Source organism: Nicotiana tomentosiformis, chromosome 2, assembly GCF_000390325.3.
Source record: "Nicotiana tomentosiformis chromosome 2, ASM39032v3, whole genome shotgun sequence".
NCBI lineage: Eukaryota > Viridiplantae > Streptophyta > Magnoliopsida > Solanales > Solanaceae > Nicotiana > Nicotiana tomentosiformis.
The window spans coordinates 127,635,355-127,707,443 of NC_090813.1; the positions used below are offsets into that span (position 1 = coordinate 127,635,355).

The 72,089-nt window shown below is 37.2% G+C and overlaps 3 protein-coding genes and 1 long non-coding RNA gene across 5 annotated transcripts; 1 reads left to right on the forward strand and 3 right to left on the reverse strand.

Annotated features, from left to right (window-relative positions):
* Positions 1-8,706: 8,706 nt before the first annotated feature.
* LOC138906679 (uncharacterized) lies at positions 8,707-11,288 on the reverse strand. 2 transcript variants are annotated; one of them, XR_011414233.1, is made up of 3 exons: positions 11,036-11,184; positions 10,699-10,800; positions 8,707-9,048 (listed from the first exon to the last, which is right to left on the reverse strand). It is a non-coding gene; the product is annotated as an uncharacterized lncRNA (long non-coding RNA). The 2 variants fall into 2 exon arrangements; XR_011414232.1 differs by having other exon boundaries at positions 10,699-11,288.
* An 8,812-nt stretch (positions 11,289-20,100) lies between these two features.
* LOC104103227 (probable UDP-arabinopyranose mutase 2) lies at positions 20,101-23,018 on the forward strand. Its single transcript, XM_009611118.3, has 4 exons — positions 20,101-20,469; positions 21,480-21,730; positions 21,836-22,004; positions 22,330-23,018. The coding sequence occupies exons 1-4, from the start codon at positions 20,158-20,160 to the stop codon at positions 22,669-22,671; spliced, it is 1,074 nt and encodes a 357-aa protein (XP_009609413.1). The 5' UTR covers positions 20,101-20,157; the 3' UTR covers positions 22,672-23,018.
* Positions 23,019-38,081: 15,063 nt separating this feature from the next.
* LOC138905588 (zinc finger BED domain-containing protein RICESLEEPER 2-like) lies at positions 38,082-38,650 on the reverse strand. Its single transcript, XM_070194108.1, has 2 exons — positions 38,127-38,650; positions 38,082-38,085 (listed from the first exon to the last, which is right to left on the reverse strand). The coding sequence occupies exons 1-2, from the start codon at positions 38,648-38,650 to the stop codon at positions 38,082-38,084; spliced, it is 528 nt and encodes a 175-aa protein (XP_070050209.1).
* A 9,280-nt stretch (positions 38,651-47,930) lies between these two features.
* On the reverse strand, positions 47,931-48,428 carry LOC117278498 (zinc finger BED domain-containing protein RICESLEEPER 4-like). Its single transcript, XM_033657969.2, has one exon. It carries the CDS (start codon positions 48,426-48,428, stop codon positions 47,931-47,933), a length of 498 nt encoding a protein of 165 aa, XP_033513860.2.
* Positions 48,429-72,089: the final 23,661 nt, after the last annotated feature.

Consider the following 72,089-nt stretch of genomic DNA (forward strand, 5'->3'; position numbering starts at 1 on the left):
AGTGGGCCGGCTGGTTGAGATTGCTGGAGCGAAGGAAGTCCGCAGAAGAAGAGGGAGTCCACAGAAGCGTGTCCCCGTCCACAGAAGTGTGAAGGCTGGAGGTTGTGGGTAATCGCAAATGCGGATTTTTGACCGCACCTACAGTTCCACAGATGTGGTTAAGTGAGACCGCATGTGCGGAAATCGTTGGGCAGTGGAGTGCATTTAATTCGAGACTTAGCCTATTTTTCACACACTTCCACTTGGTCTTGGGTGATTTTGAGAGCACTATTGTGGGGGATTCTCATCAACATCACAAGGTAAATAAACTCCACCAATTTTTAAGTTAAACACGTGAATTATAGGTAGATTAAACATGGAAAATTAGTGAAACTTGTGATATTTTTCTGAAGAACCTAGGATTTAAATAAAATTGAGATTTGATCATGGATTTGATTGTGGAAATTAGAATAAATTGTATATTTGAGTTCGTGAAGTCATGGGTAACATTTATATTCGAAAATTTCCAGAATCCGGGCACGTGAACCGGGGGTGAATTTTAGGAATCCTCCAAATTGGGTTGGGTAATTACTTTAATATGAACTTTTGAGCATATATTTATTAGTTTATACGACTTTTGGTTAGTTTCGAAGTCTTCGGTGTCGTTTGAGGAGTTCTAGTGAGGTTGAAGAGCCGCATTGAGGATTTGAAACCGAGGTAAGTCTCTTGTCTAACCTTTTAAGAGGGAACTTATCCCCTTAGGTGTATTAAGAGTTGTGTGTTGCTTGTTGTGGGGAGATACGTACGCACGAGGTGACGAGAGAATTGTGCTATTTTATTATGTGTATTAATTATCTTGATTAGGACTGAGATTGAGGATTTCAATTAATGACATAGTCTACGTTCCTAATATAAGAAAATTTGGAAATTTTTGATAAACTATAGATCTGTGTCATCTCGTCTCGCATGTGTTCCCGCGAGCGAGGTAAATTTCTCCACTCTTATGGGATCGGGGCGTTCGCCTCGGTAGTGAAATAAACTACTCTTATGGGATGGAGAATTTTGCCCCGGCATGATGGTAACATTACTCTTATGGGATTGGGCTATTCGCCTCGGTAGTGAAATAAACTACTCTTATGGGATTTGGTCGTTCGCCTCGGCAGGATGGTAACACTACTCTTATGGGATCGGACCATTTGCATCGGCAGTACTGAGTACCACTATCCCTATGGGATCAGGTCATTCGCCTCGGCAGCTTCATGCTTAATAACTGAAACTGGATTTGGTTTGGTAACAATTGAGTAAACGCCTTCAAGGCCGATTATAACGTGTTTAGTGATTTGATATAGACTCATGTGTGGAATTGTTATAGTTACTTTTATTTGCTTCGTTGTTACTTATTGTACACTCACCATGTCTACTTTATGTATTTCTATTATTATTTGACCTCTAGTAAGTGTCAAGTCGACCCCTCGTCACTACTTCTTCGAGGTTAGATTAGATAATTACTAGGTACGCGTTATTTTTCGTACTCACGCTACACTTTTGCACTAAATGTACAGGTACTAAGACAGGTACTACCAGTTGTATTAGTTTTGTATATTCTCTAGATTGCTGATGTACTTGTGGCACCAGATTTTGGGGGCTTTTAGCATATACGTACTATTGTACTTATTATTACTGTCATTACAGTAAATGTATTTATCAGGCTGGTATTTTTGTTGAGAAAAGAGTGCGTATAGTTGTATGAGATCTTACTTATTTTGTTATTCTAAAAAGGAACTTTTGTTTTAACTGTTAAAAAGGGGTAATTAAATTGTAGTTTCACTTGTGGGCTTGCCTAACGGCGGTTTTAGGTGCCACTCACGACCTATTATGGGGTTTGGGTCGTGACAGCTTGGTATTAGAGCTTTAGATTCACATAGGTTTCATGAGTCATGAGCAAGCCTAGTAGAGTCTTGCGGATCAGTGTAGGGACGTCTGTACTTATCTACGAGAGGATATAGGGTGTTAGAAAACTTCTCTTTCTTCATATCCTATCGTGCAGTTGATATTGTGCTAAGTATCTTTCTATTGATCTCTCACAATGGTGAGAACATGTGTGGAGGATGTGCCAGGCTGTAGAGGATCTGCTCCCCCGTTGCTAATGGCCGAGGGAGGGCTCCAGCTCCTGTCAGAGGATGGGGGCATCTTAGAGTTGCTCCTGTTGTACCAGTGGAACTAGTGGAGGATCCTGTTATTGAGGAGCAGGATGAGGCACTTATAGCTGAGCCAGCCCCAGCAGATTTCATGATTGCACCGTGATTCCAGGAGGTCATGGGCCGTATGCAGCAGTTCATGGACTCCATGACGTAGGCTGGTTTATTTCTAGTAGACCCTGCCACATCTCAAGCGGTAGGGGGAGCACAGACCCCTACCGCTAAGTCTCCAGGGCACGTCGTTGCCTTTTATCGGACCCCAAGTGCACTACCTGTGGGTGGGGCCTAACCAGTTATAGAGGCTATGACAGAGTCTGTACCAGTTGCGACCGTTGATCAGCAGAAGTGGTTGTATAGATGGACTAGACTTTCCCCCCCTAACTTTGGGGGTGAGCAGTGAGACGATCCTCCAAATTTCATTGACCGGTGCAAGGATAGGCTACGGAACATGGGGATATTGGAGTCTAACAAGGTGAACTTCACCACCTTTCAGCTTGAGGGCAAGGCTCGAAGATGGTGGCAGGCTTACCTTCTTAGCAGGCCAGCGGGTTCACCTTCCTTGACTTGGGATCAGTTTACACATTTGTTCTTGGAGAAGTACATACCACATTTGGAGAGAGAGGAGCTTCGAGGTCAATTTGAGAAACTCCGTCAGGGTCATATGTTTGTGACTGAATATGAGGCGAGGTTCACTGACTTGTCTCGCCATGCATCTATTATAATCCCCATTGATGCAGAGAGGGTGCGAAGGTTCATTGCAGGTATGCACCATGAGATTCAAGTTTCTGTGGTCCATGAGGCAAAGATAGGGATTCCATTTCATCAGGTTGTGGATATAGCTCGAAGGATCGAGCATATTCGCAACCGCAGTGGAGAGTTTATGCCGAGGGACAAGCGGCCCCGATAGTTTGGAGGATTCAGTAGCGCCCCACCTAGGGGAAGAGGTCAGTTCATGAGGGGTTTGTCTAGTAGGCCCATCCAGTCAGCACCACCACCTGCTCAGAGTGTTCCAGCACGACCCTACTTTAGTGCCATTCCTCTAGTGGGTATTCAGGCCATCAGGTTCAGAATTCAGGTCAGCATTCCACAGCTCTGAGTGGTTGTTTCGAGTGTAGAGAGTTTGGCCATGTGAAGGGGTTTTGTCCTAAACTTCGGGGCAAGGCCGAGCACCAGGACCATCGGCCCATGATTACCGCACCAGCTACCACACCGCCCGACCAGAGGCGGAGGGTAGGTAGGTAAGGGTCTCCCTACAGGTGGAGGCCAGTCACATGGCGCTCCGGCTAAATTCTATGCTATCCCCGCTAGGCCAGAGGCAATCGCTTTCGATGTTGTGATCACATGTACTATTTCTGTCTACCGTAGGGGATGCCTCGGTATTATTTGATCAAGGTTCTACTTACTCCTATTTATCTTCTCTATTTGCTCCTTATTTTTATGTACCTCGCGAGTCCTTGGGTGTTCCTGTATATGTGTCCACATTAGTGGGTGATTCTGTTGTGGTGGATCGGGTCTACCGATCCTGTGTGGTGACTTTCTGTAGATATGAGACCATAGAGGATCTTCTATTGCTCGATATGGTTGATTTCGAGGTTATCTTGGGCATGGACTGGTTACCCCCGTACCATGCCATTCTTGATTGTTATGCCAAGAGTGTTACCTTGGCGATGCTTGAGTTGCCCAGATTAGAGTGAAGGGGTTCGTCTGTCGGTACTTCCAGCCAGGTTATTTCTTCCTTGAAGGCTCGACATATGGTCGATAAGGCTTGTTTGGCTTATTTGGACTTTGTTCTGGATACTACTGTAGAGACTCCCGTGTTAAATTCAGTGCTGGTGGTACGAGAGCTTTCCGATGTATTTCCTGCTGATCTACCAGGCGCACCAGATCGGGATATTGATGTCGGCATTGATTTGGTGCCAGGCAGCCAGCCTATTTCTACTTCACCTAATCGTATGACTCCCAAGGAGCTGGGAGTGTTAAAGGAGTAGCTTCAGGAGTTTCTTAAGAAGGGGTTTATTAGACCTAGTATGTCGTCTTAGGGTGCACCGGTGTTGTTTGTGAAGAATAAGGATGGAAGTATGCGGATGTGCTTTGATTACCACTAGTTGAACAAAGTCACCAACAAGAATAAGTACCTGTTGCCATGCAATGATGATTTGTTTGACCAGTTGCAGGGTGTCATGGTGTTCTCTAAGATCGACTTGAGATCTGGGTATCATCAGCTAAAGATTCGTGCTTTGGATATTCCGAAGACGACTTTTCGGACTAAATATGGCCACTATGAGTTTTTAGTGATGTCCTTCGGCTTGACTAACGCCCCGACGACTTTTATGGATTTGATGAATTGGGTGTTCAGGCTGTATCTTGACTCATTTTTCATTGTCTTCATTGATGACATATTGATCTACTCATGTAGTATGGAGGAGCACGAGCAACATTTGAGGTTAGTACTTCAGACCTTGCAGGAACAAAAGCTTTACGTTAAGTTCTCCAAGTACAAGTTCTGGTTAGATTCCGTGGCTTTCTTGGGACATGTTGTATCAGGTGAGGGTATTAAGGTGGATCCCATGAAGATTAAGGCAGTTCAGGATTTGCCTCGTCCTACCACAACGACCGAGATTAGGAGTTTCTTGGGGTTAGAAGGTTACTTTTGTTGGTTCGTGGAGGGCTTCTCGTCTATTACAGCACCTTTGACTAGATTGAACCAGAAGAGTTCTCCATTTAAATGGCCCGATGATTGCGAGGCGAGCGTTCAGAAGCTCAAGACCACTTTGACTACATTACTAGTGTTAGTGTTGCCCTTCAATTCAGGGATATATACTGTGTATTGTGATGCTTTGTGGATTGGCTTGGGTTGTGTATTGATGTAGGAGGGGAAAGTTATTGCATATGCTTCATGTCAGCTGAATCCCCACGAGAATAATTACCACGTACATGATCTGGAGTTGGCCGCAATAGTTCATTCTCTCAAAATCTAGAGGCATTATCTCTATGGGATGTCCTTTGAGATTTACACTAATCATCGCAGCTTGTAGCATTTGTTTAAGCAGAGGGACCTTAATTTGAGGCGGCGCAGGTGGCTTGAGTTACTGACAGACTATAATATCACCATCATTTATAATCCAGACAAGGCGAATGTGGTTGCATATGCCTTGAGCAGAAAGGCCGAGAGTATGGGTAGTTTGGCATTCATTTCGGCAGAGGAGAGGCCATTGGCTTTGGACATTCAGTCCATAGCTAACAGCTCGTGAGGTTGGATATTTCAGAGCCCTGTCGAGTTCTTGCATGTTTGTGGATCAGTCTTCATCACTTGAGCGGATCAAGGCACGTCAGTATGATGATCTGCACTTGTTGGTCCTCGGAGAGACGGTACTATAGGGTGGTTCCAAGGATGTTACTATCGATGAGGATGGTGTTATGCAACTCCAAGGTCGCCTATGCATTCCTAATGTTGATGGCTTGAGGGAGAAAATTCTATCAGAGGCGCAAAGTTCTCGGTATTCTATTCATCTAGGTGCTACGAAGATGTATCGCGATCTGAGAAAGCATTATTTGTAGCTGTGGATGAAGGACATAGTTGAGTATGTAGAAAGATGTCTAAATTGCCAGCAGGTTAAGTATGAGCACCAGGGGCCATGTGGCCTACTCCAGCAGATGGTTATACCAGAGTGAAAGTGGGAGCGCATCACTATGTACTTCGTAGTTGGGTTGCCGCGGATGTTGAGGAAGTTTGATGCCGTTTGGGTCATTGTCGACAGGCTGACCAAGTCGGCACACTTTATTCCGGTGGTAACTATTTACTCTTCAGAGAGGTTGACCAAAATTTACATTTAAGAGATTGTCTGGTTGCATGGTGTGCTTGTTTCAATCATATCAGATAGAGGCCCTCAATTAACTTTGCATTTCTGGAGAGCAGTACAAAGCGAGTTGGGTACCCGAGTAGAGCTCAACACAACCTTTCATCCGCATACCGACGAGCAGTCGGAGTGGACAGTTCTGATTCTATAGGATATGCTCAAATCATGTGTCATTGACTTTGGAGGGCATAGGGATAGATTCTTGCCCTTGGACGAGTTTTCTTACAACAACAGTTATCAGTCGAGCATCGAGATGGCTCCATTTGAGCCTTTTTATGGTCGGCGATGTCGTTCGCCCATCAGATGGTCTGAGCCCGACGAGGCTACGTTATACGATACTGATTTAGTGAAGGATGCCTTGGAGAATGTAAAGTTGATTCATGAGTGATTTCGCACAGCACAGTCCAGACAGAAGAGTTACGCGGATTAGAAAGCACGTGGTTTATCATTTATGGTGGGTGAGAAGGTTCTCTTGAAGTTCTCGTCGATGAAGGGCATCATGAGGTTCAGGAAGAATGGAAAGCATATGTTTCCGCGAGCGAGGTAAATTTCTCCACTCTTATGGGATCAGGTCGTTCACCTAGACAGTGAAATAAACTACTCTTATGGGATTGGGCTGTTCACCTCAGCATGATGGAAAGACTACTCTTGTGGGATCGGGCTCTTATGGGATCGAGTCGTTCGCCTCAGTAGTGAAATAAACTACTCTTATGGGATCGGGTCGTTTGCCTCGGCAGTATGGTAACACAACTCTTATGGGATCAGGTTGTTTGCCTTGGTAGTTTGGGAACACTATTCTTATGGGATCGGACTGTTCGTCTCGGCAGTACTAAGTACCACTATTCCTATGGGATCGGGTCGTTCGCCTTGGCAACTTCGTGCTTAATAACTGGAACTAGATTTGGTTTAGTAACAATTGAGTAAACGCCTTCAAGGCCGATTATGACGTGTTAAGTGATTTGATATAGATTCATGTGTGGAATTATTGTAGTTACTTTTATTTGCTTCGTTGCTACTTGTTGTATACTCACCATGTCTGCTTTATGTATTTCTATTATTATTTGACCTCTAGTAAGTGTCAAGTCGACTCCTCGTCACTACTTCTTCGAGGTTAGACTAGATGCTTACAAGGTACGCGTTGTATTCCATACTCACGCTATACTTCTGCACTGAATGTGCAAGTACTGAGACTGGTACTACCGGTGGTCATGCGGGCGCGTAGCCGATCCTTCTATGGAGACTTAGTGGTGAGCTTCTTGCCTTGCTACGATATGCAGCACCAGAGTCTCCCTCTACCTTGTTTATTATTTCTCTCTATTACCTTTCAGACAGTAGTTGCATTAGTTTTGTATATTCTCTAGATTGCTCATGCACTTGTGGCACCGGATTTTGGGGGCTTTTAGCATATATGTATTGTTGTACTTATTATTACTGTCATTACAATGGATGTATTTATCACCCTGGTATTTTTGTTGAGAAAAGAGTACGTATAATTGTATGAGATCTTACTTATTTTGTTCTTCTAAAAAGGAACTTTGTTTTAAATATTAGAAAGGGGTAATTAAATTGTAGTTTCACTTGTGGGCTTGCCTAACAATGGCGTTAGGTATCATCATGACTTATTATGGGTTTTGGGTCGTGACAGATAACACCAAAGTCTACTTGAAACCTAACTTAGAAAACTGTAAATCCTTCAAGGTGTCAACTTTCGACAATAAGCACCGAAACGCTCACGGTCCACCCGAAATTCAATCCGAACATATGCCGACGTCCAAAATTATCATACTGACCTATTGGAACCTTCAAATCCCGGTTTCGAGGTCGTTTATTCAAAATGTTGACTCAAGTCAAACTTGGCCACCTTAGACCACTACTATGGAACTAAGTGTTCTGAATTTAACCCGAACCCTTCCAAAACCAAACCAACCATCTCGCAAGTCATAAAACAGTAAAAGCACATGAAAAACCTTATATAGGGGAATGAGGATCTAGAAGAAAAAATGACTGATCGGATCGTTACAAGATTTTTGAAATATAGGATTGAAATTGTATTGAACTAGCAACACTACAACAAATTCGACTATCTGTGATAAATTATTTTGTCACCTAAAATTCATATTTCGTCACAAATGACTTTTTGTGACAAAAATTTTTTTGTCAATCTTTTGTCCGTAAAACACCGTCACTAATAATATATGCAGACAACTTTTGTGTTTTGTCACTAAAATAGAATTATATTAACTATGACATATTTTTTCGTCCCCAAAGTGATAGTATTTATGACAAAGTTATTTGTCAGAAAAAGTATTAAAAAATCGTAGTTGATACTATATTTTCGTCACTAAAAAGATCATTAATGCCGACAAAAATACTTTGTCATTAATTATTTAGTTTAATTAGTGATAACATAAATTGTCTCTGAAGTATTATATATTTCATAGTTAAACATTCACAATTTCATCACTAAAGAATGCCTTTTAGGTACAAAAAAGTATTTCGTCCCTAAATGTATATATTAGTGACAACTTTGCTTTTATACATAAGGTTTACAATTTTATAGCTAAAACTATCATCTCATCACCAAAAATATGAATGTTACCAACAAAACAAAAATGTCACTGTAAATCGTCATGATTAGTGACAATTACTATTGTCAAAAAATACAAAGATAATTTGTAGTCAAAGAATATAGCATATTATTGATAAGGCAATTCTGGGACAAACACTATTTTTTGTCACATTATGACAAACTAATACGTCCTACAATAAGAATATAATTGTCTTGAAAAGTACAATATAATCTAATCAGGGTTGCATCTTTCTTCTCTTTTGTGAGGTCCTTCCACTTGTTCGAGAAGTTATTCCCAGCTCGTTTGATAGCTTTGTTGATGGAATTGCCTTGATTGACCTCCATTTACCAACTCGGATCTCTAATACTTTTCTCCCAAAGACTTATTTATTTCTCAAGGCTTTTCTTCTAGCTTTTCTACAATCTTCTTTGATTCCAATTGAATCTGCATTTATTTATGAAAAAATCAATTCAAAAGACTATTTACAATGCAATATATATATATATATATATATATATATATATATATATATATATATATATATATATATATATATATATATATATGGAGCATATATATTAGTAGTAATTTCTAAATTACAACTGAATTTTATCATTACAAACTTTAACATAAGAGAAAGTTTACCAAGTCCTAGTATATCATCACAAAGTTTATATCCACAAACTACTCTACATGGCAGCATAAACTATATCCATATATTCGGTATTACTATCAAAATGTAAGGTAACCTATGTAGACTTTCTCACATTAGACTCAAACCTGTTGTGAACTAAAAAAGCAATTACATGTAGTTATTGTTTATACCTTCATTCATTCATTTTATTGACAAGAAAAAAGAAGATAGAAGTTTCAAAAAATAAAATCCAAGCAATCGTTTAAACAATGAGATAGCAGCTATATAAACAACACTAAAGTGCTTTACCGAGTGGGATATAGATTTTTTAACAGATAATTCAATTGGACTCCTTTGACTTTAATTTTAATATATTGAAATTATCTACAGAAAATTAACAAAGGAGCCAGAAGGTCTACATGTCTACAATAAGAACTTCATTCAATTCTCTGTGTCCCAAAACAGAAGGTTGTCAAGTTCAATAGAAGTTGCCTAAATTCAAAGAATTAGGCAGGAAAAAAAACTCTACACCAGATGAATACATCACCCAATGACATTAACTTAAAAAATGCATATCACCATACACAAGAGACCATTGAAAGCAAACTATGGTTTTCTATTACCAAGAAATGACCAGCCTTAGCTTTTCTATATTAGCAAAGATGTTGCACATGTGTTTTTATACTTATAATGCTACACAACACAAGATGCAAGCATTCTTGTAATATTATCTCTACCAAAAGCAAGGAAATTAGGAGAGCACATTGCTTAAACTAAATTACTAAGATTGTCCACTAAAGAGCTTTCAAAAAAGAGTTAATACATTTGAAACGAAGAAATAAAGAAGCTTCAAACAAATGAATTTAATGTAATGCCAATATTAGGTACTGCCAATATTTCCTTTCCTACAACAATTTGGTCAACTTCTATATGAATATGAACATGAATTCATCTCCAAGTTCATATTTAGTGCTTATCTCTAACAGAGTTCCTGAGGGTGTGCACTAAATCCTTACTCTTCCCAGAAAATGTATCATCGAAGATGAAACTAGAGGGTATAAAATACAGCTAAACACAATCAAAGAGCACAGACCACCGTGGAAACAGAGCTTCAACCTCCAAACATTACTCTAATATACAAAAACTCGTATTGCCTATGCAAATAGAGGGATGATATCCATAGTGAAATACTTGTCTAGTAACAATTTCTAAAGGAAAAGGACATACACAAGAATTAGGACGAAGCTTGCTATTCTCCAAAATGTAACCTACTATGAGAACAACTGAAACTTAAATAAAACTAGCTTAGAGTTTCAAGCCCTAATTTTACTTTGATGGAATTGTAACCCTGTAACCGGGCACTGAAAGAATTTTGTCGAACGAGATAACTAGTCAAGAGAATAATATAATAGAAATATTGATGTAAGTAGAAAGAAATAGTGTGCTTGTGAAAAACTCACTTGAAGGAAAAGAGAAGCCTGACTATCGTGAAAATGGCGTCAAACGGATCTACGTCGCAAAGCTCTGCCGTTTCTGCAGAACCCTCCAAAGCATGCCACAACCTATAATTATACTTGGAAAAAGTTAATCCTTTTTGAATTGAAACATGAATTGAGAATACTGATTTTTATAATTAAATCTTTGATTTCTTCAGGAAAATTCTCAGATCTAGCATTCTGAGTCATTAAGTTTTTCTCTCTAGGGATGATGCATTCGAATTGCGAAAAATATGTTTACATGAGAAATCAAAGCCCTAAACTTGAAATAACTGTAACTAGAGAGAGGAAGAAGCTTAACATTTCAAACCCTAACTTGGATTGAGGGAAGGCCGAGTAACCTACTTAGCAGCTCTGAAGTTTGGTGAATTGGAAGTTTGGAACAAAAGAGGGACGGGTTAGGCAAAAAAAAGAGGGAAATTTTGCCGCCTAACATTTTTGCGAAAGAATTGAACCAACAATGTAAATATTTTTGGTAACAATGGAAATATATTGTTGCTAATTTATTTTGTATTTAAATTTTATTATAATACCCACAAAATATGGCAACAAGATCAAAATATTTGGTAACAAGAAAAAACTTCTGGGTAAAATTTTTACTCTATACGACAACATAAAGTTGTTCCACTTATATAAGTATATTTAGCAACATGACGAGCGCAAAATCGGTGTATAAAACGTATGCTCGCTAGTCAAAGATAGTATAGTATTAAATCGTCTCCACAGGAATTGGTTTAAATAATGTTCTAATAAATCTTCAGCTCAACAATATCCAGGATAATAAACCTTTGATTTATGTTATTATCGACTACAAATAAAATATTATCAATTGTAAGAAAACTAATGACACTTTAATGATTAGTAGCAACAATTGAATATCAGTGTCAGAAGTAAGGGTTGTGACAAGATATGTGATCAACTATTATTCCGGATAACTCTGCATTAAATTCATTCTTAACTTCTATTGATTCCGTCGATTTCAACAGATGATTGATTAGGCTACTTTAAGGATTCAAATTCTTCTTTGCGAATGAATGTGATTCCTTTAATCAGCCTAATAACAGGTCCTATGAATATATGCTAAAAAATAGTGAATGAATGATCTTTCGAAGAACACCTCTCGGTTATTCTTTTAAACTGGGTTAATTGATAACTCTCTAAACTCTTTCGATTACCTAGAAGAGGCGTAAAATCAACCCAAATAAGATGGCACAATGCAAATTGCAGCAACACTTCTCTTTTGATTAAAGTAAAACCACAATAAGCCTTGCAATTTAATTAATAACTCATTCAATGAATTCGGGCAATTAACATAGAGTAAAACCTAAAACGATTGACAAATCACAATATCCGTCAATAAACCTAATGAAGATTACTCCATAATGGAGAAAATATTCATAGCAAGAGTATTAGATGAACAAAAAGACATTACAATTCCCAAATTCAAACCAACTTCCGTATTGAATGAATTGGATCAAGTATTTTGCTTTTCTGTTGCTTCCTTGCCTTCTTCTCTCCTAAAAGTTACTCTCAAAATCCAAGATCACCTCTTTTTAGACGAGTTGGGCTTCATATAGGTCAAGAGAAGTCGCCTCCGAAATTACCAAAATAGGCTTGGGAAAGTTTTCCGAAACGGACGTGCGCAGCCGCGCACTTGGGCAAGTGATCGCGCATATGGCCGCGCACTTTGGACAGTCCTCTGCTCATCTTGCGTGCCCAGTGCGTGGTCGCACACCTGGATGGCTTTTTGCTCCATTCTTTGTTTCTCTCGTTGACTTGTACTATTGTCCGTTGATCCTCAAACACGATCCCAACTTACTCCATGGGCTTTTACTCAGACTTCAAAGCTCCATAATAGCTTGAATTAGTTCCACAACCTCACAGTAACTCGGGATCGCTCCTACAAAGCATGAAACGCGCACTCATTGCAAATTAATATCATTTAAAGCTCAAACCCTAGTAAAGTGCAGCGAATTAGAATGCAATTAATAGTCAAAATACGCAATTATAGTCTACCATCAGTTGAATATTTTTGCAAGTCTACAAGAAGTATAGTAACTAGTTTTATTATCCCTACAAAGAGTTAAACTCTACAAAATACATATGTATTTGAAAATTAATTGAAAATTAAAAAATTTCAAGTCTAATGGAAAAAATCTACAAGTCTAGCTTGTTTTGTAGATTTTAGTCACTTTTGGTAATGCAACGCTTGTTTTCCCCCAACGTTTAGCAAAAAGGTATTCGTGTCACGACCCAAAATATCACCCGTTGTGATGGCGCCTATCTCAATATTAGCCAAGCTGACAATCTCAATAAACTCCCATATCTTAAGTTTGAAACTTAATATCTAAATTTTGTTTTTAGAGGAAGAAAAACTCACAAATACAAATATAAATACTCCCAAAACCCGGTGTCACTGAGTACATGAGCATCTAATATGAATACAAGTCTAGAAAATATGGTCTATAATAGTCTGAGACCAAATACAGTAAATGAGGAGATAAGGAAAGAGAGGCAAGGTCTGCGAAACACGACAGCTACCTCAGAATCTCCAGAAAACCAACTGTGTGAGAGAACTAGCACCCGCTATGTCCGGAAATACCTGAATCTGCATACGAAGTGCAGGGTATAGTATGAGTACAACCAACTCAGCAAGTAACAATAATAACTAAGGAACTTAAGATAATGACGAGCTACACAGTTATAGTTCACTTTCAGTAATTCCAAGAAAGAATAGACATGCTTTCAAATCCAGCAGTTTAAGTCAAGTCAATTTTACACAGCTCAAGTTCATGTAATCCGGATATAAAATACTTCAGGGAATTTCACAACAATGACACGTAACAACTGAATACAACAACAAATGAAAAACAAGTACAACCTCTCAGGACAACAATCACTCACTGGGCTCCCCGCTCTCAACACTCACACTTAATATGTACCCGCGCTCATTGGGGGTGTTCAGACTCATGAGGGGCTCCTACATCCCAAGCGCTATAATCTGCACGGACAACTCACGTGCTGCACAGACAATTCATGTGCCATAGTATAACTATCTGGATCCGCAAGGACAACTCACGTGTTATATTATAATATCTGGATCCGCAAGGACAACTCACGTACTGCACAGACAACTCACATGCTATAATAATATATCTCACAATCAGGCCCTCGGCCTTGCTCAATCATAAATCTCTCTAGTCTCTCGGGCTCTCAAAAATTATGAAATCAGCCCAAACAACAATGATATGATGCATCAATAATGAACAATAGAGACTAAGATAAGATAATCAAGTAAATTGTGACTGAGTGCAAACAACAATTAAACAGATAGTTCAACATGTATACGACCTATGTGGGTCCCAACACTACTAACATATAGCCTAAACATGATTTTTAGTTAAATTTCCACAACACATAGAGAGCACATAGCTAACAACAAGTTATTCAACTTTACAGTCTCACAGAACGGATCAAGTCACAATCCTCTCGGTGCACACCCACACGCCCGTCACCTAGCATGTGCGTCACCTCCAAAGTAATCACATGATACCAATTTTTGGGGTTTCATACCCTCAGGACCAGATTTATAACTGTTACTTATCTCAGAGCGTGAAATTCTTTACTCTGATATGCCTTTGCCTAGCAAATCGGCCTCCGAATGCCTCAAATCTAGTCACAAATAATTCGTTTCAGTCAATAAAATTTATTGGAATTAATTTCATATGAAATACAATTTTTCCATAAAACTCCGAATTTTAACTCCAAAAATTGACTGTGGGCCCACGTCTCGAAACTCGACAAAAGTTATAAAATATAAACCCCCATTCCACCACGAGTCTAACCATACCAAAATTACTAAATTTCGATAACAATTCGGCCCTCAAATCCTCAAATTTATCCAAGAGGATTTTCAAACTTTTCCAACTCAATTCACCAATTAAATGATAAAAACAACCATGGATTCGGGTAATTTAACCAATATTGAGTTAAGAATACTTACCCTGTTGTTTTCTCTGAAAATCTCCCAAATATCGCCTCAATCTGAGCTCAAAATCGTTAAAAATGGAAAATGGGACGAAGTCCCATTTTCTAAACTTAAACTTTCTGTCCAGATCTCTCTTCTTCGCGAACGCGACAGGTCCCCCGCGTTCGCGAAGCACAACTTGACTGCCCACAAATTTAACCCTTCGCGAACGCGACCGTGGCTTCACGAACGCGAAGCTTTACAAATCTTACCCTTCGCGAACGCGAAGCTTTACCAGCTCAGACCTTCGCAAACGCGAACGCGACCACCACCTCGCGAACGCATAGAACAAGGACATGGGGTCCCCAATAGCCTCACTCCTCTTCGCGAAGGCGATACCACTCACGCATTCGCGATGCACACACAAATCATACCTTCGCGTTCACGTTCTCCCCTTCGCGAACAGGAAGAACAAAACCTCACACTCAGAAAATACTCTTCGCGAACGCGCGGGCTGCAGCAGCAGATATCAACAATCTCACCAAGGCCAAAAATGATCCGTTAACCCCCCGCTAAAATCACGAATCATTCCCCAATTCAAGCCTAATGAACTTTGAAATTTCAAGTTTCTACAAACGACTCTGGAACCTATCAAATCACGTCCGATTGACCTCAAATTTTGCACACATGTCATAAATGACATAACGGAGGTATTTCAAATTTCAAAATCTGATTCCAACCCCGATATAAAAAAGCCAACCCCCAGTCAAACTTTCTAAAATTTTAACTTCCGGCATTTCAAGCCTAATTCCACCACAGACCTCCAAATAATTTTCCGGACACGCTCCTAAGTCCAAAATCACCATACGGAGCTATTGAAATCATTAAAATTTAAATTCGGGGTCGTTTACACATAAGTCCATATCCGGTCACTTTTCTAACTTAAAATTTTCAATTATGATACTAATTGTCTCATTTCACTTCGAATTCCTTCCGGACCTGAACCAACTAACCCGGTAAGTCTTACAACGACTGTGCAGCATAAATTAAGCAGTAAATGGGGAAACGGGGCTGTAATACTGAAAACGACCATCCGAGTCGTTACAATTCAATTGTCTTCTCTCAAGGAAGTCCATGAGTTTAACAATTGAATTTTCTATCTCAACAAAATATTAGTAAATTAAAAAATTTACTAAAATTAACCATAATTGGCATCACTATAATGAAATGCAAAATCAATCAGTATTTGAATAAATTAAAGTTGTTATCGAGAGGCAATTTTATACAAGTGTATTGATATAATAATAGCCGCTATTGTTATAGCTATAGCTAGAATGTGATTATAAAATATAACGTGAAAATCGATTAGAGAAAAATTAGAAATTATAGTGAAATATTTATTATAGATGATGATTATTATATAAATATTTGACTGTATATAGTTATATGTTAAACTGTTCGCACCCATGCCCCATTTTAAGGGCAAATTTGAGTTTTTTTTTTTCCTTGTAAAAAAAGGTCATGTGTTGGAAAGCTTCTGTCATTAGTGAATAACGGTATATTTTGAACTATTCTTACAATGATACGATGTGTATTTAATCTCAACTATTGACACATTATAATATTTGGGCCTTTTCTCAAAGTTCAATGGCATATTGGAACATTTTTAGTAGGAATTCTTAGCGTAATAACATAAACATGTAATTTGTGGTCATTAAATTCTATATTTCAATAAAATAATGCAACCATTCCCCCAAAATGTTTAGATAAATAATGACAAAAATTAGAATCACAAATAAGTACAAGATTTTTCATGGCTAAAATTTACACGATTTAACTAAAAATTCTAATTATCATTATTTTAAGAACCAATTTTCCGTTACTAACCTTTTGTTAAATGTAACTTTAACAATTTCAGACAAATAATTTTATTTTCGTCACAAATCGTATACAAGGTCAATAGTAAAATAATGTGTGATCAACAATTTCATTTTTGTAGTTGAATATTATCGAGTAAATGGTGTCCAATACTCTTTTTGGGTGAGAAATCTTATTAGAAAAGTTTGTTATAAGATTCGAATATCATCCCTAAATTATTATTTCCAAATATAAAATCTAATATATACCACAAAAATGAGCGATATGTGACGAATTTTTAGTCGTAGCTAAGCACCGCATTATTTGAGACAAAACCTCATCGAGGCTAAATTAAGTATTATATAGGGACACAACAAAAATCGTCATAAATTGTTTACATTATTAGTGATAAAAACTATATGGTCACAAATAAGTACAATATTTTGTAGCTAAAATTCGTATTATTTAGCTACAAATTTATAATTGTCGCTATTTTAATAATTTATTTCGTGACGAAACCTTTTCGTATCTAAATTTAAGTATTTATTAAGACAAAAACCATTTCTTTACAAATAGTATACAACATCAATCACAAAAAATATTTCGTCACCAATAACGTTATATTTGTCACTAAATACTTCCTAGTAAATGGCGCCAACTTATTTTTTGGTGGGAAACTCTAGAGGACAAAACTTTGCTACAATTTTTTGTATTTCGTCACTAAAAGTATGTAGCTCATATATTCAGGCACGAAATATAATTTTTGTCACGAAAAGTGAACAACTAGTGACAAAGTTTTTGCCGTAGCTATTAATTTCGTAGCTGAATATCACATTTGTTGTAGTGCAAATAAGACAAATTTGTATTATATACCAAAATGATATACTATATGCTATTTTCATATACTATATTCAGCTCAACAGTATACAATTCATTACAATAGTATAATATAACATAATAGTGTTGATTAATTAATCGTCTTTATTGTGTCAAACATAATCGTCTTGATTAACTAATGATGTTTGTTTCAACAGCAGGTGAAAACTTTTCGGAAAGTCAATGTCACTAGAGAAATCTTTTCAGTTTTTGCAAGAATTAATAGAAAAATAGTTATGGTGTTTGGTTGAAAATAAATTTTAGAAAGATTAAAAGTTATTTATACAAAGATTTCGAACACCTATATTCTTCCCAGCCCGACGCCATTGTATCAGGTCATGAATATAGACGTGTAATTGAACCAACTTCAACTTCACTAAAAGTCTCCAATGCTTTTCGAGTCAATATAGCATGCAAAAAGTTCACGTTTCGATTCTTTTCATATTAATTCCCTTTGTATCTCCGCTATCACACCTTAAATCTCTCCTTCTCTTACTGTTCCGTCATGTTTCAAGAGGTATACTACTATTTTAGTGAAACTTTTGTTACTATAGATAATGTGGAATATATAGGGAAAAAAGGTCTTTCAATTGATCCACGAATTAAGCTTTTATATGGAATCCTCAGAAATTGAAGTTATCATACTTCAATGTATAGTTTCTTGTATACATGCCATATTACAAGACAGTGAAACTTTATGTGTGTAGCTCCTGGAAATTGCAAATATTATTCGCAACTCTGCAGATGGAGTCAGAATTTGGAGTTTATGGGTTCGAAATTCTAGTCAATTTAAGTTACTGGGTTCTAAATTAACAATTTATACATATTTAATAGATTACTTAAAACAAATACAATGTTCGAATCAAAGTTACTAGATTCGGCGAACTCATAAGTTTTACTCCAGCTCTGCCCCTGGTCATGAGACTTAATTATTAGAATAATAAACTGTGAAAGCTCGGGTAACACCAGCAAAGGTTACAGGTGGTTAATGCTTTTTCATTCTTAACCAAATATTTCGTTTTCGAGTTCTAAAAATGAATTCGTTTTGATAGAGAGCGTTTTACGGCTAAAGTGGAGCTTCCTGTCACGAATTTAAATTAATCTGGATCCAAAGCAAGTACATGTCGAACATTAGGTGGAAAGTTAAATTTAAAGAGAAAAAAAAGGCTCGGTTAGCATGAACCTATATATTTACCTTTTCTTAAATAATTTTATAAATATCACATGCGCGCGTCTCATGGTTTTAAAGCTTTCCTTTAGCATCACGTATTGCACGTCAATATGTGGAGCCAAAATCTTTTACTATAACTTATTTGTTAGTGCAAAACTATACAAGTACTTTTTAATTCTCTTTTATCCATTTTTTATTGGCAACTAGTATTATTTATGATCAAACAAGAGCTAATTATTTTATCTGTCAAAGGTTTTCATTTTCATACCCAACACCCAATCAAATCCAAACTAAAATGGGTGGAGAAATTAGTAGGAAAACCTTTATGCACGGACAATATAAATAACTACTCCCTCCGTTTTAATTTATATGAGCTAGTTTGACTCGACACGGAGTTTAAGAAAAAGAGAAAGACTTTTAAAACTTGTGGTCTTAAAAGTTTAAGGGTTAAAAGTTTTGTGGGGTCATAACATTTGTGTGGTTATAAAAGCTTCTTATTGAGGGTAAAATGGGTAAAATAAAAAGTTTAAAGTTGAATTATTTCCAAATTTAAAAACGTGACATTTATTTTGGAATAAACTAAAAATAAAAGTACCTCATCTAATTTGAAACAGAGAGAGTATATTTTAATCCGGTCATCTAAAAGGTAACTAAAGGCCGTGGCGGATAGAGCATGTAAATATATAACTATTCCTTCGAACCCAATATTTTAAATACAGAATGTAAATATAGATGTAAATAATCATTAAAATTTAAAAATAAAAAAGATATTACCCTTTGAATCCATAATTTCAAAAATTAAATAGTTCAATAGTAAGAACTAAAAGTTAAATCCATGAAATTAAAATCCTGAATTCATATCTAACTAAGGGTAATTGTCCATAATGAATTGTAATCAAGAACATAGAAAATCAGGTAAGGAACTTGTTACAGCAAGTTAAATTAGACCGATCGTAATGTGAAAAATTCTTCACGCTACAACTATACTATAATGTCAATTCAGTAAATATTCTTAACCAGTTGTAACAAAGTATTAAGTACTATATTTAATTTCTTCTTCATTATAATTCATACTTACTACTACTATAAAGTATATTCAAGCATATAGAGTTAACTCCTTCTAGAATAATTAACCCAAATTGTCGCTCATCGAACCATTTAAATTAAAAATAGCCGGTGGAGATATAATATATACAGAATTTATGTATTAAATATGTATAATTTTATATAAATTATGTATATGGCTAGAAAAACTAAACAATAAATATAACCGGCTATTTGTATAAAAACCACTAACTTCTAAGTAACCAAAAAGGACACTACAGAAACTACAATATCAGAAAAGAAAAGTAGGCCTCTGGCCTCCCAAAGACGCAGGGAACGGATCACTGTCTCTTTTGAACCATCTCCCTCCACTTCACACACAGGCCGCAAATCCCTCCGCTCACTCCACTACCTTCCCTTAATTCTTATAAATATAACCTCATTTTATTTATCTCTCTCATACTATACACATTGTATTCTCTCTTTGAGCAAAAACACACTTAGAATTATGGCTTCTTCTACACCTGCCTTGAAAGATGAACTAGATATCGTGATACCAACAATTAGAAACTTGGATTTTTTGGAAATGTGGAGGCCTTTCTTTGAACCATATCATCTCATCATTGTTCAAGATGGTGACCCTTCAAAGACCATTAAGGTGCCCGAGGGCTTTGATTATGAACTTTACAATCGCAATGATATTAACAAGATTTTAGGTCCAAGGGCATCTTGTATTTCTTTCAAGGATTCTGCCTGCCGCTGCTTCGGTTACATGGTTTCCAAGAAAAAGTATATTTACACAATTGATGATGATTGCTTTGTAAGCTCACTTTCCACTTCCATTAATCTGTCATCTCATTCTAATCTTTTTTGTTTCTTGGTCTTTTCTTTGAGGTAAAGTTTTAGATGTTTATTGTTCACAAGACTATGTTAGTGATTACAGGAACAAAGTTTGAATTCTCTGTATTTTATGTGTTTGTAAGCAAGAAAAAGCTACTCCCTCATTTTATACGGTGGTGTCTGACGAAAGAAATATTGATACTACCTACCAAAAGTACTCTTGGGATGTTATAGTGATTTTAAACATGACATATTATTTCTTCGACTATAAAAGTGAATCGAGAGGTTAAAAATTAAAAGATTTTAGAATATAAAGAGTACAAGTTTTTTGTTCTGTAACTAATTTTCTTTCATTTTCATTTTATATTTGTAATATCCAAGTTGTGTTTTACGTTTCATGCGGATAAATGCAAAGACTTATTTAAGCGGATATAATTTTTAGAATATAAAGAGTACAAGTTTTTTGTTCTGTAACTAATTTTCTTTCATTTTCATTTTATATTTGTAATATCCAAGTTGTGTTTTACGTTTCATGCGGATAAATGCAAAGACTTATTTAAGCGGATATAATTTTTAGAATATAAAGAGTACAAGATTTTTGTTCTGTAACTAATTTTCTTTCATTTTCATTTTATATTTGTAATATCCAAGTTGTGTTTTACGTTTCATGCGGATAAATGCAAAGACTTATTTAAGCGGATTCTGATAGGTTCAATTGAATCCATTAGTTTGAGTTCCAACTATTTATACATGTAAAAAAATTAAAATGTATATTATACATTATACACACATATAAGAAGGTTACGTTCGTATCTTTCTAAACCGACTCCTTCTAGCTAGATCCTAGATAATCAGTATCATTAATTAATGGTTCACTGATGTACTCGTCATGATTGATATGTTCCCCTCAATCTTCAGAAATTTTTCTCATCATCTTCAGTATTAATTGTAACTTTGTTTGTGTTTGGGGAAAACTGGAAATCGGCGTAGGTAGCAAAGGACCCAAGTGGGGCAGACATAAACGCGCTGGAGCAGCACATAAAGAACCTGTTGTGCCCATCTACTCCACATTTCTTCAACACTTTGTATGATCCATTTAGGGATGGCGCAGATTTTGTGAGGGGATACCCTTTCAGCTTAAGGGAAGGGGTCCCAACAGCAGTCTCCCACGGCCTGTGGCTCAACATTCCTGATTATGATGCGCCCACACAGCTAGTCAAGCCTCTCGAGAGGAATACTAGGTCGGTCTCCTTTTCTTCTTTGATAAAAGTGATATGCGACAACTTAGATCCAACTTATTACAACTTTTTGTTTTAACTAGTGAGGAATTAATGTTGGGTGAACAGGTATGTTGATATGGTGTTGACAATTCCAAAGGGCACTCTCTTCCCAATGTGTGGTATGAATTTGGCATTTGACCGTGAACTTATTGGCCCTGCTATGTACTTTGGACTCATGGGAGATGGCCAACCCATTGGGCGTTACGATGATATGTGGGCTGGTTGGTGTTGCAAGGTTAGACACTTTATTTTTTCAGTTCTTTTACAGTCATTGAATTTAATTTCTATATCTAATTTACATTTTGACGTCACCTAGAACATAAATACAAGTAACTTTCCGTAGTAGCGATAGTATAAAATTCTTTTACGCTACTAGTATTAGTTCACAACAACAACAAAACGGAATAATAATATTATGCCTCAATCCAAACAAATTAGGGTAGTTATCTCCATTTAAGGTAATATTATGCTTTAAAATAAAAAAAATATTGTAGGTATAAATAAGTTAAAACCATAGTAATTTTGAATGAAAGGTTTTTTACTAATCAAAAAATTTTCAGGTTATCTGTGATCATTTGGGATTGGGAATCAAGACTGGATTACCCTACATCTATCACAGCAAGGCTAGCAATCCATTTGTGAACTTGAAGAAGGAATACCTTGGGATTTTCTGGCAAGAAGACATCATTCCCTTTTTCCAATCACATTCCTTCTCCAAGGATTGTACATCTGTGCAAAAGTGCTACGTGGAATTGTCCAAGCAGGTTAAAGAAAAACTGGGGAAAGTAAACCCTTACTTTGTGAAGCTTGCAGATGCAATGGTCACTTGGATTGAAGCTTGGGATATGCTCAACCCTTCTTCTAAAGATTCTGCCAAACTTCCTAATGGCTCTTCAAAATGAAATTATCAAAATTTATTATGATTAAACACGACTAGCAAATCACGTCGTACTCAATCAAATAATAGACACAATTGTCTTCCCATGAGCATAGTGGGAAGACAATCGGCCGTGTACTTTGTAGTATTACTAGATCTGTCATTTATAACCTTTTTCATGTTTTATTTAATCTGCATTTTGTATCCTTTTCATGTTTTATTTTTGTGGTCTAGGTCTAGCGATATTTCGACTTGATATGATGATAATATCAGTGGATGTAATCCTCTTTTATCATGTTATTGTAAAATTGTGATGAGCCATAATGTAAGTTTTCTACTTCTGGTTCATGCTAATGGTTCATTTCCGGTTTCCCCTGTTGTCTTTGACTGAAATATGGGAGTGAGATCTAGACTCTGCTTTCACTTCCCATTTGCTGTACATTTGTTGTTGAAGAAACTTTTGAGTTTTGTTAAAGACCAGCTCTTTGCCAACAGGCAACAGTTATAGTAGTAATTGCAGTGTTTAAATATTGTTATACTTTATAGTGAATTTAGCAATAGAAAGAACAATTCTATAATATATCAAATAAAAGCCTGTATTTGTATGGGGTGAAAATCATTTTACACCCCAACTTTATTTTAAAAATCAAATTCTCTCCTCAACTTTAAACAATCGATATTCTCCCCCTTATTTCAAATTCTAGATATGATATTTTTTTTTTTTGAATTCTTTTCTATGAATTTCTGACTTCACCATTGAGAAAATATAACATAAATATATATTTAATATAATGTGCATTATATTATAATAATAATCATAAAAATAACAGTAAAATTTATAACAAATTTAGAAAATAATTGCACTATTTATAATCTTAATGAACTTAAAGTATACTTTATAATAATATGCAACATATTTTAAATTATAGGTAAACCATACAAATATATATAATAAAAAAGGCTTACATAGAAGTGGTAATTAAAAATGGCAAGGGCAAAATAGATATTGTATAGAATAAAGGGGATGTTTATTGTCCAAAGTTAAGGAGGGAGTTTGATTTTCAAAATAAAGTTAGGGGATGTAAATGATTTAACCCTGTATGTTTAAGTTCACAAAAAAAAGTTACTAACATTATGTGTGGGTGGGTGGGTGCATGAACACCTTGTAAAGAACATATTATAACTTACGCAGGGCCGAGAGGTTTACTTTGGGGCATTTGTATCTATACTCAGTTTTGGGGTTACCGTTAAAGTTATATCTGTTTTGCACAAAAAATTACAAGTCCACCCACTTTTTGGTTAACTTCAGACATGTGGGCTTGAAGTAATAAAAGTTTATGTGTGAAGTTTGAACTTCAGAATTTTTTACTTGAGGTGTGGCCTTATCAAAGCAAAACTTCATATATTTTTGCCTAAAATTTGGCCTGACTTGCAAAGGTAATCAGACAAATTTCAATTCATAGTGCAAGGCAAACTTCAGTTCATAATGCAAACTTCAACAACAGAACAACCATCAGTGCCTCAGTGCACAGACTCTATTGTAAAGCTTCAATTATGTATGTCTGAAGTTTGAACTTCAGAATTTTTTTTGTCTGCAGTGTGGCCTTATCAAAACTAAATTTTAAGTATTTTCGCCTGAAGTTTGGCCTGACTTACAAAGGTAATCGAAAAAACGTCAGTTCATAGTGCAAACTTCAGACAAATTAGTTTGTGAAGTTTTTCAGTTTGTAGTGCAGAATTCAGACAAAATCATCTTGTTATATTTGAATTTCAGATAATATTTTCTGAAGTCTAGCATGGCAGTTACAAACTTCAAATAAAGTTTAACCTGGTAATGTTTGAAGTTTGGCCGTACAGTCCCAAAGGCATGAAGTTGTTCGAGACTGCCATTTTTAGTCCCTGCATTAGAGCTATTAGGTGAGAGTGTAGAGTATTGGTATAATTTATTTTTTCCATGAATCCCATCATCCAATCCCCATTGTTGTTTCGGATCACCCCTACTACTACACCTATAAGCCCATTTTGAAGAGTTGCCCCGTCTGTTCCTTTAATTGTGATTTGAGTTTTCAAGTTCCTTTAATGGTGATTTTAATTCAAAACTCATACCCTAATGCTAAATCACTGTGTACTTCATATCCAATCAATAATACTTACACCGAATCTCATATGTTTGAGAGAGAAAAGAAGAAGAAGAAGAAGAAGAAGAGGAAAAGAAGAGGAGGAAGAAAGGAGCGCGACTGGTATAAAGTTGTCAAAATTAAGGTATATGTTAAATAATTTTAAAAATATGAGTATAAATTAAATTGGTCGCCGTTCAATTTTTACGTTTACTTTATGGGTAATTGGTCTATTTATGAGTTATGCGTATGTCCTTATATAGAAGAAAAGAGGATAAACCTAACCTTTCTTGTTAAATAGTTGCCAAAAGAAAATACTTAATGAAACTCAATGTGTATAGAAGATGAAAACAATTAAGAAAATATTAAGCCTCTGGTAGATCATATACAACATTATTCAGATGATAAGAGTGGAACTACTAATCTTTCTTGTCTTGAAAAAACATCATAAAGTCATTTGGAGGCTACTTTTGTTTTCTTCTTTTATTGGAGAACTATTTTATTTAATTTCATCCTTAATTTTACTTCAGACTCAAAGCTAAGGAACGTCTTTGGCTCGACTCAAAATTTCACCGATGTACCAAAATATCCAAATCCAATTTTAGTGTATTATACTAAGAGAGTGTTTGGCTAAGCTTATAAACTGGTCAAACTTGTTTATAAGTACGTTTTAGTTTTTCTACATGTTTGGTAAACATCCAAAGTGCTTATAAGACAAGTGCTTATAGGTTAAAATCAGTCATAAGACTTAAGTTGGTCACCCCCAACTTATGACTTTTCAGCTTATATGCACCTTTAGTTTGACCAAAACTTTTACTAGTTTATCCTTAATAATATTTTTTAATTTACAAAATATTTTTTTCAAAATAAATTTTTTAATTTTCTCTTCATTCCATATTCGTTGTTTATTATTTTCTCTACAAAGAAACTTTTTAATTCATAATTCTTTGTAAAATATTTAAGGGTATTTTAGTCTTTTTAACATGAGAACAGCTTATCGGCGCTTTTCTACCAAACATATCAACTGCATATTATCAGCTTCAGTACGTCTATCCAAATACGTAAATGCCTATTTAAAAAATCAATTTCAGTACTTAAAAATATTTTTCAGCACTTCAAGCTTATCAACTATTTATAATTAGCTAATCCAAACTGGCTCTAAGAATTGGGCCAATCCAAGTATGTTAAAAGCGCAAATGAGTAGAAAACCTACACAGTATAAGTGTATAACCGTCTCACAAAATAATTACCGTTAAAAATAATTATACATTCTAATTTGTAATATTTCAAACCAAATATCCAATAAGAAAGCGTTTATGCATTACATTCCACATTGTTAATTCCTGCAATACAATTCCTACTTTACTAAGCATTATATTGTACAATTTCTATATTGTAATCCCTACATAACTTGCCTTTAAGCCAAACCATCAACAAATGAAAACACTTGAAAACTCATACAACTTTGATAATGAGAAAAAACTCCAAATTGAGATATAGCTAATTTCAGTAATGATGAAAGAAAAGGTTTCCTAAGATCACATACCTAAGATAACCAATATATCATCATGTTTTCAGAAATATAGCAACAAATATAAAGAGAATAATTTACAATTTTACAAATTAAAAATTGAAAAAAGAAAGAAAAAGAAGAAGAAATAAACTGAACGGTGCAAAAAACAAATGTCCTATTTTCGGAGACAACGTTATGTGCAGCGATATAAATCCTTAGGGATAATGATAAAAAATGCCCCTCACCTATAGGAACATAGAACAAAAAATTTGCCTTCTAGTTGAATTTGATCTTAAATATGCTATTATCGTTAACGCTCATATTTGTCACTCAAAATCAATGAAATGTACTGTTTTCCAATCAACCCTTTTATTTTAGGGTCAAAGGTTTATTTGACTTGTAAGCTTATTGTTTACCCGTAAAACAATATAGTTGAATTTATAGTGTGGTTTATAGACAAGTGAATCGATTTGATCCCAAAATAATAAATAAATTAAATAAAATGCAAGACTTATCGTTGAAATCGAGACAAATAGCATATAGCTTGGTTCCGGGAGCTAGACTTCCGAAGGGAGCAATAAGAATAACGTTAGACAGAAAATAAAGTATTATTTAGCTTGGGAACAGTATATAGCATAAGTTTGTTAGAATTTTTATCCCTTACAATGGTTGTTGAAATCACTATTTATAGTTGTACTTAGGGAATAAGGTCCTAGGATCAAGTCCCTCTTAAACGACAATAATGGGGGTTATTGATGAATACGTAACGACATGCCATGAATGCTAAAATTCTCTGCAATGGCTGTGTACTTAATACTAAGAAATATTCTTCATTAAATGTCATCTGGTGACAAATATTTATTCGCTCCCGTTGATTATGTTTCCTTTGGGGTCTACCCGGTGCCAACTGAGGTTGTTGTCCTCAGTCTTAGTTTTCACTCGCTTCATCTTTTCGTCCGCCTCCGGTTCTACGTGTCACGCTATTATTCGAGCATTTAATATAAACCGATTTTACCCTATACAGATAGTCCCCCTGCTTTCCGGTGGCACTTTGTTGTCAATGGGGTTGGTGAAGATTCCTTTCTTGGTAGGAAATGTTTTGAACCCTTCTGAATAGTTTCTGACGCTTGATAAGACGCACGTCTCCTAGCATTTAATACCCCAAACACGTGTTACTCCACGATTTAGCAATATTATTGTCAATTCTCGAGGTAATCATGGCCACGATTTTAGCCGCCTATTCCTTTAATTATATACCTCATTCTACCTACTCACATTGGGCTTAGGGATAATCAGGCTCGAACTGATGACTTCCACCATGTTCACTTCTAACAACTCCATAAACTCTCTCAACTTCTTTGCTTTTAATTTCCTTCTGCTTTCATCTCCCTTTGATCTTCTTCTAAAAAAACCCTTTTCACCTTCTTATTATTATGTCTTCTTATGCTAACTCTTCCAAGAACTCTGGTCTTCTCTTCGGTGGTGGACCGAAGAAAAGCAAAGACAAAGAGGTCGATGTTGATGTTGATCCTCCCACGGTAAGCACCATCATTCCCATGCATCTAAGCACATCAAAGGACTTCGAAGAGAAGTTCCCCACTTCAAACTCTCGTACTTGGGTTGTTGGTAAATATCCTTCTTCTATTCTCCCTTCTAGTATTCTTGCTGTAAAGAAAGACTGTGATTGCCACGACCTCAAGAAGGGCTTTACGTATGTTTACACGTACCCCTTCACTTTGGGTGCGTTTTCTCTCAGCGGGGGACTTGACCCCGTGATTTTGGAGCTGTGCCACAGGTACCAGGTTTGTTTGGCACAGGTGGGCCCTCGGTATGGCAAACGGTGGCCCGTTTGAGGCGGTTGTGCCAGGAAATGATGGAGACCCTCACCTTGGCTCATATGATAAACCTCTACTCCCCCAAGATTTTTCGTGGGGGAGTAATAAATTTCTGTAAGCATGGCCACCATGCTTTGCTCACCAGCATGGATGAAGACAACGATAGTGGGAGGATGGAGCGATTTGTCGTTATTTCTACCAGGGACATCATCCCAGCTACAATTTCGCCTTTCCCCAAATCCCGAACTCGTCCACATAAGTTTATAACATAGCTTTTCCTCCGAAGATATAGGTTGTTTCATGTCATTGTTAACCTTTTTTCATTCATTATTTCAGTAACTCGGTGGATACCTTCAAGGGTTGAAGGCCTAGATCTGTGGGTTCAGAAGATTCTGGATATCATTACGCCCGAAACCCGCCGATGGAAGGAATTAGCCCCTAAATATGGATGGAGGGTCCAAGAACCATGGTAAACTGACTCGTAAAACTGACTCTGCCTTCATTTCTTCTTTGTAGATAAGAAAGCTAGTTAACCCTACCTTTTTGTTTGATTCAAGTTTCCCTCAGGGTTTTGTCTCTGTCCCTGAAGAGGTTATTTTGGTCGATCTCGCAGAGGCTGCGAGGTTGTTACAGGAGGATCTCACCCGAACAGGTACCCTCGGGTCTGCTTCCAGTGCAGGTGCTTCTTCTCGGAGTCCCCGGCCAGAGAATAAGCAACCAAAAAGGCGGCGTTCTTCCTCGGTCGAGGGTAAAAATAAGAAAGTAAAGAAAGTCGTGCTCGAGCCAGCCACATCCACTGTGGTTATTGATGATGATGGAGAAGCCAGTGATGAATAAGCTTCCCTTCAAAAGAGACAATAATCTTCATCAGCTCAACAGAATGCTCAGCCTGAAGATCTTAGAACCCCAACCAAGGACGATGCTTGAGCGCTCTAGGGAGAATTTGACTTAGTGGAGAATACTAATTCTCCTTTTTCGGTCCAAGTTGCTACTCCCAATACTATGAGGCAGAGTACCGATCCTCTTCCGTCTTCGGTTGGTGAGCAACCCTGCCGCAACTGCTTCTCAACCTGTAATACCATCAGCTTCATCTCCTTTCACACCGGCCATACCTACATCACCTGTAACTGCTACATCTCCCACACCGATCGTAGACACCCGAGAGAAGGGTGTCCTTCCTCCCTAGTCCACTGACCACAGGAATTTGGGGCATAACTACTTGCCCCCTTCTGCATATCGCCAAAGAAGGAGGAGCATCTCCCTCTCGGTATCCACGGAGTGCCATCAGCTATCCCGATTGGTGGAACTCGCCAATTATCTGAAGCTGCTGGCTTTAGAGAAAGATAAAAAAAAATATACTCTCTTTCGGGGGAGTGTATGATAATAATATCACGCACAAAGCAGCAAAGGTATTGTACTTGTTCTCTTTTCTGGTTGTTTCTTCTTGACTGGCTATGACATGGTTTCTAACTTGGGTTTTTGCTTCACAAGCCAACTTCCTTGCTTCCGAGGGCCTTCAGAAATTGATCCTCGATAAAGAAGGGCTTAAGTCCGAGCGGGTTCAACTGTTGGCTGAGAGGGACCAGTTCACTGCGTGCCTCCCGGTATTAGAAGCAAAGGCCGCTGAAGCGAGTGATCTCGAGGACCGGCTGCAGCTTAGCGAGCAGGAGGTAGTGGCCCTTAGTCAAGAAGCTTCTCAATTAAATGTTCAATTCCAAGAAGCTAAGGCTAAGTGATCTGAAGTTCAAGATGTCATGCTTGTTACTGCCGAGCGCGAGAGTGCCTCTATTGAGCGAGTGAATAACTTGGATGCAGCCTTTAATTCCAAGGTGGAAGAGGCCGCTACTGCCGAAGAGAAGCGTGCCCAGATGGAGGATAAGTATAAGAAGATCATGGAACATAATAAGGTTCATATAGCCACTGTGCGTAATCTTGATCTTAGCCTTAGTGCTATGAGATCCCAGCGGGATGACCTTTTGACTGAGATTGATCGGCTTAAATGAGAACTTCAACGCCGATGAGATTCCCTCATCATCGAAAAAACACACTGTATGTATCATATGAGGATGAAAACCTTGGAAGAGGCAAAAAAGGGCGTCATTGATATTGACGATGAGATCAGCAAGGCCCGAGTACTGAAGATAATTACTCGAGGACGCCTCATGGCACAGCCTGATGCAACTAACTCTTCTAGTTCTGGTTCTGAGTTCTCAGGAACCGAGGAGGAACTTGAAGAGAATAACGATGAAGCCCAAGACCCTGAGCCAGTGGCAGATCCGCCTATTTCTCCCTGGGGCATTGATGCTTCTCTTACCCCGAGTTCTGGTGGCAATGTAGTTTAGCTCTTTGCTTTCTTTTCCTTTGTTTTTTTTACTTTTGTATTTTTGTGCTTGTGCTGCTTGGCATTGTTTGATAAATAAAAGTGCTTTTTGTTTAAGTATTGCACAAAGTTTAATTCTTTTTGCGTCGAATTATGCATGGCTTCTGGTGCATTTTTCCCCGATAGCATTTGGGTTCCAGGCATAAACTCTTTCGGGACCAATCCTTTACTATGAGATTTTCATAAGAGAGAGCCCTCTTATGTTTATGGTGATCTTGAAGAGGACGTCTCATGTTCATTCCTGCACTAGCATTTGAAGTAATTGGTTAACTTTCAAATGATAAAATCAATTCATCATTTGGACAAGAAACAAGATAATAATAAAAGGACTTTATTTTATTTCTTCTATCTTCAAAAGTACATAAGAATTTGTTTTGCTGAAAGAAAAGAAATTTCCATTACATGTGGCTAATTTGTATAACTTGTTTCTACGGGGCTGGCTATGCAGTCCCCGGTCCCGATGAGATATGTTTGTTCTCGGGTCTCGTAGTCCTAATTTTCGTGGCAATAAGGTTGCCGTATTCTCATACTATTTCCCCCAGTGTTCGAATGCGAAGAATGCGAATTGTAACACCGGAAGTCTTGATCCTTTGAGGAAAAATACTAGTGAATGATTGAATAATCTTTAGTTTTGATAGCAAACTTCATTTCCCGTTAGGAACTTTTCTATCGAGCAAAATATTAGCTAACCACCCCCTAGTGGCTTGTAGGAAAGAGCACTCGTGAACTGTTGAATAGCCTTTGGTCCGATGGCAAGTTTTGCTTCCCATTAGAAATTTTTCATCGAGCCATAGACTATCTAACCATCCCACAATAGTTTGTTGTTTCAATGCCTTGTCATTTAAAGGTTTTATCTCTATCGATGATGTTTCCTTCGTATTATACTTTTCGTTTCTGCCTCGTTAAAAACCTTGCCAGAAAAACTCATATGGGACAAAAACTGGGTGAAGGAAAAAATAGTGCAGCACATACTTTCAGTACAAGCAGTGCCCATCAGCAGCAATACCTTTTGAGGTGAGTTACATTCCAGTTGCTCAGCAATTTGACTCCATCTTGGTTTTCTAGTATGTATGATCCCTTTATGATGACAACTGAAAATCGGTAGGAGCCTTCACATGTTGGGCCCAGCTTTCCTGCGTTGAGCTCCAGGGTGTTTTGAGTCACTTTCCTCAAAATCAAGTCTCCCACTTTGAAATAACGGAGATTGAAAATTCTGTTATAGTACCTTTACATTCTTTGTTTCTGGGCCATCATCCTTATGTGCGCCAAGTCCCTGCGTTCGTCAAGCAGCTCTAATTTGACCGGCAATGCTTCGTTGTTTGTTTCTTCGTTCGGCCGGAAGTACTGCAAGGTTGGTTCTCCCATTTCCACTGGGATCAGAGCTTCTACATCATATACGAGAGAGAAAGATGTCTCTCCCGTGCTGGATTTAGCTGTCGTCCAGTATGTCAACAACACTCCCGGTAACTCTTCGGGCCACTTTCGTTTGGCTGCTTCCAACCTCTTTTTAAGGATTTAAATAATCACCTTATTGGTTGATTCGGCTTGCCCATTTGCACTCGGATGGTATGGCGAAGATGTGATTCTTTTAATTTTCAGGTCTTCAAGGAATTTTCTGACCTTTGAGCCTATGAACTGTGGTCCGTTGTTGCAGGCAATCTTCTTCGGTATTTCAAACCGACAAATTATATTTTCCCATAGGAAATCGATCACTTCGTGCTCGCCAATTTTTGGCAAGGACCTATTTTAACCCACTTAGTGAAGTAATCAGTTAAAATTAAAAGAAATCTTACCTTCCCGAGAGCCGGTGGCAGCGGCCCGACTATATCCATCCCTCATTTCATGAATGGCCATGGGAATAGTACCGAATGCAGTAGTCCTGCCAGTTGGCACACTAACAGTGCATGGCATTGATACTTGTTACATTTTTAAATGAATACCTTTGCGTCTTGTTCCCTACGGGGCCGGGGCCAGAAGTATCTTGCACTTTTAGCACCAACGAATCTTCACCTGAATGATTCCCGCAAATTTCTTCGTGAACCTCCCTCATGACGTAATTAGCCTTGAAGGCTCCTAAGCATCGAGCCAACGGGCCTTGGAATGACCTCATGTATAACTGTCCTCCCCAGAAGCTGTAAAGAGCTTCTTTGGTGTAGAGTGCTCGGGATGTCTTCGGGTCTTCGGGCAGCTTGTCTCTCAAGGAAGTCGATGATCTCATTCCTCCAATCCCAAACTAGGTTGGCCGGTTTACTTCATAATAACCGGCCACATCCAGTACCGAATGTGTGAGCTGAGCGACGGTACCGGAATACGATCCCTTCAATTCCGTGGACGATCCAAAATTGGCTATTACATCCGCTTATGCATTTTCTTCTCTTGGGATATGGGTGATCGATCATTCCCTGAACCGCGCGAGAAAATATTGAACCTTAACCATATATTGCTGCATGTACTCCTCTTTGGTGTCGAAGATTCCATATACTTGATTTACAACTAGTTTTGAATCGCATTTGATTTCTATGACCTCGGACTCTAGTCCCCGGGCCAGTTCAAGTCTTGCAATCAAAGCCTTATACTCGACTTCATTGTTAGTCAAGGGAACAAGTTTTATGGCCTACCTGAGGACTTCTCCCGAGGGCGTGATTAGAACCACCCCGAGCCCGAACCCTTTCACGTTGTAAGCTCTGTCCGTAAACAGGGTCCAAACTCCTGGTGTCATTTTTGACATCGTCACCACTTCTTTTATGGCCAGAGGCAGTAGCTCGGGACTAAAATCGGCCATGAAGTCGGCCAAAACTTATGATTTGATCACAATCCTGGGCTTATATTCAATATCAAATTCACTAATTTAAACTGCCCATTTGGCCAGTCGACCTGACAACTCAGGTTTGTGAAGGGTATTCCATAGGGAAAGAATTGTCACCATGGCTATCGGGTGGCCTTGAAAATAAGGCCTATGCTTTCGAGCGGCAATTACGAGAGCTAAAGCCAATTTTTTGAGGTACGGATAAAAAAGCGATAAAATTTTGCTAATATAATAGATAGGATATTGCGTACCTTTGTCCTCCCGGACTAGAACGACACTTACCGCTACCTCCGAGACCGCTAAGTATATTAGCAACTGTTCGCCTTCCTCCATTTTTTATAATAACAGAGGGCTTGATAGATACCGTTTCAAGTCCTTTAGAGCCTGTTGGAAGAAGTTATGACATTTTTTCGAAGATCGAAAAATGAACTTGCTTAGAGCGGCCAGTCTTCCGGTTAGCATTAGGACTTCTTTCACATTTTGCAGCTGGTCTAGAATGTGCTCGATAGCTTTAATCTTATTGGGATTGACTTCGATCCCCCTTTGTGACACCAAGAAACCCAAAAATTTACCGGAGCTAACTCTGAACGCACACTTTTCGGGATTGAGCTTCATGTTCTGCTTTCTTAGGATATCGAAGGTTTCCTGGAGGTGTTTCAAATGGTCACCTGTATTCAAAGACTTAACCAGCATATCATCTATGTACACTTCCATTGTTTTCCCTATTTTCTCTTCGAATATTTTGTTCACGAGCCTCAGATAAGTGGCTCCATCATTTTTAAGCCCGAAGGGCATCACATTGTAGCAATATGTACCAAAGTTCGTTATGAACAAAGTTTTTTCCTGATCCTCCAGGTTCATCTTAATTTGGTTGTACCCGTAATAAGCATTGCGGAAACTCATCAACTCATGTATGGTCGTTGCATCAATTATTTGATCAATGTTTGGTAGTGGTAACGAGTCTTTTGGGCACACCTTATTCAAATCCTTATAATCTACGCATATACGGAATTTATTATTCTTTTTCGGAGCCACTGCTATGTTAGCTAGCCAGTCGGGATACTTTACCTCCCGGATTAAACCGGTGTCAAGCAATCGAGTTACCTCTTATTTACCAAACCCGTTTCTGACCTTGGCAATTGGGCGCTTCATTTGCCTTACTGGCGGGATGCTTGGGTCAAGTCTTAGCTTGTTCATGGCCAGTTCTAGCGGGATACATGTCATATTCACGTGCGACCATGCAAAACAATGAACGTTAGTTTTAAGAAATTTAATAAATCCTAACCTGGGCTCGGGGTTTAATCTTGTTCCCAAGTGAAACTTTCTCTCTAAACATTTCTCGAACAATGCCACTTGTTCGAGTTCTTCCGTCGTGGACTTGGTCGCGTCCGTTTCTTCTGGTACCTGGAGGGATTCTGACAGCTCCTCCCTTTTGTCATCTTCGTTTGGTTTTGGAGAAGGCATCGATTCCTGTAATTGCTATGTCCTGTGTTCCTTCCCTTTACTGCTGGAAACCGAGACCGCATTCATTTCCCTTGCCATCGGTTGATCTTTTCTTATTTGTTTGATTCCCTCTAGAGTTGGGAATTTCAGAAGTTGGTGATATGTTGATGGCATAGCCTTCATCTCATGTAGCCATGGTTTGCCAAGAATTATGTTGTAGCACATGTCACCGTCTAATACTTCTAATAAGGTAGTCTTCATGACCCCTCCAGCATTCGTGGGCAGCAAGATCTCCCCTCGGGTTGTCACACTTGCTAAGTTGAACCCGGCGATGAGTTTTGTTGCCGGAATGATGCTTCCAGTTAGCTTGACTTGTTCTAGCACTCTCCATTGAATGATGTTGGTTGAACTTCCTGAGTTAACCAAACACGTTTATTCTTGAAATCTAAAATGTTAAGAGAAATTACCAGGGTATCACTATACGGTAGTATAAGTCCATCAATGTCCTCTTCTGTGAAGGTGATATCGTCCTCGGTGACTTCCCAGAGTCTCTTTCTATGAGTCACTGATACCTTTGTCTTTTTTGCTGCCAAAAATATTACACCATAGATCTCGTTCCCATAAAAAATTATGCTGATGGTTAGCCGGGGATGATCTTTCCCTGCCTTCGAGGGCTATGCATTATCCCGGTTGCGGCCGTAATTTTTCTTAGCCCGATCGCTTAAGAATTCTCTAAGACGGCCATTTTTTAATGGTGTTGCTAATTGCGCAGATGTCGACAGTCCCCAGTCCGGTGGCCATTAGTCCCATGATATTCGCACTATAGATTAGGATCCCTCTGGCTGGAATCGGACCTCACTGGCCTCGACAACCGCGCTTCCTTGATGTTTCTCATTGCCGATACAAGTTCCACTACGCTGACATTAAAATTATACTCCGACAACCTAGGATAGGTGGAATCCCGGGAACCCGATACCTCTTTGTCCTACAATGACCTATTGTTCTGGCCGTGATCGACCTTTCTATCTGTGGCAAACCTATCCACCGACCGGAATCCTTTGTTGTTGCGTCCTTCGACCCTCTCGTAGGGCAAGAAACGACCCTTAGAAGACCGCCGATCTTCATCAAAGTCTTATTTTGATTTATCCATGTTCTTTTCTCGATCCCGACCTTTGTTTGATACCGGGAACCCGAGCTGATCATCTTCTATCCTTATTTTTGATTCGTAACGGTTATGGACACCCGCCTATGTAGTTGCTTGGAACTCGAGCAGGCTTTCTTTCAATTTTTGAGAGGCATCATAGCTCCTCGGGTTCAACCCTTTAGTAATTCCTCATCTTTCCATTCATCTAGCACGGTCAGTAACAACATCCATTTGTTCTGAAACCTGATCACGAACTCACGCAGCAACTCGGACTCTCCTTGCAAAATTCTGAATATGTCCGCCTTCCAGGCATGAACCTTCCTGGCCCCAGCATGTGCCTTGATGAAAGAATCTACGAGCATCTCAAAGGAATCTATTGAATGTTCGGGTAATAGTGAGTACCATGTCAAAACTCCTTCGTGAGGGTTTCTTCGAACTTCTTCAGCAGGATCGACTCAATCTCATGTAAAGCCAAGTCATTTCCTTTCACTGTTGTTATATAGGTGGTGATGTGCTCCTGAGGGTCCAAAGTTCCATCATATTTTGGTACATTTGGCATTTTGAACCGCTTCGAAATCAATTCTGGTGTAGCGCTCGGTTTGAACGGCAATTGGATGTAGGGGTGGGCGTTTGGTCGGTTCAGTTCGGTTTGAAGAAATTCGGTTCGGTTATTTGATTTTTGGTTTTGTAAAAGTAGTAACCGAAACCGAACTGAAATAAGTTTGGTTTAGTTCGGTTTTCTAATTTCAGTTCAATTTATTTCGGATCGGTTTTCGGTTTGAACATTATCATATTGGGCTTCTTCTACGTAATAATTGGACTGACCAATTTGTTGGTTTTTTCCAAAATTTCGAACTTCTTGTGTTGCTTGAATGTGATAAATCATAAATTTGTTCTTTTATTTATATAAATCTGATATGTGTTGCTGAGGAGTATTCTTGATTAAAAAGTCTGATTTGTAGAGAAAATCTACTATAATCTTAGTAATACAAATATAGAGATAAGGAGGACTATTATCTCCCAGAAACCTTTTGGTCTACCAAGAATTAGATAAAGCATGTACATTTTTTAAAATATACCAAGATGCCATTTCTTCTAGAGCGAACAACAGACCACCAACAGGAGCTCGAAAAGTAGCAGCCATCTGGTTTATTTATAAAACCACATGCCAATGTGATAATTTGCACATAATCAAGAAACAAAATACCCAGATCAAATTCAATATGCAGCAACATATGTCCAATATTCAGCCGTGAGAGAATAAAAAATCCAGAATCTATGTTGCTTTACTGCCAAAAACCTAGAAACATGCCAGTGTGATAATTTGCACATGAACTTCATTCATTATATCCAAAAGTTAGCTTGAGAAGCTAGTAGGAAACCACTGTTTAGTACAAGCAATATTACATAACCAAAAGAGTAATCCATAAGTTAGAAAGTTTTCATGCTGCTGAAGTCTCAAAACCAGCAAAATAACTACATTAAGTAGCATGAAACATAAGAAGTCTTATACAATATACTTGTCTACCATCATCTTATCTACCAAAAGAGCTCACTAGCAAGTTACTACTGCAGCATCACTTGTCTATTTACTACTTGTCTATTTACTTGTTGATCTAAGCATTTACGAAGATGATACATAATCCGTAAGTTCCATTTAGGCGTCATGATCAAACCTTTGCAACAAAAGACATAATTATAAGTCAAAAACACAATTAATTTATAATAAAGTATATAAATATTATATCATCAAATATACAGAAGGTTATCAACTTACCACACATGATACATGTTGCAACTATATGTCAATAATAGTTGAATCTTTTGTACAATTAGCCAAATCTAAGGAAAATATTGAAGAAAACTTTGTTATGCATTAGTATTAAGTAAACTATTTGTAATATAATAAATGCAAAATACAAAATAATTACCAAGTTTCAGTTGTTCCAGATACTCCAAGTCTTCCTCAACTTTAATAGGAATAGGTTCACTTCTAAGCCAATCTTGAAGACAAATAAGAGATTGCACCAGTTTAGGCGTCAACGAACTCCTAAATGAGTCAATAATGCGACCTCCAGTGCTGAATGCACATTCTGATACAACACTTGAAATAGGAATGGCTAACACATTACGAGCCATCTCCGCAAGAAAGGGAAATCGAGGCTCATTGATTTTCCACAACTTTAAGATTTTAAACTCATCTATTTCAGGCTCAATATCTTCAGCAAGATATCTATCTAACTCTGATTTAGCACCTAAACCTACTGTCACTTCCTTAGCACCTGCACTAGTTCCATTTTCATATACATAAGTATGAAGATGATGCAACAATCCAGCATCAACGAAACTATATTTGTCAAAGGCAAGCTCAAATTGTTGTGCTGTGTCTAACATCAAGTATGTAGAGTTCCATCGAGTAGAAACATCTAAGCATAATGTTCTCTTGGAAGTTAACTTTTGAGATTCACAACATTCTTTAAACTTTCTAATCCTAGCTGGAGATTGTCTAATGTATCTCACAGCTTGTCTAACTCTCTTGATAGAAATACCAATTTCTTTCAGCCCATCATGTACAATGAGATTAAGTATGTGAGCCATACATCTAACATGAAGGTGTTTACCATTCATTATATTAGTTCCCCAAGTAGTCAATTGTTTAGACACTTCTCTTACTGTGACATCATTAGAACTAGCATTACCTACCGTTATAGTAAATATATTTTCCAAACCCCAATCAAGCAAGCAATTAGTAATAACCGTGGCCATATTATCACCCTTATGACTAGATATAGGACAAAAGTTTATTATCCTTTTATGCAATTTCCAATCGTTGTCAATAAAGTGAGCAGTAAGACACATATAGTTTATTCTTTGTATAGAAGTCCAAGTATCTATTGTAAGACAGATTTTTGGATGTGCTTCATTGAAGGACTTCTTCAAACTTTGTCTTTGTTCATAATAAAGTTCATAACAATCTCGTCAATGTTCTACGAGAAGGAATTTGAAATTGAGGTATTGTGACTCCTATTGTCACAACCCAATTTTTTCTCCGTTGGGTATCGTGATGGCACCTAGTTTTAGGGACTAGGTAAGCCTAACATTTATTAAATAACAACAATAATTAAATAACATCTAACAATCTTTGAAATGGAAACCTCCAAAATAAAATTACAATTTTCCAAAACCAGTAGTACAAGCCATAAGCTCTACAGAATATTTACTAGAAAGCTTCTAAATACAACTGTCCATAAATAAGGATAAAAAGTGCAAAATAAAAACTTGAAGGTGATTCTGAAGCCTGCGAACGCAGCAACAAGTTTATCTTGAGTCTCCACAGCAACGACCCGCACAGCTGCTAACGAACAATACCTGGATCTACACAAAAATGTGCAGAAGTGTAGAATGAGCACACCACGGCGGTGCCCAGTAAGTATCAAGACTAACCTTAGTGGAGTAGTGGCGAGGTACAATCAAGACACTCACTAGTCAAATAACCTGTGTCATACTAAAATAATCGAGAACAAATAGCAGTGGTATAAACAGTAAGGCAGCAAGAACACCACAATTATTGCTCCGACAGATAAGAAAGAACACAAGTACAACAAATTAAATAAGTCTTTCACATAAGAACCCTTTAAATAAAATACCCTCCAAATATATATATTTCTTAAAATAAGTATCCTTCGAATATAAAACTCTTTCAAATAAATATTTTTAAAAATATAATTCTTCAATTTAAAAGTCACCCTGTGACACCTCATTTCATAATCATCAAATACGGATCTCAACCCACCTTTATATTTTCTACGGCACCTCGTACCCACATTTCTATCAGAACTACACGGACTACTCATGTGCCAATAATATCAATGTATATAAGATCCACATGATCAATTTATTCCCAATAAGGTAAGTTTAATTTTTTTTTAAAATCAAGTAAGAAATCAATAGAAGAATGAACTTATATTAGAAATCATTTGGGCGGAGAAAATAACATTTTCATAAAAACGAAACACCTGATAGTTGCTAATTTGCATGTGAAACTTATAAGAATTAAAGCATACAACAATTTCTTTTATTCAAAATAACTTAACCTAAAAAATTAGTAAAAACTAGAAACACAAATTCTCAGAGTCTCGTACAAGAGCCAAAGCCAACACATTACAACAAGGAATACAAACACACAATAAAATCAAATAATACATCGCAGAAGAACACATGGATTTACATATCATGGAAAAATAAAATAATCAAAAGCAAGTGCAACCATAGAAAATATCAACAAAAAGAGCACTCCCGAGGTACTGCATCGTAGTCCCAAAAGTAAATAAGCAACATCAACAATGCCCCCAGGCCATCATGAATTAATTCCCGACATAGCCCACCTTGTCTCACCACGTGTTAAATAATAAAGTAAGTGCCCGCCTTGTCTCGCCACATATGCATAATAATGTTCTCACCTTGTCTCGCCACATGCACAAACCCACATATATATATAAATAGCCCGCCTTGTCACGCCGTATGTGCATAAATTAATAGTAATAATAGCACGGCAGAAACCTTGTGCAAACACCCGAACATAACTCCCACAATATAATGTGCCAATATCAGATCTCATAAACTGCACCTCAAGTGCTTAAATATTACAACATAGCACAAAAATCAACAATACCTTATTTTCCACAATAAGGTGCCCATGGCTCAACTATAATGTGCACAAAAATCTTAACAAAATATCCGAAAGTGAACAACTCAACAAAATAATATTTCACATAAAAATCAAGGTGGCAATCACACCAAATCATTATGTAAAAATAATTTCAACAAACAAGGATCTAGGCACGACAAATAGAGAATTTAATAAGTGTCAATAATTTCCATTTTAATACATAAGGGCGTCTAAGAATTTTTAATCAATCAAATTTGCACATATAACCAAGTACGTACTCGTTACCTCGCGTACATGGTTTTCAATTACAGACTAGTATATCATATAAATGAATAACATCAAAACACAAATACATTTCATATTAAAAATCCAATTGCACATAAGACTCAATGCCTAAGGGGTAATTCCCCCACTCGAGGTTAGGCAAGATACTTACCATTTTGAAGTTAGGCTGATATTCCAAAATAGCCTTCTTGCTTGAATTGACCTCCGGACCGCTCAAATCTATCCAAATTAATTGTATAACTTCATTAAAATTCATCGAAAATAATTTCGGATAATAATACGCCGACTTAAAAATTTATTCCAAAAAGTCAACAAAAGTCAACGCGGGACTTGCCCCTCGGAACCCGGCATAATTTTTCGGGCACGCTTCTAAGTCCAAAATCATCATACGGAGCTAACGAAACCGACGGAACTCCATTCCGGAGTCGTCTTCACACAGTTCCGACTACGGTCAAAATCTTAAGACTTAAGCTTCCTTTTTAGGGACCAAGTGTCCCAAATTACTCTGAATTATTCGGTAACTAAATTCAACCACGCACGCAAGTCAATGCGCATAATATGAAGCTTCTCTGGGCCTTATGCCACCGAACGGGACTTAAATTCTTGGAACGACAAGTCGGGTCGTTATATTCTCCACCTCTTAAACAAACGTTCGTCCTGAACGTGCTAAGAATCTTTCCGAGGACTTTAAATTACTGAGTATATTCTTGCACACATACTTGTGGGTGATTCTACATTCCCGCAATTTAACACGGGTTCGACAACACTCTCTCAATTGAGATTATTTCTTTTCTCCATTCTTATAATCTTTAGAGCAAAATCCCTAACCCTCCAATCATTTCCAAAATGCCTAATTTTTATTCGACGCACGGTATTAGTCTCAACTGGCTATAACAACTCGTGTCTGTGCACATATCAACTTTTTTGATAGTGTTGAAGTACTTCAAAATTTTTCTGGGGTATTTCATTCTTCCCCGCTTAGGATCATTCGCTCTCAAACACATAACATAATTTTGTTTCTTCTTTGCACGTCTCAATCCTCGAAACTCCAAATTTTCAGAAATTTCGGCAGAGCCTCCCCTGCAAATAGGCCTAACCACTTGCCAGAATAACACCAAACAACTCCTAACAACACCTCCACAACCCAACAAAGCACCACAATGTCTATATCAATAACACTAATCTCCGCATTACAAGCACTGCATTATCATAATGATATTTGGGCATGATGCACATCATATGTACACTCATCACCACATCTCTGGTCTTAAAAGTTGTTCATAAATAAATTTCAGCATCATCAATTAAATCTCATATTAACCACCACCTCATTTCAAATTTTTACAATACTGACAACAGAAAGTGAGGCATGAAGACCTCATGATTACCGGATTACTGAGTCACATTTAACGCCACCTGGGCACTCATCTCATAGGCTAAAACTCGATGTTTATAGCACGAAAATAGCTGAATATGAGCAGAAAATATACAAGAATTATCAAAATAAGCCAAAAAGGCATGACTCCCTATTAATATTATTGTACAAATTAAATTTCACAAAGGGAGAATTTTCAACTCATAAATATTTCACCACAAGGACCTCGTCCTTATATAACTTCCATTGCGGCTTGCAGCCCGATTTAAATATTTCACATCATATAAAAAAATGTGAGGATCTCGTCCTCAACTCCGAATCACAAGTATTTTGTACATTGTGCTAACTGAAATTTCAATTTCCTTTTTTTCTTCCTTTCAATAAATTTCGTAAACAGTTTTCACAACACATAATGAACCCTCATATCGGTAGAGCATATAATTCATAAAAATTGAAATCAATTATTCCGAAACACATTTAACCCATTGTAATGAATAACAAAAAATTACTTTTGGACTTATAGCCCTCAATGGTGTACAAAATAAAATGACAGACACGGGTTCACATCTTTCAATCTCCCAATAGGAATAAACATATAAGTGGGTCACAAATTTACGAAGCTCACCCATAAGTGGAGCATAATAGGAGGACTCACCTTAATATTCAAAACCGAATCAAATTAAGGGAAAAAATATCCTTTTATAACAAAAATCAGGATCGTACCTGTAACGTTACCATCTGGTGTATTGGACTCAGCCAAATCATAGCAATTATATCAACGGGTCGGGTCTCCACCTCTTAGGTGCCCACTACTCGCCTGTCCTCCACCTCTAGCTGATTGTGCACGTGGAGTATTAACTGGAATAAAGCTTGTGGCCTAAATATTCTGATGAAATCTGTCTCTTCCAAGTCTGGGACATTCCTCTTGATGCGTGTGGTACAATCACACTGATAACATCCCCTTTGAGGTCACGACTGCTCGTACTGAGTTTGTGCCGGATAATTGGAATAACTACTGTAAGAATCTCGTGTCGGTGGTGCATTACAAGAACTTACTGGAGCAACCCGAGTAATCTGATATGCGGACTGAGCTGGCCGACTGTTCGAGCCTCCGCTATAATGGGTCCTAGCTGAAGAATAAAATTCACTGAACCCTCCAGATCTTCAAGACCTTTTGGCCTCCTTAGACTCCCTTTCCTTGCCTAAAACACCCTCAATCTCCCTTGCAATCTCCACTACTTGTTGAAATGGAGTATCCGTTTGCAACTCTCTCGCCATGCATATTTTAATATCATAATCGAGCCCCTCAATGAATCTGCGGACCCGTTCTCTGATTGTAGGAACTAATATAGGTGCATGACGGGCTAACTCACTGAACCTGATAGCATATTCTGACATTATCATAATGCCCTGACGCAACCATTCAAATTCTGTGCGCCACACATCTCGGAGAGTCTGGGGAACAAACTCTTTCAAGAACATTTCCGAAAATTGAGCCCAAGTTGGTGGTGTTGCATCGGCTGGTCTACCTTCTTCATAGATTTGCCACCGCCGATACGCTGCGCCTGATAGTTAAAATATAGTAAAGGCAACTCCGCTCACTTCCATAATACCCATGGTGCGGAGAATACGGTGACACTTTTCTAGAAATCCTTAGGCATCCTCTGAAGCTGTGCCACTAAAAGTAGGTGGGTCATACTTCTTAAACCTCTCAAGACTCTTTTGTTCTTTTTCTGATGCCTCTGGCCTGACCTCATGCTGAACCGGAATAATGGGTTATACTAGTACTATACCCGGAATCTGACCAATGTGAACCTGCTGCTCTGGAGTTACTCTGGCTGCGGCACGTGCTCCTCGTCGGCCTCTGCCTCTGCCCCTAGCGACATCCGCTCCGAGGTAACGTTATCAGCAACTGCAGCTCGTGTCCTCACCATCGGTGAGAGAATGGAATGATAAAAGTTCAAACTTTGAGATCAATGAACTCACACGATGGAATGAAACAAGTGAGATTATCCTAATAGTTCTGCAGCCTCTCGAAGATAAGTACAGACGTCTCCGTACAGATCCGCAAGACTCTACTAAACTCGCTTATGACTTGTAGCACCTATGAACCTAGAGCTCTGATACCAACTTGTCACGACCCAATTTTTCCTTCGTTGGGTATCGTGATGGCACCTAGTCTTAGGGACTAGGTAAGCCTAATATTTATTAAATAACAACAATAATTAAATAACATCTAACAATCTTTGAAATGGAAACCTCCAAAATAAAATTATAATTCCCCAAAACCGGTAGTACAAGTCATAAGCTCTACAGAGTGTTTACTAGAAAGCTTCTAAATCTAACTGTCGAGAAATAAGGATAAACAGTGCAAAATGAAAACTTGAAGGTGACTCCGAAGCCTGCGAACGCAGCAACAGGTTTACCTTGAGTCTCCACAGTAACGACCCGCACAGCTGCTAACGAACAATACCTGGATCTGCAAAAAAAATGTGCAGAAGTGTAGAATGAGCACACCACGGCGGTGCCAAGTAAGTATCAAGACTAACCTCAGTGGAGTAGTGACGAGGTACAGTCAAGACACTCACTAGTCAAATAACCTGTGTCATACTAAAATAATCGAGAACAAATAGCAGTGGTATAAATAGTAAGGCAGCAAGAACACCATAATTATTGCTCCGACAGATAAGAAAGAACACAAGTACAATCGATTAAACAAGACTTTCACATAAGAACCCTTTAAATGAAAAACCCTCCATATATATATATATATATATATATATATAGAAAGAATACAAGTACAACCAATTAAACAAGTCTTTCACATAAGAACCCTTTAAATAAAATACCCTCCAAATATATATATTTCTTCAAATAAGTATCCTTCGAATATAAAACTCTTTCAAATAAATATCTTTAAAAATATAATTCTTCAATTTAAAAGTCACCCTGTGACACCTCATTTCATAATCATCAAATACGGGTCTCAACCCACCTTTATATTTTCTACGGCACCTCGTTCCCACATTTCTATCACAACTGCATAGAGTACTCACGTGCCAATAATATCAATGTATATAAAATCCACATGATCAATTTATTCCCAATAAGGTAAGTTTAAAAAAAAATTTAAATCAAGTAGGAAATCAGCAGAAGAATAAACTTATTTTAAAAATTATTTGACAGAGAAAATAACATTTCAATAAAAATGAAACTCCTGATAGTTGCTAATTTGGATGTGAAACTTATAAGAATTAAAGCATACAACAATTTCTTTTATTCAAAACAACTTAACCTAAAAAATTAGTAAAAACTAGAAACACAAATCCTCAGAGTCTCGTAAAAGAGCCAAAACCAACACATTACAACAAGGAATACAAGCACACAATAAAATCAAATAGTACATCGCGGAAGAACACATTGATTTACATATCACGGAAAAACAAAATAACCAAAAGCAAGTGCAACCATAGAAAATATCAACAAAAAGAGCACTCCCGAAGAACTGCCTCGTAGTCCCAAAAGTAAATAAGCAACATCAACAATGCCCCCAGGACATCATAAATCAATCCCCGACATAGCCCACCTTGTCTCGCCACGTGTGCAATAATAAAGTAAGTGCCCGCCTTGTCTCGCCACACGTACATAATAATGTTCCCACCTTGTCTCGCCACATGCACAAACCCACATACATATATAAATAGCCCGCCTTGCCACGCCGCATGTGCATAAATCAATAGTAATAATAGTACGGCAGAAACATCGTGCAAACACCCGAACATAACTCCCACAATATAATGTGCCAATATCACATCTCATAAACTGCACCTCAAGTGCTTAAATATTACAACATAGCACAAAAATCAACAATACCTTATTTTTCACAATAAGGAACCCATGGCTCAATTATAATGTGCACAAAAACCTTAACAAAATATCCGGAAGTGAACAACTCAACAAAATAATATTTCACATAAAAATCAAGGTGGCAATCACACCAAATCATTATGTAAAAATAATTTTAACAAACAAGGATCTAGGCACGACAAATAGAGAATTTAATAAGTGCCAATAATTTCCAATTTAATACATAAGGGCGTCTAAGAATTTTTAATCAATCAAATTTGCACATATAACCAAGTACGTACTCGTTGCCTCGCGTACATGGTTTTCAATTACACAAATTGTACATAAGACTCAATGCCTAAGGGGTAATTCTCCCACTTGAGGTTAGGCAAGATACTTACCTTTTTGAAGTTAGGCCGATATTCCAAAATAGTCTTCTTGCTTGAATTGACCTCCGGACCGCTCAAATCTATCTAAATTAATTGTAGAACTTCATTAAAATTAGTCGGAAATAATTCTGAATAATAATACGTCGACTTAAAAATTTATTCCAAAAAGTCAACAAAAGTCAACGCGGGACCCGCCCCTCGGAACCCGGCATAATTTTCATGAAATCCGAATACCCATTCCGATATGAGTTCAACCATACCAATTTTATCGAATTCCAATAACAACTCGACCTCCAAATCTTAAATTTTTGTTTTTGAAAGATTTTACAAAAATCTCAATTTTCCTCCATTAAATCCGAATTAAATGATGGATTCAAAGACATAATCATGAAAATTAATCAAAACTGGATAAGAATCACTTACCCCAAGCACCCACGCAAGAATATCTCCAAAAATCGCCATCTACCGAGCTCCAAAATTGAATTTTGAGTTATGAACTCAAACCCCCATTTTTTGGAACTTTTAATTTTGCCCAGATAGGCCTTCTTCACGTTCGCGACCATTGCTTCGCGTTCGCGAAGGCCAAAACCCAACAGCCTCAAATCCTTCATCGCATTCGCGACCTCCTCGTCGCGTTCGCGAAGGCCAACTGTTTCTGCCCCATCATTTCCTCTTCGCGTTCGCGACCTCCTCGTCGCGTTCGCGATGACCAGCTGACTAGCTCCTTCATGTTCGCGTTCCACGCTTCGCGTTCGCGAAGGACAAACCAACAGCCCCTCAAATTCCTCTTCGCGAATGCGGGACTCCCTTCGCGTTCGCGAAGAAGAAAACCAGACTTCAGCAACAGCAGTCCAAACAGCTCCAATTTGATCCGAAATCACCCCGAAACACACCCGAGCCCCTCGGGACCCCGTCTAATCATACCAACCTGTCCCATAATACAATACGGACCTTCTCGAAGTCTCAAATCACATTAAACAATATCCAAATCATGAATCGCACCCCAATTCAAACTTAATGAACTTTAAAACTTTAACTTATACCATAGATGCTGAATTCTATCAAATCACGTCCGATTGACCTCAAATTTTGTACACAAGTCACATTCGACATTACGGACCTACTACAACTTACGAAATCAGATTCTGACCCCGATATCAAAAAGTCAACCCCCGGTCAAACTTTCCAAAATTTTGAATTTCGCCATTTCAAGCTTAATTTCACTACGGACCTCCAAATAATTTTTCGGGTACGCTCCTAAGTCCAAATCATTATACGGAGCTAATGGAACCGACAGAACTCCATTCCGGAGTCATCTTTACACAGTTCCGACTACGATCAAAATTCTAAGACTTAAGCTTCCTTTTTAGGGACCAAGTATTCCAAATTACTCTGAATTATCCGGTAACTGAATTCAACCACGTACGCAAGTCAATGCGCATAATATGAAGTTTCTCCGGGCTTTATACCGCCCAACGGGACTTAAATTCTTGAAACGACAAGTCGGGTCGTTACACCTATAAACTTCTTAAATCCTTCCTTTTCAACAAAACTAAATGGTAGTTCATCCAAAATTATCATTTGAGCTAAAGCTCTCCTACTATGTGCTTGATCAAATTTCCAAGTGGTAAGCACCCCTTCATTTGCCTCATTTGAAGCTGGTAGAAAACTTAGTTTTGTTTGACTATTTTCCATTTTACGGGGTATTTTGAGATACTTAGTGAGATGATTGTTCATTGATGTAGTACCATTACCTTTCGTAGTAGCTGCATAAGTTTTTTCACAATACTTACATTTTGCTATTTTAGCTCCACTAGGATCATCATACTTGTCAAAATGGTTCCAAGCATCAGATCTAGGTTGCATGACTTTCCTTTTTCTTGGAGCTTCATCAGGACTGAGACATTCAGTGTTAGGTATGCTATCATTTGAACCCTCACCTTCGCAGGCTTCGCTTACCCTACTTACATTTTCTTCCATCTAGGAAAATGAATTCAAGTAGAACAATAAAATACTGAGCTATAATAGCGAAAACGAAAGTTAGAGGAGGAGGCAAAAACAAGCACAAAATTAAATGAGGAGACAGAAACAATCACCGAGCAAGGAGACAGAAAATGGACATCAAATTTAAGAGTCAAGAATTCTTTCAACAATATACATGCACCTTTAAGTCTTTAACTACTAATTTTTAGCAGAAAAAAAAGAAGAAAAAATTTACTAAAACGAGAGAAAAAAGAGAAGATCTGCGGGGACAAAGAACAAAAAAGAAGAAATGAGAGAAATATAACAAAAATTAAGCTTACAAAGAATTTGACGACAATGAAAACTGTTGGAGCACCACCGGCACAACCACACCAGTGTATCAATAGCGATAGAGACTAGAGAGAGAAGTTTGAAGAAAAAGAACCCTAGCGTATTTGGGAAAAGCTTAAGAGTGGGAAAAGTTGATGCCTGATTGACCTTAAAACTTAAAAGTCCTAAGCGTGGGCCTAGTATTTGTTAAGAGTGGGTTGTCTTTGATGGAACTTAAAATTGGGCCTAGTATTTGTTATATATGGGCTTAGCCTATATATAGTTTAAAGAATCCATTTGCTAATAATTCGGTTTTTCGGTTAACCGAACAAAATAAATCAATAATCGACGACCGAACCGAAAAACTGAATTTTAAAATTTTTAAATTAAAACCGACCGAAAAGACCAAATAATCGAAATCGAAATAAAAATATTTTCGGTTCGGTCAGTTTTTTCGGTTCTAACCGATATATGCCCACCCCTAATTAGATGTACTTCTTCGAGTCTGGGCCCTTCAGCACCGGTGCTGCACCCGGAATTTGATCCATTCGAGCATGGAATTATTCCGTGTTCTGATCCATCCGCTTATTCATTTCACTCACGAACCACATGAGCTCAGTTTTGAAGGGATCAATGCTGTTGTCGCTGCCAGAACCGTTGTCGACCTCCCCCCCCCCTCCCTGGCTCCGTCGAAACCGACCTCACCATCGGGGTGTTGTTATCAACCCTTTGCATTGTTTGGTTTGCGGGAGTACGGAGAGGAATAGGGAATCTTCCATCCGCGTTGTTGGAAGTACCTGACAACACTTGCCTTAGTTCTGTTATGGCCTGGTCTTGCCGTGAGAGATGGTCCATGATGGCCTTTTGCTGTTATCTCAAGATCCTCACTATTTCTGCAACGTGCTCATCTTATGCATCATCAGGAGTCGCCTCTCGTACATGTCGGGGATATCGCCCGCCATGAACTGGAGTTGCTACGTTCTCTGCATTGTGGGTGTCACTGATCGAATCCTCGTGTTGAGATAGATTTTCTTGTGCCTCAACGTTGTGTGCGATGTTGATATCGTTAGCTGCCATCTTTTACGATTTTTGCTAAGAAACAACGAATCAAACATGTTAGTAATAGATGCAAGGATCAACTCAATACGCAGTTGTCTAAGCCCAAAGTGGGCGCCAAACTGTTTATCCGTAAAACGGTACAGTTGAATTTATAGTGTGGTTTATAGACAAGCGAATCGATTTGATCCCAAAATAATAAATTAATTAAATAAAGGCTTAGCATTGAAATCGAGACAAATAGGAGATAACTTGGTTCTGGGAGAAAGGCTTACGAAGGCAGCAATAAGAATAACGTTAGACAGAAAATAAAGTATTATTTATCTTGGGAATAGTGTATAGTTTGTCAGAATTTTTGTCCCTTACAATAGTTGTTGAAGTCACTTTTTATAGTTATACCTAGGGAACAAAGTTCTAGGATCAAACACCTCTTAAATAACAATAATGGGGTCAGATGAATTCATAACGGCATGCCATGAAGGCCAAAATTCTCTGCAACGACTGTGTACTTAATACTGAGAAATATTCTTCATTAAATGTCATTTGGTGACAAAAATTCGTTCGCTCCCGTTGATTATGTTCCCTTCGGGATCTACCTGGTGCCAACAGAGGTTGTTGTTCTCGGTCTTGGTTTCCACTCGCTTCATTTTTTCGTCTGCCTCCGATTCCACGTGTCACGCTATAATTTGAGTATTTAATATAAATCGATTTTATCCCGTACACTTATGTATTCACTTGAAACAGTATTGTTGTAAGTGGTGGGATAGATTGAGCCTTGAAAATGAGAAAACTATGAACAGTGAACCTTTTCCTTAGTCGGACCAGTAAATTCAGTATATCAACTGGTTCAACAAAAAACTTCACTTGAAACAAATCTGTGACTATTTTAAATTATACGAACAATAAAACAATCATCATTTTCTTATGGATTTCCCAAGATTCGGATGCATGTGACACTTGTTCTGCCGAGAACGTTCCTTCTTTGCCGTGCTAATAAGTCTCACTGTTGAAGCCTTATTCCTACTCAACCAATGTAGGCCACTCACTCACTTCTCTTTTAGCAAGGATAAATCTAAGTAATTAAGTTATAGCTGCAAAACATACTCTTTCATGTTTATTATAACGTTTTAAAAGGCTTTTTCGGGGCGAGCTCGGGGCAAGGCGTACAAAAAATACCTCGAGATGATGGTGAGGGATGAAAGTCTCAAAAGGTATTCGCCCAACAATTCGGGGAGTGCGCCCGGGCGTTGATGCACATTTTTTTATGAGGCGTAAGCCCAAGAAACTTTTTCAAACTAAAATAATATTTGTTGAATAAGTCCTTAATATAACACCCAAATTCTCAAAAGTCAGCTTGTAATTACTCAAAAGTTTTTAAAAAGAATTAAAACCTTAAATTTAAAAGTCAAGACCTTTTTTAATTGCTAGAACCTTAGTTTATGGTCTGTACCAATTTTCTTTATCTTATCCCATAGTCTGCTACTATCTCCCAAAAGCAACGAACAATCAATTTTTATTTTTGCAAATACAAAGAAAACTCATTTTCTTCCATAGCAGCAAGTTCAAAGTTCAAGTTGCAGGTTAGTCATCCTTTTTGTTTCTCCACGTAGAAAACTTTATTCTTTTCAACTCAAATTATTTGTGCTTGTAAGTAGCGTATACTGAATATTTTGTCTAATTTTTTGTGAGGATGGAGCACATCTGTATATATTTTTCACATATTTATAGTTTTATTCAATTTTATACAATTTTATATTTTTAAAAATATTTACTATAATTATATTATTTGATAAAATATCAAAAAATTAAATATACCCGTGGGACTTATGCCCGTGTCTCGGGGTTTACGCCTCGTTGAGTCAGATATATACTCTCTCCATTTCACTTTATGTGAACCTATTTTCTTTTTAGTCCGTGCAAAAAGGAATGACCCCTTTCCTTATTTGGAAACAATTTATCTTTATACAATAATTTATAGTTATACAAAAAATATGTATCTTATTTTATACCACAAGTTTAAAAGTCTTCTCTCTTTTCTTAAATTTCGTGTCCAATTAAATAAGTTCACATAAATTAAAACGGAGATAATATATATAAAACGCCTCGCTCTACTGGTAGCCTTTTTAAAACACTGACTATAACTTTGTACTACTACAAATTTCCTTTTCAATTGTAGTAAAGTAGCTCTACGCGTAGCCTTTTTAAAACACTGACTATAACTTTGTACTACTACAAATTTCCTTTTCAATTGTAGTAAAGTAATATTCTGCTAGACTAGTCAATATTCATAGTCGTAGATGTATTTGATTGCCCAAAATCTCTCATAATATTATATTATATAAATCAGAAAGCAAGGGATCTCTTCTTATTTCGCTTTCTATATTCGGCCGCCATAGCCACTACTGATCTTTTAAATATTATATAATTCATATTACTGTTTGCTAAGATACAAATACACCTCTTCTTTGGAGCATCATTACTACTTTTTTAGCAATAATCTTTATGTGGTTCTTATCTATAAGAGGTATCGAATAACTGTATGATTGATGCACTAACGATTTGTTCTTTTTCGTTTGAGTTTAGGTTCTGTACACGTATAATGTATATAATTTTCACGTTATCATGTTAAAGTTGACATGTATCAATATCTATATTTATATCTATCGATCTATCTATATCTATATCATTATAAAAACACATATATTTTATGTTAATGTTGAACGACTAAAATGTCCCCAAAATATCGATGACTTCTTTGCCCTTTCAAAATTAAATAATTCACCCATACAACAAACTTGATAATGGGTAAATTTGGTAATATAAGTATTTTTGATATTAACTAAAGTTTGTGTCACAACTCGGAATTCCCATCGTCGGGACCGTGATGGCGCCTAACGTTCCACTTGCTAGGCAAGCCAACGTTAGAGAATTATTAAGCCAATCCTTATTCAATTCAGTAAATAACAGCAAATAAACTAAAATGAAATACAACGTTTGCGGAATAGTATAAAAACTTCATTAATTACTTCCACCCGGATCTGGAGTCATAATTCACGAACTTGTAGGATTTACTACAAGTAAAAGTCTGAAAGAAATACAACTGTTTGAACGAAAGAAACAGTAAAAAAAACTGAAAAGATAGACGGGGACTTCAAGGTCTGCGAACGCCAATAGATCTACCTTGAGTCTCCGATGAACTAGTCCGAGTTGCTACACCTCTCGATCAGTTGGGACCAATACCAAAATTTGCACAGGAAGTGCAGAGTGCAATATCAGTATAATCGACCCCATGTACTGTAAGTGTCGAGCCTAACCTCGACGAAGTAGTGACGGGGCTATGACAAGACACCTACATAACAAATTTGTGCAATTTAACGGTATATGTACAAATAACAGCCAAACATGTACTATTGGGAGGGGAAACATGCTGAGGGGAATACGATATAGAGAACTACATCAAAATGGTAACTTGAACAGGTGATATACTATGAACCAATAAGAACAAGTAAACACAGTAAAGGAAAAATGCACGGCATCATCCTTCGTGCTTTTACTCTCAACCTCACCATAAAATCAATAGAAACAGCACGACATCACCCTTCGTGCATTAACTCTCATAACATGGCACGACATCACCCTTCGTGCATTAACACTCACAATATGGTACGGCATCACCCTTCGTGCATTAACACTCTCTCTTACCATAATGCAATGAACAAATAACAACATGGAGATAGAATAATAAGTACAAGCCTTATTTCAACATTTGGTTCTACAATATCAACCTCGACTTCGGAATCAATACTCAATTATCACCAGAAGATCTGTAAACATGATAAGAACGATCAATTTAACAATCCTAGTCTAAACATAGATAATATGAACAAAGTAAGCTATAATTGCAAGAAACCAAACCACGCCTGTATGCTTTAACCCGACTATAACGCATAACTACTCGTCACCTCACATATACGTTGTTCCCCAATATTTAAACATGTAGCAAATAGACAAACAAATCATATTCACTCAAGTCAAGGTTAACCACGACACTTACCTCGCTCCGAAGACCAAACTCAAAGCTCAACCACTGCTTTTCCTTTCAAACAAGCCTCCGAAATAATAAAATCTAGCAATTCACCAACCAAACGATTCAAATTAAGCCTTAGGAATTACCCACGATTGCAAAGAATTCAATTTAGGCCATTATTAAAAAGGTCAACAAAAGTCAACACCCCCGTCTGCTTGTTCAATATCCGAGGTTCGGACCAAAATACATTTACCTATTTACCCCCGAGCCCGATTATGTAACTAGTTTTGGAATTCGTCCCCAAATTTAGGTCTAAATCTCCAATTTGCAAACCCCTCCCTCCCCCCTCCCCCAATTCTTCCTAAATCCCTAGTTTTCTGCCATGAAAGAACAAAGATTAGGACTAGGAATTTAATGGGTGATGTTAGAAATTGAAGAAAATAAGTTAAAGAGTACAAACCTATGAATTGGTGTTGAGTTTTTCCTTCAAAATCGCACCTAGGCCGAGCTCTAATGGAGAGTTTATGAAAAATGGGTAAAATCCCATTTTTGAAATATTTTAAGGTCTGGGCGCCAGGCCTTCTTCGCGTTCGCGAAGGGCCTGCCGCGTTCCCGATGTGCAACAGCCCGAGTGGCTTTCGCGTTCGCGAGTCCTCCTTCGCATTCGCGAAGGCTGCTCCCCATTGGCCTTCGCGTTCGCGAGCCAATGCTTGCGTTCACATAGAAGAATGACAGACCCCTCTCCCAAGTCCCTAAAGCTTCGCGTTCGTGAGAAGCTGGTCGCGTTCGCGAATGGTAAGACCCCCATTGCTTCGCGTTCGTGACCCAGCTACAGCGTTCGCGATTAAGAAAGTCACCCTGCCCCAGTTTACTCTTCACGTTCGCGAGAGTGCCTTTGCGACCGCGAAGATGAAGACACCAGATAACAGCCGAAGCACAAAAAAAATAGATTTTCTAAGTTTCAAAATATCCGTAGCCTATCCGAAACTCGCCCGAGCCCTCGGCACTCCAAACCAATTATGCACACAAGTCCAAAAATATCATATGAACTCGCTCGCGCGATCAAAACACTAAAATAACGCCTAGAACTACGAATCGGACATCGAATCAAAGAAAATTTTCAAGAAGGCTTTAAAACTTTTATTTTCACAACTGAACGTCTGAATCACGTCAAATCAACTCCGTTTCTCACCAAATTCGACAGACAAGTCATAAATATAATAGTGGACCTATACCGGATTCTAAAACTAAAATATGGACCTGGTATCAACAAAACCAAACCTCAGTTAATTCTTAAAAACCATTAAACTTCCAGATTATCAATTTTCAACAAAAAATCATAACTCGAGCTAGGGACCTCCGAATTCGATTCCGGGCATACGCCCAGGTCTCATATTTCGATACGGACCCACCGGGACCGTCAAAATACGAGTTCGGGTATGTTTACTCAAAACGTTGATCGAAGTCAACTCAAATTAATTTTTAAGGCAAAAAATTTTATTTTTATCAGTTTTATCAGTTTTGTCAGTTTAAAATGAGGTTTTTGAGACCTCAAAATTCAGAGTTATGTTCTAAAAGGTAAGATGACCTATCGGGTCATCACAATTTAATTTCTATGGGTACTCTTCCATATATAGGAATCTAAATTTGAATAGGAATGGATTGCTTGTTCACATAATTCTCAGTTTGCTAGGAAGGCATTACGTTCTTTAGCAAACATTTATATGATGTTTGTAATGAAAATTGCAGGTATGAACTTTAGCCAAGCAATGAATATTTGGTGCATAAATTCTTTTAAATTTTCTTTAGATTAACTTCTATAAAGATTTGTGTAATACTTTTGTTATCCATTTATTTGGTTTCATCTAATAAGAATTATTTGATAATATAATCTTGTATGTATGGATATTTGATGCTACGTGTATATGGTGATAAAATTATGTCGTGCATTCCTTAAACTTTTCTTTTTAAGTGCTTTTTAGCTATGTTTCATTTGCTCCAGATGGAACATTGAATCTTAAGACTTATTTTGACTGAATTAATTTTTAATGTCTCCTAAATGTCTTAAGTTTAGGTATCCAAGTTTTAAAATATTTACCGATCATCCGTACTTTATACATTATTTGTTTGAGACAAAATATATAGTCTTTTTAGGTTAATCACTCAGATATGGTGTATAATTGATCACGAAAAAGAATTAATCAAGGGAGGATGTGGAGAGAAGAATTTAGTGAGATTTTTCATGAGGTGTGAGATATTTCGACATTTTTTTGCATACAAAATAATAGATCTTAGTGCCTCGCTTGAGGACTGACTTAATCACCTCTCTTCTTTGCTGGATCTTAGATCTTGGACTGGCTAGACATATGGAGACCTGAGGCACCAGGCACCACAGGTAATCCTTTTCTTTAATTTTTAATTTAATGTTGACGTTTGACATTTTGTGTACTTTTTGTAGTTGAAGTTTGTTCTCGTTTTTACCAAATAAATTTTTAGGAATTTTTATCAAGCTTTTTTAGAATTTGTAAATATTATTTCTGGCGATTTTATGAGTAGATGATTCATCTATTTGAGAAGTTGATGGTTGGAGCAAGTGGTGTGTGCACTAAATTTGTCACAATTTTAACTGTGGAGTACCATAATTGAATTTGATAACAACTACAAATAATATGTTTGCATAATCTTATTGTTTATCCGTAAAATAGTACAGTTGAATTTATCTATGGTTTCTAAACAAGTGAATTTATTTGATCATGAAATAATAAAATAATCGAAGAATTATGCAATACCTAGCCTTAGGATGTAGACGAAATAGCAGAAACAACAGTTCCAAAAACAGAGTTTCCGGGCACAACAACAATAAAATCAAAAAGCAAGAAGATAAGATTGCATTAAGTTTTGTATAGAATGTAGTGTAAGTTTGTCAGAAAATTCGTGTCCCCTTACAATGATAACTGAGCTCACTATTTATAGCTATGTCTAGGGAAAGAGGTGTAGGATTGCATAGAAGTGTTCATAACACGCAGCGGAAGACAATAACAATCCTAGGCATGCAGATCTTTTCATGTTTAAAATTTATTTTGCATGTCAAAGATCGGATCTAAGACGTACCTGGTGAAGAGAGTCTCGTTTTAAATTTCTTCGACAGTGCGAAGACTCTATGCGTATCCACACCGAGACTGATCCTTGCTATCACCTCTTTGATCAATAAAATCCTGCGAACAAATTGAATGAAAATGTTGTGTTGAAATTTTTCTCAAAAATCTCAACTCAAAGGTAGAAGAACAAGAAATAATTTTCTTGTACTAGTATTTTCTATCTTGGCTTTGTATTGACTATTACTTTCTCAAAGCAATTTTCTTCTCAAGAATAACTCTCTTGGTTTTTACATGACTTTATAATATGCGTAAGATCTATCTCTTCCAAATTCTTAATTAGGACACACACACACACACACACAAACACACACACACACACACATATATATATATATATATATATATATATATATATATATATATATATACACACACACATACATAATTTCCATTAAAAAATACAAATCACATGCTTTATAGTAAATATTTAAAAAGATATGTAACTCATTTATGAAATTCAATTCTAAATTGAATTCTACAACTTAGTCATACTTTTAAATAAAAATATGTAACTCATTTATGGAATTTATGGAATTCAATTCTAAATTGAATTTTACAATTTAGTCATACTTTAAAATAAAATCATGTAACTCATTTATAAAATTTATTTATAAATTGAATTCTACAAATTAATCAACATTTTAAAATAAAAATATGTAACTCATTTATGGAATTCAATTCTAAATTGAATTCTACAAATTAGTCAACATTTTAAAATAAAAATATGTAACTCATTTATAGAATTCAATTCTAAATTGAATTTTATAAATATTAATTATAATTACCAAGTGCATATATATATATATATATATATATATATTAGAGATGTAATTTAATTTTCTTATTTAAAATAAAAAACTTCAGCTTGTCCACAATATTAATTATATCCTCTATGCTAGAAAAGACTATAATAATATTTTATTTGGACCAATAACTAAATTTATTTGACTAATTAAATTCTTTAATTTAATTATCAAATAATAAAGTAATTAATCCTTTAGCAAAGATCAGAACACTTATTAGTGTGCGACTCCATAGGTTCAATACTAAACCGGTAGTAAATTGATCGCATCAATATACTAATCAAGGGCGGCATCTAGCAACACTCCTTAACGACCAGATAGCATGAAGTATACAATTTACTCTCAAGAACCCGTAGAAGAATAATGTATTAATCCCTTCTGTCCTTATATCTCTGGGTCACCCTAGGATATGGTTCAACTGTCAAATCCTAATAGGCGGCCGACTATGTGTTCATGTCAAAAATAATCGACCATTGAATGACCTAAGAAACTCTTTTCTTCTTTCATTCAATTGCCATGGCCAAGGTCTTAATTTGGTCGATTATAATTTATGATAACATGGAGCTTAAACTCATTACCAAGAGTTGACAGATTCCATCTTGATCAATCACTAATTCTACAAGTATTTAATCGTACCCAATATCCTTTCAACTATCGCCCTATGGCCATAGGTGTCTAGTATCAAAGCACAATAAATAACTTGTCAATTACTATGATGATATCAGGTCAAAGAAAACTCTTACATCACATTCTTCAAGAGAATATCCTATTGACAATTTATGATAATTCTAACCATTAGGAATTATCCAATGAATCGGTTCAATGATCATATCTCTATATGCATCATCTATTTATGTTATTTAGTTAATGAGATCAACTAATCTTTATCCCATAAAGACGATCACATAAATATTAATCTAACCGGATTACTAATGTCCAAATTAATAATCCTACGATCAAGAACAAAATTTAAATTAAATTAGATTTTACTCTCATTATCATGATCTCCATCATGATGACAAGTCTCAAAATTTAATCAAGGACCTTATTAAATTAATCAAGCAATTAAAAATAACTATGATAAACGAATATCAAATGCCATATATTTTTTATATCAAATAACATTCACAAAAATATGTTCAAATCATCAAATATGTGATTGGATCTAGGGCATATCTAATATATCCCTAACAATCTCCCACTTGCACTAGAGCCAATAGCTCTTGTACTTCATTCCCAATTTCCACTTGTGCTTGTCAAACTCCTTTGCTCCAATTGCTTTAGTGAATGGGTCTGCAGCATTTTCCTTTCCATCAACCTTTTGAATTTCGACGTCTCCACGTTCAATGATCTCTCTTATCAAATGATACCTTCGCAGGACGTGTTTGGATTTTTGGTGTGATCTTGGTTCTTTTGCTTGAGCAATGGCTCTAGTATTGTCACACAATAATGGAACTGCACCTTCTATTGAAGGAACCACACCAAGTTCATTTAAGAACTTTTTCTTCCATACAACTTCCTTAGCAGCTTCACTAGCTGCTATATATTTTGATTCAGTCACTGAATCAACTACTGTAGCTTGTTTGGAACTTTTCTAACTCACTGCACCACCATTTAAGGTGAATACATAACCAGAAATAGATTTGCTATCATCTCTATCTGAAGAGAAACTTGCATCAGTATAACATTCAAGTTTCAACTCAGAATCTCCATAAATGAAGAATTGGTCTTTAGACCTTCTTAAGTACTTAAGAATGGTCTTCACTACCTTCCAGTGTTCCTGTGATGACCCAAAAGGTCATCTTTTATCCTCCTCGATTTGCGTGCACAGTCCGGGCAAGTTTCCGAAAATCTTTTATGTTGAAAACTAATGAAAATAAGAATTTTTGCCTTAAAAGTTAATTTTAGTTGACTTTGGTCAACATTTTTGGTAAACAGGCCAGGATTCATATTTTGACGGTCCCGGTGGGTCCGTATCAAATTATGGGACCTGGACATATGCCCGAAATCGAATTCGGAAGTCCCTAGCTCAAGTTATGAATTTTTGATGAAAATTAAAAGTCTGAAAATTTATTATTTTTAAGAATTGATTGATGTTTGGCATTATTAGTACCGGGTCCGTATTTTGGTTCCGGATCCTGGTATAGGTTCATTATGATATTTAAGACCTGTTTGAGAAATTTGGTGAGAAACGGAGTTGATTTGACATGATTCGGACCTTCGGTTGAGAAAATAGTAATTTTAAAGTGTTCTTGAGAATTTTATTCGATTTGATGCTAAATTCGGAGTTCTAGATGTTATTTTGGCGATTTGATCGCGCGAGCAGGTCCGTATGATATTTTTAGACTTGTGTGCATGTTTGATTTGGATCCTCAAGGGCTCGGGTGAGTTTCAGATAAGCTACGGAGTGATTTGTACTTAGAAAATCTGAGATTTTTGCTGCAGCAGCTGTTCTGGAGTGCCCTTCTTCTGTTCGCGTAGGTAGTGTCGCGAACGCGAAAGGTAAAATGGGGGCAGGGGAAATTTCTTCTTCGCGAACGCGAAGGAGTAGTCGCGAACACGAAGCGTTAGGGGTGGTACCCTTCACGAACGCGATCTGTCTCACGCGAACGTGTTAGTTTAAGGGACCTGGGGGAGGGGTGTCATGTTCTTCTACGCGAACGCGTCCACTGGGTTGCCAACGCGAAGGCTTGGAGGGAGCTGCCTTATGCAAACACTTAGAAAGACTCGCGAATGCAAAGGCCTTAGGCCGCTGTGCATCGCGATCGCGACAGGCCTCTCGCGAATGCGATGAAGGCCTGTCCAGTGACTTAAAACATACTCCAAACATGGGTTTATGCCATTTCTTCAATATTTTTCAAGAACCAAACGGGTAAAGGCGATTTTCAAGAGTCATTTTCTTCCCCAAATTGTTGGTAAGTGATTCTAAACCATTTTCTTTCAATTACCCATTACATTTCTTGAATTTTCAACCTAAAATCTAGAGTTTTCATGGTAGAATTAGGGGTTAGGGTAGAAATTGGGGATTTCGGAAATTTGGGGATTTGGACCTCAATTTGAGGTCGGATTCAAAAACCAATCATATATTCGTACTCAGGGATGAATGGGTAAATGAATTTTGGTTCGAACCTCGGGTTTTGACCAAGCGGGCCCGGGGTCGATTTTTTGACTTTTTGGAGGAAAATTTGGGAAATTTAATTTATGCAATATATTTGATTCCTTTAGCAATATTTGATATTATTGAGTCATTTTTGAATAGATACGAGTGGTTTGGAGGTGAATTCCAAAGGAAAAGCTGTGATTGAGAATTAAGTGGCCTTTGGAGCGAGGTAAGTGTTATGTCTAACCCTGACTTTAGGGAATTAGGAACCTTAGATTACTTGCTAAGTGAAATTCATGTGAGCGGCGTATATGTGAGGTGACGAGTACTTATGCACTGCCAATTTACCTGTTTTCTATGTTTCTCTATTTTTTTCTTATATTGTCTCATTCCTATGCCAAAATTGCTACGTGTTATACTAGTGTTGTTCAATTTATCGTTCTTATCATGTTTACGGATTTTCTGGTAATAATTGAGTTTTTATTTCAAAGTTGAGATTGATATTATGGAACCAAATGTTGAAGTAAGGTTTGTACTTGTTATTCTATCTCCCTGTTGTTATTTATGCATTGCATTATGGTAGGGGAGAGTATTAATGCATGAAGGGTGATGCCGTGCCATATTGTCACGACCCGAAATTTCCATGCTATATTATGAGTGTTAATGCACGAAGGGTGATGTCGTGTCATATTGTGAGTGTTAATGCACGAAGGGTGATGCCGTGCCATATTGTGAGTGTTAATGCACGAAGGGTGATGCAGTTCCATGATATGAGAGTTAATGCACGAAGGGTGATGCCGTGCCGTTTCTATTAATTTTATGGTGAGATTGAGAGTAAAAGCACGAAGGGTGATGCCGTATATTTTTCCTTACTGTATTCACTATTCCTGTTGATTCATGGTATATTGACTGCTCCGTGATCATTCTGTTGTTGCTCTTTATCTTGTATTCCCCTCAGTATGTTCCCCTCCCGACATTTCATGTTTAGTTCTTCATTTCTGTTATTTGCATATACACTGTTAAATTGTACAGGTTGATTTGTAGGTGCCTTGCCTTAGCCTCGTCACTACTTCGTCGAGGTTAGGCTTGATAATTACCAGTACATGGGGTCGGTTGTACTGATGCTGCACTCTGCACTTTCTGTGAAGATTATGATACCGGCTCGGGTTGATCGAGATTTTGCTATTGGTCCGCTGTCCAGAGACTCAAGGTAGATCTGTCGGCGTTCACAGATCTTGAAGTCCCCGTCTGTCTTCTCTGTTCTACTGTTTCTTTCATTCAAACAGTTGTATTTCTTTCTGACTATTACTTGTAGCAAATTCTAGAATGCTCGTGAATTGTGACTCCAGATCCGGGTGGTAGTAATTAATAGAGTTTAATGATATTTCACACTTATTATATTTCATCTTAGTTATTTATTATTATTTACTGAATGGAAATAAGGAATTGGTTTAATGATTCTCTAACATTGGCTTGCCTGGCAAGTGAAATGTTAGGCGCCATCACGGTCCCGTCGGTGGAAAATTTCGGGTCATGACAGTTCCTCACCAGGATTTGCCTGATATCGGCTAGTCACTCCTAGTGCATAAGCCACATCAGGACGTGTACATGTCATGGTATACATGATAGCTCCCACTGCACTACCGTATGGGATCCTACTCATGCGTTCTATCTCTTCAGGTGTTTTAGGACAATCCTCCCTGCTGAGAGTAATTCCAGTGCCTATCGGTAGATAGCCTCTTTTGGAATTATCCATGTTATACCTCTTTAAGATGCTATCAATGTACAAGTATTGGGAAAGCCCAAGCAGCTTCCTAGATCTATTTCTATAGATATTTATTCCCAATATATAAGCTGCTTCTCCCAAGTCTTTCATGGAGAACTGTTCAGATAGCCAAATCTTGGTACTTTGCAATGCTGGTATATCATTTCCTATGAGCAATATATCATCAACATAAAGTATTAAGAATATAATTATGTTTCCACTAACCCTTTTGTACATACAAGGTTCTTCTTTGCATTTAACAAAATTGAACTTTTCAATTGTCTTGTTAAAGCGAATATTCCAACTTCGAAAAGCTTACTTTAGTCCATAAATGGATCTTTGTAGCTTGCAAATTTTATTATGATCAGACGGAGATGTGAAACCTTCAAGTTGTGTCATGTACACATCCTCTTCTAGCTCACCATTAAGGAAAGCTGTTTTTACATCCATTTGCCATATTTCATAATCATAGTAGGCTGCTATAGCAAGCAAAATTCGAATTGATTTGAGCATTGCCATGGGAGAGAAAGTCTCGTCATAGTCGACTCCTTCTTTCTGACAATATCCCTTGGCAATAAGACGGGCTTTGTAGGTCTCCACCTTTCCGTCTGCTCCAATCTTTTTCTTAAAAACCCATTTACAACCTATAAGTTTTATATCCTTTGAAGGTTCAACTAAAGTCCATACTTTATTTTCCTTCATGGATTCCATTTCAGATTCCATAGCCTTTTGCCATTTCTCATAATAAGGTTCGGTTTCTCCTTTCAGATACACCATTGCGTTGTGGTGTTCCTGGAGGTGTCCACTGTGAGAGAATCCCATTCTCTTTGAGATACCTAGTAAAATTTTTACTAAGATATTCTCCATCTCTATCAGACCTTAGTACTTTAATACTTTTACTAGTCTATTTCTCAACTTCACTACAGAACCTTTTGAACATTTCAAAAGATTCAGATTTGTGTTTCATAAGATAACAAATCCATATTTTGATATATCATCAGTGAAGGTGATAAAGTAAGAATATCCACCTCTAGCTTGAATTTTCATGGGCCCACAAACATTTGTATGAATTAGTCCCAATAATTCAGTAGCTCTTTCTCCATTTCCAGTATATGGAGATTTGTTCATTTTTTCTTTGAGACAAGATTCACAAGTTGGATATGATTCAAAATCATACTTGTCAAGGCACCCTTCCTTGTACAACTTGTTAATTCTTTTCTCTCCTATATGACCAAGTCTACAATGCCAAAGTTATGTATGATTTACTTGATCATCTCTTTTCCTCTTAAGACTTGAAACATGCATAATTGAATTAGCATTCACATTAGGTAAGACATAAACATCATGTTAGAGATAGCCATTCACATATAAATTATCACCATAATAAATAGAGCAAATACCATTGCCTATGTTAATGCGAAACCCAAGCTTGTCCAACATAGAAGCTGAAATTATGTTCGAAACAAATTTAGGAACATAATAACAATCATCTTACATAAGTACTTTGCCCGAAGGCATTATTAAAGAAATTGATCCTACAGCTATGGCCGCAACTTTTGCACCATTTCCAACTTATAGATTAACTTCTTCTTTCTTTAGTCTCCTACTTATCTTGAACCCTTGTAACATATTGCAGATGTTATAACCACTGCCAGTATCTAATACCCATAGTGAAGAATTAGTAGTAGCTAAAGAAACCTTGAAAATAATTTTCACTAATGTCTCACCTTGTTTCTTGTCCTTTAGGTTTCTCTTCCAATGCTCTTTCTTCTTACAGTGAAAACATTCGGCATCATATACTATTTGCAAGATCAAATCTTCAGAAATCTCTTTTCCAAGCTTGTACCCCAACTTCTCATATTCTTCAGTAAGAACAATCACATGATTGACAAGGGGTCCAACTAGAGAGTTTTCAATGTCCAACCATGTATCAACCATCTTCTTAACATATTCAATGATTACAGTTGGATCCATATTCTAATATTTCCTCTGGAGTTCAGAACTCATAGAAGCGAGAATGATGCGTTTAATAGCAAGGCATTCTTCCAAGTGTTTCTGATAAACCTTGGTGCCTTGAACATCATTATCTGTTGGGATTATCTTTGCAGGATTATCGATCACATCAATGAGCTTTTCATGCATGAGAACAATTCTCAAATTTCTATACCAGTCATCAAAGTTTGGTCCTACCAACTTGTTGGTCTCAAGTATTTCACGCAGTGATATAACAGACATATTGAGAAATCTAAAATATGGAAAGGAAAAGGCAATAATATAAGAACATATTTACATATATATCATAAAGACATGAACTTTTATCTAAATAATATTTTCACTAATTATTTTAAACTATTTACCCTCATTATAGTTAAAGAAATCTCTATTTCCTTTAGTGGAGTAAAGGAATCCTTTAACAATATGTATGAGCCCCTTGGATATCAAGTCGTTTCTCACGTATATTTTAAAGGTAGGTACTCTTACCAATTGTATCCCTATACAATTTCTTTAAATAGCTATATGTCAAATAGTCCCTTGGTAGTCAGGTCGATCCTATTGGCATAGTTGAGTTCAACCATCATGAAAGCAAAGAACTTATTAAATTTTATACCCCCCGGGTAGTCCAGGCGTCTAGTGTAAAATTAAATAATTCTTCCAATTCATATATCTAATGCAATAAATAATTTTAACAAATTCTCGAACTATAAGTCTCCTGATTGTGTAACCGGTCCTTATAAACAAGAAATAAATAAAATTGTTTATTTTGATGGATAGCTTTACCATAAAATATCTTATATTTTATTATTTAAGAACTCAAATTTTAGTAAGAGGGAATTGTTACTAAAATATTTTTTAATAACACAGAGATCAAATCTTTTAAAGAATGTGAATTTAGTTCAAGTTGTCTACATGCTTAGTCCTAAATTAATTTACATCACATGTAATAAATAATTCAAAATAATTTAATGAACAAGCACGTGACATAAAAATGAAATTCAACATCTTCTAACATGTTTATCTTATATGTCACATAAAATAATTAATGCTAGAACATTATTATTAATTTATATCTCATAAACTAATAACAATTAAAATAATTGTATAATCAAATAACCTATTATAGATTATCGTCGTATCTTGTACGAAATTTCAAATTCAAGTTACGAACTATCTCAATAGTTTAACTTATATGAATAAATATTTTATTCATAATAAAATAATATCAATCCATATGCATTCAAACAATTTGACTATTGCACAAGACACATGTATTATGGTTTGAACTCTTCAAATATAATCTTAAAATATTTAGTAAATAAACTTTAGACACAATAAACTACGGCTCTGATACCACTGTAGGATTGAATAAAGGTGTTCATAATATGCAGCGGAAGACAATAACAATCCTAGGCAGATCTTTTCATGTTTAAAAATTTATTTTGCATGTCAAAGATCGGATCTAAGACGTACCTAGTGAAGAGAGTCTCGTTTTAAATTTCTTCGATAGTGCGAAGACTCTATGCGTATCCACACCGAGACTGATCCTTGCTATCAACTCTTTGATCAATGAAATCCCGCGAACAAATTGAATGAAAATGTTGTGTTGAAATTTTTCTCAAAAATCTCAACTCAAAAGTAAAAGAACATGAAATAATTTTTTTGTACTAGTATTTGCTATCTTGGCTTTGTGTTGACTATTTACTTACTCATTTATGGAATTCAATTCTAAATTGAATTCTACAATTTGGTCATACTTTTAAAATAAAAACATGTAACTCATTTATGGAATTCAATTCTAAATTGATATTTTTAAATATTAATTATAATTACGAAGTGCGTATATATATATATATATATATATATATATATATATATATATATCGTGTGTGTGTGTGTGTGCGTGTGTGTGTGTGTGTGTGATTTATATCAACCAAGAGATGTAATTTAATTTTCTTATTTAAAATTGAAAACTTCAACTTGTCCACAATATTAATTATATCCTCTGTGCTAGCAAAGAATATAATAATATTTTATTTGGACTAATAATTAAATTTATTTGACTAATTAAATTCTTTAATTTAATTATCAAATAATAAAGTAATTAATCCTTTAGCAAAGATCAGAATATTCGTTAGTGTGCGACCCCATAGGTTCAATATTAAACCGGTAGTAAATTGATCACATCAATATACTAATCAAGGGCGGCGTCTAGCAATACTTCTTAACGACCGGATAGCATGAAGTATACAATTTACTCTCAAGAACCCGTAGAAGAATAATGTATTAATTTCTTCTGTCCTTATAGCTCTGGGTCACCCTAGGATATGGTTCAACTGTCAAATCCTAATAGGCGGCCGACTATGTGTTCATGTAAAAAATAATCGACCATTGAATGACCTAAGAAACTCTTTTCTTCTTTCATTCAATCGCCCTGGACAAGGTCTTAATTTGGCCGGTTATAATTTATGACAACATGGAGCTTAAACTCATTACCAAGAGTTGACAGATTCCATCTTGATCAATCACTAATTCTACAAGTATTTAATCGTACCCAATATCCTTTCAACTATCGCCCTATAGACATAGGTATCTAGTATCAAAGCACAATAAATAACTTGTCAATTACTATGATGATATCAGGTCAAAGGAAACTCTTACATCACATTCTTGAAGAGAATATCCTATTGACAGTTTATGGTAATTCTAATCATTAGGAATTATCCAATGAATCGGTTCAATGATCATATCTCTATATGCATGATTTATTTGTGTTATTTAGTTAATGAGATCAACTAATCTTTATCCCATAAAGACGATCACATAAATATTGATCTAACCGGATTACTAATGTTCAAATTAATAATCCTACGATCAAGAACAAGATTTAGATTAAATTGTAAGAGACTTTACTCTCATTATCATGATCTCCATCATGATTACAAGTCTCAAAATTTAATCAAGGACCTTATTAAATTAATCAAGCAATTAATAATAATTATGATAAACGTATATCAAATGCCATATATTTTTATATCAAATAATATTCACAAAAATATGTTCAAATCATCAAATATGAGATTGGATCTAGGGCATATCTAATATATCCCTAACAAGAAGTCCTAGGATTGTGTCCTTCTTTAATGTCAATTATGAGGGTCATTGATAAAGATGTAAAAGTAAACATAAATGCCAAATTCCCTGTAACGGGTAATCACTCTTAATGCCATGGAATATTCTCTATTAAATGCTACCAGGCGAAGAGCATTTATCACATCTTTATGAGCGTTATTCTTTCTGATGACAAGCGAAATAGTTGCCTTCGGTCTTTGGTCATTCCCCTGTCTTGGGTTCCATGTGTCCTTTTTTTGGATGGCCACATATCATAGCATATTTTACCTTATACAGATAGTCCCCCTACTTTCTGATGACGTAACTTTGTGTTACCGAGAAGTTGGTAGAAACACCTTTTTGGCGGGAATTACTATAATTCCCTCTGAAGGCTTCTGACGGTTGATTAACTTGTGTACAGACTTCCGGAGGTACGTTGGGATCCAAGCTTAACTTGTGTATGGTTACCTTTATCGGGATACCTGTCATATCCTCATATGACCATGGAAAACAATCGGTGTTAGAGTTAAGGAATTTAATAAAGTCAGACCTAAGTTCTGGGTACAGTCCTGTCCCCAAGTGAAATTTCCTTTCTAGGAATTCTTCGAACAATGCCACTTTCTCCAGCTTTTCCGATGTGGACTTCGTTGCATCCGTCTCTTCTGGAACTTGGAAATATCTCGGCACTTGATAATATTTCGACGCCTCCACACCCGGGCTAACTTCATCTAGTTCGGGAGTAGGTGTCGATCCATGTAATTGCTATGCCATATGTTCCTTTCCTTTGCTACTAGAAACTGAAATTGCATTCATCTCCCTTGCTGCCGGTTGATCACCCCTTATCTGCTTAATTCCTTCCGGCGTTGGAAACTTTAGCAATTGATGATATGTTGATGGTACAACTTTTATCTCGTGAAACAATGGCCTTCCCAGAATGATGTTGTATCCCATATCACCATCTACTACTTTGAAAAGAGTTTTTTTCATTACTCCTTCGACGTTCATGAGTAATAAAAGTTTTCTCCGGGTTGTCACACTTGCGAGGTTGAATCCGGCGAGGAGCTTTGTGGCCAGAATAATGCTTCCGGTGAGTTTAGATTGCTCTAATACTCTCTATTGTATGATATTAACCGAACTTCCTGGATCTATTAGAACATGTTTAATCTTAAAATCTAGCACATTTAAAGAAATTACCAGTGCATTGTTGTTTAGTAGCAGCAATACATTGACGTCCTCCTCTGTAAAAGTGATATCGTCTTCCCGAAGCCTTTTGCCATGAGTTATTGATGCTTTCATCTTCTTTGCTGTTGAAAAGGTGACCCCGTTAATCCCGTTCCCTCCGAAGATCATGTTGATTGTTTGGCACGGGAGATCTTCTCCTACTTTCGAGGGTTCTGCGTTGTCCCGTTTATGACCATAATTGTTCTTAGCTCGGCCACTTAAGAACTCTCTAAGGTGACCATTTTTTAATAATGTTGCCACTTCTTCCCAGAGGTGTCGATAGTCCCCTATCCGGTGGCCATTCGTCCCGTTGTATTCACACCACAAGTTGGGATCCCTCTGGGTGGGATCAGATCTCATAGGTTTCGGAAATCGTGCTTCTTTGATGTTTCTCATGGCCGACACCAATTCCACTATACTGACGTTGAAGTTGTATTCCGATAATTTGGGGTAAGAAGGATCCCGTGACCCTGACGCTTCTTTATCCTGCAATGATCGATTATTCTGACCGCGATCAGTCCTCCTGTTAACGACGAGCTTGTACGTTGTCCGAAAACCTCTATTGCGGTCTTCGGTCCGTTCGTAGGGCAAAAATCGGCCCCTCGAAGTTTGTCTGTCTGTGTCATAATCATCCTTTGATTTTTCCCTGTTCTTTTCTTGTCCTTTGGTCGATGATGGAAAACCAACCTGATCATCTTCGATCCTTATTTTTGATTCATACCGGTTATGGACATCCGCTCAGGTCGTTGCTTGAAACTTGAGCAGGCTTTCCTTCAATTTCCAGGAAACGTATGAACTCCTCGGATTCAATCCCTTGGTGAATACTTCAGCCGCCCATTCATTCGGGACAGCCAGGAGCAAAATTCTCTCCTTCTGGAATCGGGTAACGAACTCTCGTAGCAGCTTGGACTCTCTTTGCGCAATCCTGAATATGACGACCTTTCGGGCCTGTACTTTTCTGGACCCGGCATGAGCCTTGATGAAAGAGTCCGCGAGCATTTCAAAAGAGTCTATGTAATGCTCGGGTAACAACGAGTACCACATCAAGGCCCCCCTCATGAGGGTTTCTCCAAATTTCTTTGGAAACACAAATTCAATTTCATGAGGAGCTAAATCATTTCCCTTCACCACCATTGTGTAGGTGATAATATGCTCCTGGGGGTCTAAAGTTCTGTCATACTTTGTCACTTCGGGCATTTTGAACCACTTCGGGATTAACTCTGGTGTCGCACTTGGTTTGTATCGCAATTGAGTATACTTTTTTGAGTCCGGACCTTTCAGAACTGGTGACGCGCCCAGGATCTAGTCCATGCGGGCATTTAATTCCCTCATAAATCGTAAAAGTTCATTCTTGAAAGGATCACTCTCGTTATTGAGGCTGGATCCGCTCCCCCGGCCCAATCAAAACCAATTTCACCCCTCGGAGTGTGTTGTCAACCCTCTGTGTTATTTGATTCGCGGGAGCATCAGAAGGAATCATATATCGTCTGTTTGCATTATTTGAGTCTCCTGACATCGCTTGTTTCAACTCTGTCATAACCTTATCCTATCGCGTGAGGTGGCCTAGAATGATCGTTTGTTGCTCTTGCAAGACCCTTACCGTATCAATGACATGTTCCTCATCAACATCATCAGGAGTTGTCTCCCGAACACGTCGAGAATATTTCCTGCCATGCACCGGTGTGGCGCCATTCCCCTCATTGTAGGTGTCACTGATTGAGTCCTCGAAATGAGGCTGATCCTCTCGAATCTCGGGGTTATGCGTGTTGTTAACAATGTTATCTTCCATTTCTTATGATTTTTTTTCTAAGACAAAAGAATCAAAACATGTTAGTGAAAACGTCAAGGATCAATTTAATTGCACGACTCTCTAGGCCCCATAGTGGGCGCTAAATGTTTTACCCATATAGCGGTACAGTTGAATTTATACGTGGTTTGTAGACAAGTGAATTAATTTGATCCTGAAATAATAAAATAATCAAAGAATTATGCAATACTTAGCCTTATGATATAGACGAAACAGTAGAAGCAACAATTTCGAGAACAGGATTTTCGGGTACAACAACAATGAAATAAAAAAGAAAGAAGATAAAACTGTATTATGTTTTGTATAGAATGTGGCGTAAGTTTGCCAGAAAATTCGTGTCCCCTTACAATGATAACTGAGCTTACTATTTATAGCTATGTCTAGGGAAGGAGGTCCTAGGATCGTACCATTCTTTAATGTCAATTATGAGGGTCATTGATGAAAATGTAACGGTGAACATAAATGCCAAATTCCCTGTAAGGGGTAATCGCTCTTAATGCCATTGAATATTCTCTATTAAATGCTACCGGGCGAAGAGCATTTATCACATCTTTATGAGAGTTATTCTTTCCGGTGACAAACGAAATAGTTGCCTTTGTCTTTGGCCATCCTCTTGTCTTGGGTTGCATGTGTCCCTTTTTTGGACGACCATGTGTCATAGCATATTTTACCCTATACACTTCTACTTCTCTTTCTCCTCACTCAACAAATATTTTTTTTTTGGATTTTGAAAGTCAATTTTTCTGACACAGAGTTGGAAGGTTTATAGCTCACATGGTGTGAGCACCACAAAATTAATCAAAAAAACTGTATACGGTCGAAATAGATTTCGGCTTTCATACGTTTGATCGAGTTCGAATGGAAAGCGACCAAAGTGAGACTTCGAGACGAGTTCCGAAAATAGTACAAACATGCTTCGAGCTCCAAGACCGATCGAGGAATCAACTCGGTATCATTATCAAGCCCATGATTAAATCGAACCACAAGGAAACGTGAAGATTGTCAGAGACGCACAGACTGATTGACACTCACCCCGAATGTCAAACTCGAACCAAGGCCAAGGGCTCGACCCAATACCGAGCTCGAGCCAGTATCGAGCTCGCAGACAAGAGCCGTTGCAATCGCACTAGGGGAGAGAATCTTGGCAGGAATTAAGGAAGAGACAATTCATCATTCGTTCTCCACTATATATTTTTTATTATTATAAATAAAGTAAGATCTCTCTACTATAAAAGGGGGAATCCTTGTAAGCATAGGGCAGGTCCACACATTGTAACAAAAGACTACTTCTCTTATTGAAGAATAA

Bases quoted from the DNA above. Each gene is read 5' to 3' on its own strand.
- LOC104103227 (XM_009611118.3), top strand. From the start codon at position 20,158: ATGGCTTCTTCTACACCTGCCTTGAAAGATGAACTAGATATCGTGATA. The intron at 20,470-21,479 runs GTAAGCTCACTT...AAATCGGCGTAG, and splicing joins CAATTGATGATGATTGCTTT to GTAGCAAAGGACCCAAGTGG. The intron at 21,731-21,835 runs GTCGGTCTCCTT...TTGGGTGAACAG, and splicing joins CCTCTCGAGAGGAATACTAG to GTATGTTGATATGGTGTTGA.
- LOC138905588 (XM_070194108.1), bottom strand. From the start codon at position 38,650: ATGGCCACGGTTATTACTAATTGCTTGCTTGATTGGGGTTTGGAAAAT.
- LOC117278498 (XM_033657969.2), bottom strand. From the start codon at position 48,428: ATGGAAGAAAATGTAAGTAGGGTAAGCGAAGCCTGCGAAGGTGAGGGT.